Source organism: Amblyomma americanum, chromosome 2 (genome assembly GCF_052857255.1).
Source record: "Amblyomma americanum isolate KBUSLIRL-KWMA chromosome 2, ASM5285725v1, whole genome shotgun sequence".
NCBI classification, from domain to species: Eukaryota; Metazoa; Arthropoda; class Arachnida; order Ixodida; family Ixodidae; genus Amblyomma; species Amblyomma americanum.
Genome location: NC_135498.1, coordinates 106265317 through 106326264, shown reverse-complemented (window position 1 = coordinate 106326264; position 60948 = coordinate 106265317). Strand labels below are relative to the sequence as shown.

Here is a 60948-nt window from a genome sequence, read left to right as displayed (position 1 = left end):
TTCTTCTTTCACTCCCTCCCTTGTCCCTTCCCTTACGGCGCGGTTCAGGTGTCCAACGATATATGAGACAGATACTGCGCCATTTCCTTTCCCAAAAAACCAATTATTAAACATTCATAGATCCGTGGAAATCTTTCTACCTGTCCTGGCGCAGTTATGCAGCGGTCAAGCGATGCGCCACTGCTCTCGTACGGCAGGTGCTGTCATTGGTGGGACTTCGGTTGCTTAGGTTGGGTTGCGATACAGGTCACTCTTCCCGAGCAACTTGAGCAACTTGTCACTATTAATTGAGCTGCCGCCTAACACGGTGGGCAGGCTGCTTACCTTCCCACCGAGTGCACGTACGTATCATTATCATCATCACCATCATCATAATGAGCCTAATTACGCCCACTGCAAGGCAAATTCCTCTCCCATGTCTCTCCAATTAACCCTGTCGTGTGCCATCTGCAGCCACACTGTCCCCGCAAACTCCCTAATCTCACTCGCCCACCTATCTTTCTGCCGCCCCTGCTACGCTTGCCTTACCTTGGAATCCACTCCGTTACCCTTAAGGACACAAAATTGGCTTCAGACAAACACACGAACACACGAATAGTAAGTGAGGGGAATGGTCATTATAAAAGCTAGCGCACCTGAAAATTGAGGCTGTGTCAAACTGAACATAAAAAATGGCGGCACCACTCAACACAGGGCTAGAAAACTTCTCGCTGTTTTGTGAATGTGCACGTAGGTTCCCGCCGGTGAGACCGCTGTTCAACCGCAGTTCGCCCCATTATCACCGATTCCTTTCAAATGACAGCACCCAATATTTCACGGACCCAACGCCGTGACAGTCATGGTTCCCAAGAATCGCGTGTGCGCGCACGGAAGCCGACGGTACACTCAAGAGGTCCTGAAGGACACAAGTGCGCCTTGTAACAAGCGCCTATGCACTTTTCCCGGGAACGGCTCGAGGACCGACGCCGTGTTGTGAACTGGGCTATGGAATGCACGCTCTCCAAGAACTCCCAAGAATTGACGTAGAAAGTTTCTGCTTGCGATTACGACAGTCCAAAAACTATGTTCCTCACGAGTCATGAAAAGGGCTACAGCGCGAGATAGAGAAATGGTCTGTTCTCAACCAGGCTTGCCGCAGCCGGCCAAAAACATGAGCAACGTGGTAGCCGTGACAGCGCTGCTGCTAACAGTTACCTGCTGCCCTATCTGGCCGTGCTCAGGTAAGTGTAGGCGTGTCACGAGAATTGTTTTGGCCAAAAGTCCTGGGAGAACAGGTTTGTCTGTCGACATGTTTAGTGACAGACATTTGGAGAAAGCGTGCCATCCAGATATTTGGAGAGAGTGAATGATTCTATTTTTTACTTTTCCGGGGGCGTTTAGTTTACAGGGTGTTCTGTCAAACCCGACCCCCTTTCCATTCTTTCTCCACTGAGGGTCAAAGCTAGCAGTACGCTGAGGATTGTGTTTCTGAATGATCTTCGAGAACATTGGCTAAGTGCTTTAGAACACTTGCACAGGGTGCCAAGGTGGTGAGTGGGGGAGGGCACGGTGTAGACGAAAAAAACAACAAATAAAGCATCAGGAGTGCCATAGTCTTTATAAAGGGTTGTTGCGTGCTGTGGTACTGAATATCACTGTTACCTGCATAAAGCGAACCGAGCCATTTTCAATAACTTTGTGTCAAATGTCACCCTGAACTCTCTAAGTGCCAATTAAAAGCCACAAAGATAATTGCTGCTTGTGCTGGTAAGCGTAGTAGGTGCGTCACATTCATCTATATTGCTCGCTATGATAGGAAACTCGTATTGTATGTGGCACACATACGCACGCGCGCACGCACGTACGCACACGGCATTTACGTGAGGAGATGGAGCTTACATTCCAAATTCCAGAGGCAGCTGAGGGAGTGGGACTGGTCTTGTGCAGGGAATAAACATTTTTAGCAGCGCTCACGTGCGGTGGTCGGTGACGGGTTTGTGCCGCATTGAGGCCATACAACTTCAGTCCAGGTGCACGATGTCCGGGCTGTTCTGTTGACTCAGGGAGCATTGGGCGAATGGCGGGACGGGTTTTGATCTTTTCGAAAGCGTATAAGAGCGCAAGAAGCATTTGCCATTTGAGGAAAACGTGCTGCATAATCGCGTTTTGGATTCGTACTTTGTTACGGAAATCTCGTTTGCTCGGCCCAGGAAAGGTGGTGGGCTGGGAGGCTTTCATTTTAAGGAGGCATCACCTGGAGTCTTGGTCGTTAACAGGATAACATAAATGCCTTTGTAGTGCATGAGAAAATACAGGCACTGGGATACGCAGCTAAAACAGAAAAAAATTTGTTTTGATGGGTGCTAATATTTCTTGTATGAATGGTTAATAAACATTGTGCATGACAAGGGTGTGCTTTTACATGAGAATGCACCAGGAACGAAGCATATGCTGGCATCACCTTTTAATTCCGTAGTTGTTATCAACACGTGTGTCGTTCTACCTATTAAAGATGTGTGTGTTGTCTCAAAGAGAGTCCATCAGTTGGCGCAGGAGAGTCACAGCTCTCTGAAAACAGCTGCTGGTCCCGCAGTTGCATGAGCAGCGGGTAGTACTCCGCGTCTTGGTCTCACGGAAAATTACTGGTTCGCTGAACTGTTTGTACTCTGATGGAGAGTTACCTGCCACGGTGTGGGAGATCTCAACAACATTCAGCTCTTCGGCACATTAAAGACGTTCTTCATTCGAAGCGCTCATTTTTTTTTCACTCGCATCTTCAGGTCCTGCAATCGCATCAGCAGTGTTTCTAACTGTAGCCTCGTGGTCCGACTGAACACGACTAGGTCAGTCAGGTGCTTGTTTGTCATGTGGCGGCTGGCCTTGAACGCGTATTCGTACATGCTGCACGAAATACTTCTGCATGGCATCCACCTTCCCATCATAAATAAGGGTAATCCCCCATCGACCATCAACGAGTGGATGCAGGCCAGGAGGTTCGACAGGTTATCAGCCGGAGTCCCGCCGGGTCCACACGCTGTGCTGAGGATGCCGAGGCATACCATACCTGTTCGTAGAGGCGTACATGAAAGCGCACTCGTTATGCTTTCGTGGTCATGAAGCGCACTCGCGGTGGATTCAGGGGGTAGGTCGGCGGGCACTTGAGGGGAAATTGGAACAAGGCGCCCTCGTGCGGCGTACCGGGGGCTCCCACCAGCATGGTGCGGACCTTGGTGATGTTGCGCTTCTCCGGCGATATGAAGACTCGCTGCGAACATTGCTCGTTGAAATCGGCGATGTCTGTCTTCGCCCGCGGCAGGCTTTGCGGAGATGCCTCCTCGTTCATGTACTCGAGCGGGTCCCAGAATTTCGGAGCTTTTACCGCCGCCATCTTGACCAGCTTCCTCGCTCGAGAATTTATAAAACAATTTTGAGAACGAGGTCACTTGTTAACCACCGGCAGAAACATGCCGCTGGTGCTTGCTCCTCTTCTTCCTTCTCCGTCACGCGTACATGCTTTTGAGAACTGGATTGGTGACACTTAACGCTCCTGCACGAAGGAGGGGTCGGCTCACAGTCGGAGCAATTTGCTTGCGTCTTGAACTGATAAAAAAGGTAAGGTTTGGGTATGCTTAATTGTCTGATATGTTGGAAACGAAGAGCAGAATGAGAATGGCAGTAGGTGGCGCTTACGAAGAAGCAAGAACCTGAAGTTACGTAATTGCGGCCGGTTTAGAAAACGTGAAAGCCGTGGGTACAAGATGCAGACGATGGGAAAGTGTTGAAGGGAACCAATAGAATTCGTTACTGTAAGTGCATGACTAACAACAAAGCGGTAATTTAAAACCCGAATTTATTCATTTTTTTCTAAGCTTTTCGCTATCTCAAAATGTGTGATGGAGACAATGCCGTTAGCCTGCAGTTATCTCAAATGGTTCGTAACTAGCGAAAACGACACCAGCATATACACAAAACGAAGAGAAGCGGATCTATCCGATCATTCAGACAGCGTACCGGACGGGTTCAGGCCTACCCACCAGTACCTCCAATGAAAGGCCCTCAGTCATATTTTTGACGAATTAAGTTATGCGGTCCTCACATCCCAGACGACCAGGTTCCAGTAAAACATGGTGGGCAGAGAAATCCTCAGACGGATTGGCACTCCGGAAGACCTGCAAGCACTGGTATCCAAAGTCGCTCTTGCATATATATGCAGGTGTTCCTAATACCAAAGCACATGCACTACGAGCTGCACGCAGGCCGCCGCCTGACCTGGGTTCTGCGCCTACGCAAAAAAAAAAACTCGAAAGAGACACTGAAGTAGTGCATGTAGACCTGGCAGCCTACCTGAACGGCGACATTATCGCGGTAGCTGCCCTGGACCACAGTTTTAACCCTGCTCATCATCATCATCATCATCATCATCCTGAATACACCCACTCTAGGGCAAAGGCCTATTTTATGTCCCTCCAATTAACCCTGTCCTTTGCCAACTGCTCCCACCCTATGCTTACAAACTTCCTAATCTAATCCGCCCACCTCATTTTCTGCCGGCCCCTGCTACGCTTGCCTTCTCTTGGAATCCACTCCGTTACCCTTAAGGATCAGCGGTTATCTTGCCTTCGCTGTACATGTCCTGCCCATGCCCATTTATTCCTCTTGATTTAGATTAGGATGTCACTAACACGCGTTTCTTCCCTCACCCACTCTGTCCTCTTCCGGTCTCTTAACGTTACATATATCATTTTCCTTTCCATGGCTCGCTGTGTTGTCCTTAAGCTGAGCCCTTTTCGTTAGCCTCCGCGCTTCTGCCCCGTAGGTGAGTACCGGTAAGATAGAGCTGTTGTACACTTTTATCTTGAGGGATATTGGTAACCTGCTATTCACGATCTTAGAAAACCTGCGATATGCGCTCCACCCCATTCTTATCCTTCTATTTACTTCCCTCTTATGATCCGGATCAGCTGTCACTACCTGCCCTAAGTAGATGTATTCCTTTACCACTTACAGCACCTCATTGCCAATTGTGAACTGGTGGTCCCAATTGCTAGACTGTTGAACATTACTTTTGTTTTCTGCATGTTAATATTTAGACACACCGTACTGCTCTGCCTGTCTAACTCATTGTTCATGATTTGCAGTTCATTCCCTGAGTGACTCAGCAAGGCAATGTCATCAGCGAATCGTACATTATTTAGGTATTCTCCAGTAACTCTTATTCCCAACTGTTCCCAATTCAGGCCTCGGAACACCTCCTGTAAACAGGCGGTGAATAGCATTGGCGAGATCGTGTCTCCTTGCCTGACGCCCTTCCTTATTGGAAATTTTATTGCGGACTTTACAGAGTACTATGGTAGCTGTACAATTTCTATATATATATATTCCAGTATTACAACATAAGGCTCATCTACACCCTAATTCCACAATGCCTGTATGAGTGCTGAGGTTTCTACTGAGCCAAATTCTTTCTCATAATCAATGAAGGCTATACATATAGGGGTTGGCTATATTCTGCGCATTTTTCTACCACCAGATTGGTAGTGTGAATAAGATCTGCTTTGGAATATCCTTTACGAAAGCCTGCCTGATCATCTCGTTGATTAAAGTCTAAGGTTGCCCTGACACTAGTAACGATTACCTTAGTAAATACCTTGCGGGCAACGGACAGTAAGCTGATCAGTCTGTAATTTTTAAAGTCCTTGGCGTCCCCTTTCTTTTGATTTAAGATTATAATTGCGTTCTTCCAAGCTTCTGGTACAGTCCAGATCATAAGAAGTTAGTTATACATGGTGGATTGTTTTTGATATAACGGTCTTTATACAAGCCCAGAGTCCAGCAAGAGCTTAGGAGAGTGCAATGGCACATGCAATCAAACAGTTTGATGACATCGATGCCCCTTCTCACATCGTCACCGACTCGCAACTAGCCTGCCGCGATTACACAACTGGCAGACTGTTCAATTTCAAGCACCTTTTTGATGGGGATGGCACGAGGCCAAGACCCACTACAACGGTGAGCATCTGGGCTTCCGGCTCACCAAATATCATCACATTACGTGGACGCCAGCTCACGAGGGCCTCGAGGTAAGCGGGAAGCTGTTTAACGCTTTAGCTCGCGATTTTACCAACCGAGTGGAGCTGCCTACGCGCCACCTCTTCTCTCTACCCCCGCGTATTCAGAAAGCCTAGAGACCCAGAGACGAATTATTCACCACCACAAAAAGGCCCCACCTCGTAGGAACGCTGCGTCTGGCGTCAAATAAAAACAAACCTTTCCAACCCTTTCAAGATTGAAGAAAATCTGTGCCACTCAATACAAAAACACCTTCCCTAGATGCAGCGCTAGTGCAACAATCTTTTATATATCATGGAGGTGCTAGGCTGAAGTGCGACACTTACAGCCCCCGGACACGCCAACAGAGTAGACGGAGAAACAGCTGACGAGCGTCACCTCGGAGAACCAGAGAGTGCTCATCCAACTAAGGCGCTTGTCGGGCAAGGCCAACGGGGTTCTATACTGAGAACGTAATCCACGTGATCCACAGAACCACGCGATCGCTCTTCGTCAATAGGTGTGCAAGTAGTATGTGCGAAGCGAATGCGCAGGTCTGCCCTCTTAGGGAGCTTCTATGAGAACTCTGGGGACGCATGCTAGCTGGCCCGTTAATGGTCACAGCAGGATTCTAATAAGTTCAAACGAAGCAATTTCGCTTTACTCGGGGACATATCGTGTGACTTCGTGATTCGGTCGTAGAGCGATGAAAAGAAATTAAAACACAACGTCAGCGTTTTTCTTGTGTACCTTTGCATTTTCAGCGGGAAGTTCGAGGTGTCCGAGGCTTGTACCGCTGGTCAAGGTAAGCAGACAAAAGTAGTCTTGGCGTCCAAGACTCAGTATATAAGAGGCTTTCTATTTCTACAAACTGTCATGCTCCTCGATCCCCTGCAACTAAATCGTTGTCCTCTTTCAGACAAATATTCTTGGTCGTGCGACAACATGCAGTTACATCTGCAAAAGCACTACCTTAAGAAAGCAAATGGAAGAAGATGGAACGCCGTGCTGGGTGGGTACAGCGACAGAACGCGCATGCGCACCTGTGATAGGCATCACGTCAAGCTTATCAAGAATTTAGTCAAGGTCGAAATAAGGAAGTTGATAGTTGCGGTTCGTGCAGTGAAGTTGTTCTTTGTGAGTAAGTAGTGCCATCCCGAAAACGTTATGAGTTCAGACATTGTACTTAACGTGAGGTACCAAATCGCTCCTTTTCAGCTTTGGATGACGTTAAATGAAGAAAACTAAGTAGTAGATTAGTTTGGTTTCGTTTATGGGGGTTTATCGTCTCAAAGCAACTCAGTATATGAGGGACGCCGTAGTGGAGGGCTTCGGAAATCTCGCCTCTAGAGTTTCGAATCTAGCAATTTCGCTTCTAGAGGCCCGGAGAGAACCTCTAGAATTTCGCCTCCATCGAAATTCGGCCACCGTGGCCGGAATCGAATCCTCGCCTTTCGGGTCAACAGCCGAGTGCCATAACCACTCAGCCACCACGGCGGCTAATATAAGTATAGTAGACGAAGAAGACAACCTCCATAGGGTATAGGGGCTTCTGTGGTAAAAAGTTGGGAGCTCTCGCAGCAGTTGCACTCAAAGTTCAGAGAGTGCGTCGGCAAATGTTTTCGTGAGTGTGTTTCCGCCCACAAATTGTAGGAAAAAAGAAATCACAGGACGGTTACATTTGTAACGCGGATGAAAAGCAGCGTGGGTTAGTTTGTGATCGCAAAGAAACGGAGATATAATAGAGTTGATTTATTAGATTGAATAACTCTTATAAAGCATAGCAGTGGTGGCTCAGTGGTCAGAGCATGTGCCGCGTATTCGGGAGGTGCAGGAGGCGCTCCGTGAGTGGTGCTTGATGTGTATGTCGGATCTGCGCTTAGAATTTTGTAGCATCGGGTGCCCGAAGGTAGAATTTTACCTGCCGGTGCTGAGCTCTGGTGGTAGAGGCATGTTTACTGTTGGCGGGTGTTGCATTTTCACCAATGAGCTGTGCGGGCGGCTTCCTGCATGGCATAGCAGTAGGACCATAACAGATGAGCCACAGTCATTGGAGGTCAGTGTCTTTAAAGAAGTGGAGATATATAGCTGCTGACATTATAGTGTGCATGTTGCTAACCACTTTGCCTCCGTAGGGCAAGCCTCGGAGCATCCCCCTCGTATCTGAGAGGTGCTGGGTTTCGGTGGGCTGCTCCGGTGTGTGCAGCCTATGGGCGTGCAGATGACAGCGTTCTCCACCGGGGCAATGGGCTTGCGGACGCCGCAAACGCCACATTTTTGAGCAACGGGCTAAGAACTAGTCGCTAACCTGGTAGAAATTGTCCACTGGAAGTCTGTGTTGAGTGCAACGATGGAACTGACGCACAAAGCAGGTTGTATGAGCCACGTCTGTCTGAGCCGTCTGTGCGCGTCTGCCTGAGCGGTTGTCTGTAGATTTAGAAACTTCTTTAGTAGTCATCAAATGTTAGCTGGGCGATTGTCCGGACCCGTGGAGTATCTGTTACGGGTCCAAGTTGGACTTATTTTTGGAAATGTGGCGGAGAGTTTGAAGGATGCTTCACACCCGCAACCGGTTGGCCCGGTATTGCACTACCTCCGGGATCGGCTTTGTCTTTAGCGCGTCTTTACTATCCTGTCTTTCTATCCCGTCGTTCAACTCTCCTTCTATGTGCACGTGGTAGCGATTGTGGCTCGGCTTGAGCCAGTGAGCAGGCCTGTGCACTTTCCTTTCTTTCTTCTTGGCAGTAACAAACCAACAAACAAACAAACAATCAAACAAACAAACAGTCCTCAAATGAACTGAGGCGTCGCTTTACCAATAGAGTGAAGCTCTCAAATGCTTGAACGGCGCTTGCCTTTCTGACCATTAAGCAAGCGGTTCCGAGTTCATTTCTATGCCTAATTATGGGTGCATCAAATTTTCAGCGGTCGGTTCCTTAAAAAAAACTCATTTTATTCGAGCTGAAAACAACTTCGGACTTGTGAATGAATGTTAATAATTATTTTTCACACAGCTGTATTTTTAACCTTCCACCTTTTTTCTCTCAATCTTCAGAGGTTGCTGCTCAAGGGAACCTGCAGATCTGGCGCCTGCACTTAAAGGGAGTGGAGGAATTCAGCGGGGTTCCTGACAACCTACGTCCACAAAACTTACCGGTACGAGACTACTGGGCTGTAAGACGCTGATTTTAAAGTTGGAACAAAGAACTTCGTCATCTCTCTTTCTGTCACTATCGGTGACGAGTTAGGAAGCCACATTTCATTCCAATAAAAGCATCTAACAATTTCCTTTCAGCGGCTCTTACTACGGTGCTCCCACGGGTGCGTAGGCCTACAACACGCGCAGGGTGCCCACCTCTGCTTTCCTCAACCGTATGCTTAACATTATGCTTAACTTCACAGTCAGAGCACAAATTTCGCCAGTGTGCTTCGAGGCTGTCACTTCAAAACCGCATGAACATATAAGATGTGGCGCACAAAGCCTGAAGTTGCATTTTCGAGCGTATGTTTTGCGACCTGTGCTACTGTGTCCTTCATTTTCCCCTTTCACTTGCCAAATGTAAGCTGTGCTGAGCTAATGGTATTTTATTTAGTATTTTAATTCGATAACACTACAGTTGTCGGCACATACAAAGTGATAAATGCGAAGATGGCGACAAAAATTTATTTTCTAGTTATCGACCAATATCTATACTTCCGGTACTTTAAAAAAGTTGAGAAAAGCTAATACATAAATGCATGACTTTTTTATCAGTAAGCACCTCTTATAATTCCAAGCGAACCTTTTGGATTTATGATAGTACTTTCAACATAACACGCAAATTGCTGCAGAAAGAAGAAATATTGGAAACAGTTGAGCGTGAGCAGTACGCTCTGAGTCTGGAGGTCGACAATACAAAAATTTGAAGAAATCAATAATCGCAATACCTTTCCAAAAAACTGAATAATGGTTTTGGAGGGATATTTACTAAATTATTGTAATCACGTGTCCTATACTACCAACTGCTGCTACGCATTAACAAGGATGTCTCACATTTCAGCAAAATAACAGCAGTTGTGCCAGAAAGAAGCATATTGGGGCCCCTACTACTTCTGTCTTTATATAAACGATTTAGTTAACATAGGTGATACCAATAAATTCAGCATTTACACGAATGACATCACATTGCTTTTCACAGGGAGATATTCTGATAAATGATTAACGATACTAACCTTGTGTTGGCAAGACTTTTTGTGGTGCACTGATATCTTATCATTAACACAATAAAAATAAAAGCCGTGATGTTTCTACTGAAAAATCACAAAATAAAGGCTAATTTAGAATTGAAATATGGAACATCACAAATTGAAATTGTCTCTCAAATTAAATGTCCCAGCGTTTTCTTTGAAGAACATATGACCCGGAACGTGCACATAGATTTGGTCGCATCCAGGAATTCGCGAGTGTGCGGCATAGTCAATAAAGTACAATATCATTTACCAAGAAGCCCTAAACTCATAACATACAATGGTTAGTTCGTGTACCACTTTAAATTTTGCTGTTTAGTGTGGGCAACCAGCACTTTACCCAGCAGCAACAAACTTTATAGTTTCTAAAGAAAGGTATCCGTTCTGTAACTCCACAGGGTTTCCATATACCGAACGGCTCTTTAATGACCTCAATTTACCCCCACTACACCAGCTTCAAGAGACGACACTTGTTAAGAACTATAAAGTCGCCATTAAATATAATAAAAGATTCTTTAGTACAGTTTCGCATCACGCAAAAAGAACAAAAGTGCCTAGCACTCGCGTGTTGGAAAAGTGGGAAGTCCCACGCACTCGAACTACGGAAAGCATATCCTACGTTTCCTTCTTCCCATTTAATTAAAGTTTTGTATAAGTGTTATCTTTCACTTTTTATTTTTCAGTTTTGTTTTCTTACTCGCATGGCCGCAATGCGTATAAATTCCTACAGTGCATACGGTTTCTTGCTGTGTCAGCCTCTGCCAAGCGCATGGGGCCTTCGACCTTGCCAAGCCGTTTGTGTGGCTTTTATCAGCATCGATGTATTTGATGCTGAAATGAGGAGCAATTGAATGCTTGAATAAGGTAGTTGATATAAAAATTATATGAAAAATCAGCTTTTAAGTAACATAAACGTTTCGATGCTTGCGGAAAAGAAATAATGGGTTCTTATTGAGATAATTTTTGCCTCCTAATTTCCCAACTGCGTTCTTCGCCGCTTCGAGCAAATGTTACTCGCCTTATGCAGAACTTAAATGGGTGTGTTATGGGGCGTGACCGCGAATGCACCTGGGTAGTGAAACAGATGTCTTGTCGGAGAGAATGAAAGTGTTCCGCGTAGCGCAAATGTATACTCTAGAGTATTGCAGCACCCAGTGAACGATACTCTGTTCTGTGACGAGCTACACTCTGCAAAGGAAACCCCTGTGCTTCTGAGATGCTCTCTCAGACGCAGAATTAACGTTCAGATGTATCTATTTCATTTCCTTTTTTTTAATTCGAGAATGCATTTAACGTCAACGTTCTCTGTTTTAGGCATCAGCAACATGCGTGGTTCTCTCCCAACACAAGAGTGTTAGTACGCCAAGATTGGGGGACTAGCACTCAGTCTGAATTAATAAGCGCCCAACACTGCTCCCATGGTCAGCTAGAGCATATGAACATTGCATGCATATTCGCTCCCATGTTAATTTATTTATTTCCTCATAGGTCTCAGTATGAGACATTACATTCAAAATGGGCATTTTATGACAAAGACAGTATTAAAAACCATAATGAAAGGTAAAAATACATGTTGTCGACGCTATTTATGTTGGCTTGGAAGGACAAGATAGAGGTAAGCAGTGCAAAAGACGGACGAATGTAGCAGCCTCGTTTGCAAGCGTGGGCTTCTGTGGAACCTCCCCGGAGAAGAACGTCGGGACGTCGGAAGAAAAAAGAGAGAAACAGAGAAGTTTAGTTGAGAGCAAGGCAGAGAAACCGGCTGAAGGACCTTCACATGACCTGTTACTCTGCCCTTGGGACGAGAAAGGGGAGAAGAAAGAGGATTACGACTGGTAACGAAGGGGACTGAAGAGAGATGCGACTGTATGCAAGCTCTTCAAGAGCCCGCTTATGCGCAACCGCGAGTCGAGATTCACGTTGCGCAAAAAAATGAAGGAACGTCCGAGTTGCCTGGAGAGCTTTCGAAGCCTCCGGCCACAAGCCCCGTACAAGGCCCTGTGAAGTGGCCTGCTCTGTAATCCGTCAAAGAAAACCGTAGCGTTTTGACAGGACAACGAATCGTGAGGACAGGGCGGGGCCCCATTTAGAAGTGAATGAAAACGAACAACGAAAAAACGACCGATCACTAAGCAACAACAAGCATGCTCATACCTTGTAGTTCTCTCCTTCCTCTCTTCTAAGCTTTTTCCTGCCCTATTCAAGGAAAACCATGGAAGCCCATGAAATTGCGAAATGCAGTAGAGACGCCTGCATTTGCGCACCTTCTGTTTATCTTTGGACAAAGGTCGAAAGCTTTCAAAACGCACTTAACCTTGCACAAGTCTTCATGAGCTTTCGATCGGCTTTGTCTTTTATCTTTGCTTTGTTTTGCTTTTACTCGCTGTTTTTTTAAGTTATTATTGTTGGTGTTTTGCATTGTTTGAAGATTTGCGCATGCATGCTGTTTCGTAGTGACGGGACGTTTTTTGGCTGTTTGTTTTCATTAAGTTGCAAGTGTAGCACCCGTCCTGACCTCGCCTTTTTTGTACTGTCGAAACACTAAGATTTTAGTTGAGCATAATGCCTCACCAATTGGCCCCTCAGTATACTCTTCTAAGGTTCATCTCGAATCGCGCCAAAGAAGCGTCAAAAGCCGCATTCCGCGCTCTCATGGAGGGCGTACCGCGATTACATGGTGCACAATATATCTGAAGCGACAAGAGCACCCTGAAGAGTATGTGAGTACAATTAAAGTCCGGTGCCGCCTTGTACAAGCAATGCCCAAATTTCAGTCGGAGCAGGAAAAGTGCGCTATGTGTAGCTCCTCTTGAGCGAATACTCTGCCTCGGGAAACGATCCAAAGCACAGTATTTGCGCAAGAGGAGCTACACTTACCGTGGTCAGCGGTTCCGTCCGTCCTCTATTCAAGGCTATTTCCCGCCGTATGCAACTTCTTTGACTTTGCGGGGAGAAAAAAAAACGACACATAAGGAAATCAAACGGAGATAGAGTCGTAGCGTTTACAAGCCTTAAAGTAGCGCGTGCAATGGACCCTTGCTTTTGCGTTGTGCTTTTTGTCATTACTTGCAATCTACGGCAGCTACGTTGTGACTCACGCCATTCAGCGGGTACACGAAATAGAAAGCACATATCGTGGAACGAACGCTTTTGGCATACACGCATGAAGACTACAAGTATGACAAGACACATTAAAAAAAAAGACGCAAAAAGTTCCACCGCAAAACATTCTCGATATGCTCGACAGGTGGCATATATCATCGTATTCAATGAAAACACTCCACCTGCTCAGTAAATCGCTGAACGGGATCCTCTCCGTCTCCGGCCCAGCATTCTAGAAGCTGTCATGGCAGAAAAAAAAGCCTGATTCAGCGTGCCATAGGGGAAGCGGCAGGATCGCAAAGCAGGCGTGAAAAAGGGCAATCCACACCTTGCGTGTTTGTGGGAAATGAGCGCAATGGCCACGTTCTTGATGCCATCGGTGCCAGGCACTCTTCTGTATCGAGTGAACCATGAGGACGACGATCGCTGCAGCGATTACACTGTTCGCTGTCGGGTTCTTGATGATCTGGCATTCCTCGAGTGAGTGGACGTGCAGATGTCGCTCTTACTTAGTCTAGGCTACCTACACATGTGCAGCTGCAGTTCTTTGCTTCGTGTGTCGCCTATGTATGCCAATGGGAAAGCATGGCAAGTTGGCACTCGCGTTCACTCTGTTGCTATTAACCGCATGACTACAGAAGTGTCCAGTAGGTTGTATTCCAAAGGAGCATTTGTATAAGGTTCATACAGGGCCTAAATAACCGCCGATCTGCTGATGACGTTGTATCCCTAAGTAACTCCAGGTCATGAATCGCGGCGGATGACTGAGGGCTTAAACGATCAAAATTCACCGATAGCATTCAAAATGATTACGAAGAAAAGAAAACTAGTCTTGACTACCGGAGAGACGAAAAAAGCATGCAGAGTAAGCAATGAGACACTAAAGATTGTGAGATAAATTCATACAGATCAAGCAGTGACCGCAGATGCTGAAGATGAGAAAAAGCATTAACACGGCATTGACAATGGGCAGGACATACGCAATAATTCTGGACAAAATCATTTTTCAAGTGGAAAAAGTTTATGAAAGAATGTTTTCATATATTGTAAGAATTCACTACAACAATCAATATATCCGCAGATCTTTCCTCGGCAAGCTTGTATTTTTTCTCTACCGTCCGATAAGTTCCTCATCTTTTTTTTTTATGGCAGTCTTAGCTACTCGATGCGAGAGATGGAAAACCTTTAATTAAAAGAAAGATTTTGCTGCACATAAGAATATTGGACGATTACCTTCAATATTTTTATAACAGTACCCGACGATATTCCAGTATTCAAAATTTTTGTTCAAGAAAGCTGGACATGGTGCATTACTCATGCGCCCTCCAGTTATAAACGCCAGCATTTCGATATTCCTGAAATAGAAAGCATGCTATAGTTGAATACTCCCGGTACTGGCTTATAGGGCTGGGGCCAGCAGGCTATTAATAAATATCAAAGCTAGGTAAAAAAATGAACCGAGCTGTGAGTATGGTGATGATAAGGGTAATGTTATGAGACAGAAAGGAAATACAATGACTTATGAACAAATTATTTTTTATCATCAACATGATCTGCTTGGTTACATCGACTGCAGGGCAAGCTGAAGATTTCCTAGCTGAAATCAGGAGCAGGAAACAGCCTTCGGAAGGAATTGCAATGTGGCAAATATAAAATTTCGTGTCTATAAGGGAAAGACACTGGATTTGAAGGAAGCGGAGCCAGGGGTTTCGAGGGTCTGTTAGAGAGATCAGGTTAACTGCAGCGAACGGTATGCCGCAGCTGGCACAGAACACTGGCTAATTACAACAGGGCAGGCTGGCATAACAAAAAGCCTTGCTAAGAGAGGTTATTTCGTGAATTCACGAAATTAGGCACAAAAAACATTTAGTCGGAGCTTGATGGGCTATTTGCCGGTAAACAGGAGGTCAGACCGTGGCAGCAGCTCTGATAATCGCAGCATCTCTCTCCTTGGACGATGAATACGTTGACATCCCAGAAAGATGCATCCACTCAATGCGGCACTAATAACTAAATAACACACCTTGTGATGCATTCTGGCAGCACACAACATCGTCAACCAAAGCCTTGAACAGCACCGAAAGCCGAGCACCACGCCACCCCGCAAGCGATTGAATGGATGGATGGACGGATGGATGGATGGACGGACGGACGGACGGACGGACGGACGGACGGACGGACGGACGGACGGACGGACGGACGGACGGATGAATGTATAGATGGATGGATGGATGGATGGATGGATGGATGGATGGATGGATGGATGGATGGATGGATGGACGGACGGACGGACGGACGGACGGACGGACGGACGGACGGACGGACGGACGGACGGACGGATGGATGGATGGATGGATGGATGGATGGATGGATGGATGGATGGACGGACGGACGGATGAATGAATGGATGGAAGGATGGATGAATGGATGGATGGATAAGGCTGATCCCTTTAAATTGAGCGGTGGTTCAAGCCACCTAGCCGTGACTTGTGAAATTTTACTCTTCTCTTGATTTTAGCCACCAATAAGATAACCTTCGCTTGGTTGCTTTTACCCGCTTAAAATCTACTTTCCCTTCACTGTCCTTAAACTCAAATGCTTTGAATAAATCAGCCCTGCGGCTTTCCGGTGCAGGGTTAGGCTCTTTACAGAAAAGTATCAACTGTATAACCGTTTTCTCCTCCTCTCCACAAACACCGCACAACGTGTCTATCTCGTGGTATTTAACTCTATATGTCTTAGTCCGCAAAACTCCCGTCCTGGTCTCAACCAACAAAGAGCATCCCCTACAATTATCATGGATATTTGCTTTGGCAATTTCCTGCTTAAATATCCTGTATGTTCCGAGAGCCAAATTTCGTCAGCAACGCTATTTTCCACAGAGCTCTCTCAGTTTCTTTAACCTTTTTCTTAACTGATAATTGCTGATCTTAACCCCGACTGCTGTCTGGATATTTGCTTGTCAGTTTTTTAGTTTGCTTTCTCCAATTCGTGTCAACATTCCTTATGTACAGGCATCTGAAAACTTCCCTAGCCCACTGCTTTTCCCCCATTTTTCTCAATAGCTCCTCAAATGTTATCTTACTGCTAGCTTCTCTGCTCTCGAACGACGCCCATCCCATATCACCCTATGCCCCCTGATGTGGTGTATTGCCATGTGCTCCCAAAGCTAGCTTCCCTACGCCACGTTGTTTGATTTCTAACGTTGCTTGTACATCTATCTGGTCTCATGCACAGGACCGCATTGCCGAAAGTCAGGCTAGGAACCATAACCCGTTACCAGACCCTTCTTACCACTTCATGCCTATTGTAATTCCACCGTGCCCTATTTTTTTCATGACAGCTGCATTCCAACTAGCTATATTCATTACATATTTTTCATGCTCTGTCAGATACTAGGCACCGTTATTTATCCACACCCCAAGAGACTTGCACTCATCCACTACTTCTAGCGTGAACTCCTGTGTTCTATGTTCGCCGCCCTCATCATTATTATCATGACTGCAGATTTTCCTTACTAAACTTGAAACCTAATCTATCTCTCTCTGCACCACAGAAGTCTATGAACTTCTGCAAATCTTCCTTGTTGTCAGCCATCAGCACTATATCATCCACGTACATTAGTCCCGGTAATGACTGTTTAATCCATTCTCTTTGCTTGAAAAAAAGGAAGGTTGAAGCCTAGTCCGCTCCCCTCTAGTTTGGTCTCTAACCGTTGCAGGTACAACATGAACAACAAAGGAGACAGAGGACATCCTTGCTTAAGGCTCCACTGCATCTTCACAGGCTCTGATACATTATTTACTATTTTATAAGCACTCTGTTACTTTTAATATATATGTTAAAATATTAATTACTCCATCTTCCACATCCAATGCGCCCACTATGTGCCACAAATCCTCTTGAATAACGTTGTCGTAGTCTCCCTTGATACCCAGAAATGCTAGCCATAGGGGCCTGTGTTCCTTTTCAGAAATTTCTATACATTTTCAATGAAAACAGATTGTCCTCTAACCTCCTTTGTTTCCGGAACCCATTTTGTAGCTCCCCTAGCACCTTTTCGTTCTCCACCCAATCCTGCAAACTGTCCTTTATAATCTGCATCACCATCCTGTAAAGCACAGACGCCACTGTTATGGGACAGTAGTTTCTGATGTCACCTTTGTCCCCTTTACCCTTATATATCATGTTCATTCTACTCAATCGCCATTCATCGGGGGCTTTACCATTCATTATCATTTTGTTCGCTACCTCTAATAATATTTGCTTGGATGTTGGTCCTAGCTGCTTTATTAACATAATTTTAATACCACCTGGTCCTGTCGACAAGCCACTAGGAACCTACTTCTCGGCCCTTTCCCACTCTGTTTGCCCATGTGAAGAAAGTGCAGTAGCCGGTCTATTATCCTTCGATAAATTGTTTCATATTTCTTTCTTTAAATGTTTCTGTCATCCTTGTTCCTATGCGTTATATTGCTCCATCCCCTTCTAGTCGAATACCCTGATCTGTAACAATAAACCTTTGCTCTAGCTTAGTCTTTTTACTCATTGCATTTAGATGTTTCCAGAATTTCTGAGCGGCTTGTCGCTCCTTTTTGTTTTCTTTTGATATTCATTGGGCACCCTTTCTTTTAATTTTCTCATTAATCAATAGGATACTTCCCTTCTAGACTTTATGAAGGTATCCCATTTTTTGTCGACTTCAACTTCCCCCTTCTTGGAATATCTGTGTTCTCTGGGCGCTTCCTGACGTTTCTCTATCGCCTTCTTGAACTCCTCTTCCCACCAAGTCGGGTTTGCGTCTTTTGCCTTTTGGCTTGACTCGCACCTTAGCTAGCTCTAGCTCAAGTAAGCGCTATGACGTTAAGTGCAGCGCCACAGCCTCACAAATGTGACAGACACAGTCGGCAGAAAAAAAAAAAATTTTCGGCGACAAAACTATGGCGGGTTCGAAATGCTGCGCGGTGTCTGTAAATAAACCACAATTGCACTGAAGTGAAGTCGGGGTCAAGAAGTCTCTGACTCTGACTCCAACTTCGCCGGTCTCGACACTAGCAGTGCATTGTCAGATGGTGCCCGTAAGCAGCGCGGCACATTTCAGAACTTGGCGGCAGGGTCACAAGGTTATGATCCCGATTGTTCTTAACCAGAACTTAGTGTGGAGAAACGAAGTTGGCAAAAGTCCTCTCATGTGGTAGAGTTCATGCTGAAGCATGGAAAAAGGGTCGGCAAAGGAAAGCGATAATTTGGACACCCGGACGGACAGTCCTTGAATCAGAGACGGTTATTACGTAGCCTACGCAGTATTTGCGGAGAGGGCGGAAGTGGCTTTCCTGTATATAGTGCACGTATAGTGGTTAGCGAGCATGAATGAATTTGGCACCTAGTTAGACTATATGCAAGGAATGTTAGCACAGAAGGCAATAAAGTTTCATGCGCCAAATGAAAGACAAAGGTTGCTTATATGCTACCTATGCTACCTATAGTATACTACCTAAACGAGCTTAATATACTACCTCGGATATAACGAACCTCAGTACGTCACCTCGGATATAACGATATTCGTGTGTTAACCACCGATGTAGCAAACTTTCGTCTCTGGTCCTCGGATGAAACGAACCGAGTGTGGGAGCCTCGTATGTAGCGATCCTATGTGTACTACCTTCCGTACAACGAACTTTACTGTGTAAATCTTGGATATAACGAATTTTTGGCTTGTAACACTTTCCGACGATTCAACGAGGCTCGCCTAAGAGTTTTTTTTTCTATTCTCTTGTAGAGCACATCAAGTTATATGCTACTGATGTTAGACTGGAACTGTTGTTTAGGCATGAAATGCTGTTAGCACACGTTGTCGGCGCGCCGCCAGTGAATTTGGAGCCAGATCAGAAGAGAACACGGAGGAGAACCTAAATGAACATCGGCAAAACTTTCAATTCACCCGCCCCTGGTGCCTAAGTGCTGTGCCGCCTCCGAAGCAGCGCATGCCTCAACAACGTCTCTATGGTCCCGTCGTGGTAAAAGCCAGCGCGTGGCACGAATGGAGCCCAAGTTCTGTACTGGAGCCCTGCAGGCGTCCACACATTTGTGGAACTTGATAAGCAATGCGGCAGCACCGCTTGAGTTGCCGTCATTACTTACGCAATGCCCGCGCCGGAGACAGGGGCCCCGCAGCGCCATCTGTCAGCACGGCCACTAACGAGCTCTTGTTGCGCGGGTCGCCATACCTAAAGAGCGGCAAAGAAAGACGACAGCACTGTCGCTTGCCATGGAACGTTTATGAAAGAAAAGCGGCTCATATGGGACGCTCCTCAAGACTCGAGTGCTGCTATCCAAGGCTGGGCACGATACTTGGAAACAGCATCTTCGATACCGATATTCGCTACCCTCATAATACTTTTCCCGCTACCGAAACAAGATACCGAACCAAAATTGATTTTCGATACAGACAATCGGTACTGTGTAGTCGATACTTTGATACACCACTGAAATCGCCTATAATAACAAATTTTGTAATATGATTTGCAAGGATAAGAAATTTCTCCGCGGTGTCACAAATTTTTAGTGCACTGATATAGCGCACTTTACTTTCTTGCAAAGGTTTAAACGAATCCGGCCGCATGGATTTCTTTAGGCTTCAATTTTTTTATTCTCCGCTATCGGCGCAGCTAGTTTGGTTTAAAATTGGCCGTCGGAACTAAGGCATGGGGACGTTGAGACGATCCCTTTTCAAAAGTAGCCAAGCAAAATTTTTCTTTAAAGCGAATGTTATTCATGCGAACCTGTATTTGAGTATTTAACTTCTTATAAATAAACCTCAAGCTGCTTGTGATTCTCTTCGTTTGTTATTGCAGTATTTGACTGGTGCCCTTGCACTTTCCCTGTACTGAAATGTGCAAACTCCATGCGCTCGGAAAAGTCACACAGTTGTTTTCTCGGGCACTATGTTTAACAGACGTTTGAAGCTGAACATTCTTAGTTATCGCTAGTATGAATGACAACAAAGAATAAAATGGCTAAAATTTTTCATTGGGCAAACATTGCCTGGGAGAGCATTTGCTCGTTCCCTTCCTGGTGAGGCGGACGATCTCGATTCCCTAGTGTATTTGGTAGCAAGCTGGCGTTATTTTCGCTGTAGCAATAAATGCTTGTTTGTGCCATCCAGAGTGCCATTCCTTTGTTCCCTCAGAGCAAGGCACGCCGTTGTCGGTGTGCGCTCGGTAGCGTACGCGATCGCGGGGTGCAGTCCGGTTGTTCTGAACTGTGTCAGCCGCGATTAAACGGGGAAAACGTATTCATCTATCCTATCTGAAACCCATAGCATGAAGGCGGGAGTATTCGAGTTCTCTTTGTAATCAATGCAACTTGAAATAAGGATAAATGGGTGTTGCTTCTACCATAACGGTGAGCCTGCTCCCTCGCCCCTTCTGTCACTGAAAGTGTAGAAGCGCTACATATACATGGTCTATCTGCCAACCAGCGAACGTAGAAACAAAGACGGCTGTTGGGGGTAATGACATTGGCATCGTCTTTTCCTATAATTTTGTCCTTCATTCATCGCGGTACCTCCGGAGCGGGCACCCCCAGCCCAAGGTGTGACTTACAGCAGCCTTAAAATCTGCGACACACTTCTTTTTTCGAGTATCTGTATCATTAAAATACACGATATGCAATAAATGTATTTTCGATACCGGTACTCTGGTACTTTCATCTCCGTACAGCGATATCTAATACCGTTACATAAAAGGCCCTGCCCTTGCCTGCTGCTGTCAGTATCTGTGAGGCGTCCCAGAATGCACTACGCCTTTCCTGCAGCGTATTTCACGATTACATCTATTCTGGACCACAAGGTAGTCTGTATTATTTTTTTTGTTCTTTTTACAGGATGTGCCGTGTTCGTAAATGTAGAATCTGTAAAGACTTTGTTGATGATTTTCTAACTTTTCAGATGGAGCACGTAGCAAGTGTCCGAGGCTTGTCGAGCAGCAAAAGTGAGTCAGCCTGATGCGAAAAACGTATATATTTGTACGAAAATCTTTACAATACTGCGTTGCTTCGGTAAATTGAGGCAATTTTAGTAGCTATTTTTTGATGCCTCCTATCGCTTGCATGTTTTCTTCAACAGACACAATGGCCTGATTGTGACTTGTCGCTACACGTGCTCCGGATTCTCTTTGAAATTCGAGCATGAAGAGGATGGAACACCTTGCTGGGTAGGTACACAGTGTTCGTTCATCAGCAGCCAGTAAGAAATAACCTTCCATAATCTAAACAAACAGTGAAACGTATTGCTTGCTCATTATTCTTGGCGTTCAGATGTTTCCTCCACATGACGTACGACTCCGCGGGGGCGAAATTATAAGGCGCTCTTGGTAAGGGCAGTACTAGGGAGGCGATCAAGGGGGTGAGGGAAGTGTCGTAGTTGTTTTTTAACAGAAAATTTATCAAAATTTCTCCGTAAATAAAAACGTGAGACATAACACGATTTTTCTGCGAGAAATTTTGCGCTCAGGAGAGGAGAGGCTTCATTTCCCTGCTGAGTCCTTTTCTGTCCACCCATGCCGCATCGATCCCCCATGAAGCGCTGGAAAGGGCGCATAGTGTTTTAAATCAAGCTTGTGTCAGGCCATTTTGCCCGTATTCCGGTTTATGGTGTTTAACATCCCAAAGCGACTCGGGCTATGCGAGACGCCGTAGTGGAGGGCTCTGGGTAATCTCGACCACCCGGGGTTCTTTAAAGGGCGCTGATATCGCACCGCACGCGGACCTCCAGCATTTCGCCTCCATAGAAATGCGACCGCCGCGGCCGCGATCGAAGCCACGTCTCTCGGGTCAGCAGCCGCGCACCGTAACCACTAAGCCAACACGGCAGCTAATAGGGCCTTTGTTTACAAATAATTCTTCATGTGAACTGTGCCGCTCGGACGAACAGGCCAGGATGATACCGTCGCTCTAAGGTAGACACGCAACAGCTGTGCTTTTAAAAAGGTATATAATTGCAGCTTGTTACTTCCCTATGCACCCTTCGCGGAGTTTCTTGCGAACGCAAGGCTCTGACCTAGAAAACGAACAAAAAAGTCTGAATTATTCTTTTTTGTTATGTTGCATGCTGACGGCATTCTTGATTTGGACAAGGTATTCTAACATTCTTTTATTCCGCGTCTGTGTGCCTGTGCTGCTGAGACAGTAATTTTTTGATGATGTGAACACCTGTTAGTTTGCAGGCAGTTTAGCGAGTGCTTTCTTTTATATTTCGGTTTTTTGCTTTCAGTCTCAAAAGTCGTCCATGAAAGGTAAATGTGACAACGGACATTGCAAAGCCGAAAAGAAAGGGAAAAATTAAACGGCGGAAGCGCATTGGACTTGCCTGAGCGTGATGTTTTAATTGATGAGTATAACTGTCGAGAAAAAAAGGCACGAATTGTCGAGAATAAACACCCACTATTCGGGGCAAACTCTTTGTCATGTGTAATAAATGGATCTGTGATTTCTTTGATCAATCCATAGAACCCCGCTGCTTGATAACTCCCAGATGCTTAGCAGTGTTTGTGCTCTCTTCTAACTGACCTCATCCGTGATGGCACTTGAACTTTATAGTGAGTAAATGAGCAGTGGTTGGTTTCTCTCAGTACAGTGAAATCTGTAAGAAGCCCACAATGTCATCCTCATGTGGCATGACGCGCATGTCCTCTTGAGTTCATTTGAACACAGCGTTTGTCAAAGTTTACAACCCAGGGGGATTTCCTTCTAAGCCCTGTATTGGGATCCTGTACCGTTAGTGGAAGTCCTAGCCTTCAGAAGGGAAGGATCCCAAGTGGCAAGATAATCGTATGTGCTTTATAAAAAGCCATGTGGCCTTTTGCTGTATAATGTGTAATTTGTTTTAACTCTCATGAAACTTTCCAGCAAGACTGTAAGCATTCGTTTCATGGAATGTATTTTCACTTCACAACAATTAGGAATATTCAAACAATCCTACCCGACATATTTTATTGAAGAATAATTTAATGTCTAGTTTGCTGCCGTTCTGATGATTCAAATTGGGCAACGCAGCTTGGCAAGGTGATGTGGCACGGCTAAAGAATCCATAAAGTGTTTATTGGAGCTGTCCTCCAGTCAACTCAAACGTCATATCGGAACTATTCCACTCCAGTAGCATTCAATTTTTAGCCTGGCGTTTTTTTGCTGGCGGCGCCGACGACACGAAAATTTCCTTGCACGGTAGAGGTATACCACTTCGCTGTAAAAACGCAGTGACGTCACGTATTTAATGGTATCTTCCGTTTTTTAAAGTTTTTATCGTTTTGCAGCCCGCCGAACTCACCAGCGGCCCATCACTTGGGCACGGTCAGCGCGCACGATTTTTTCGTTCAAAACGCGCTGGGGTGCGGTGAAATATGGAAGCGCATGAGCGCAGTCACGTTACTTTTTCATATTTCGCAGGCTTTTTTTATGTTCTAGAAAAAAAAGGCACACGTAGGAAGTACGTTGCTACAAAAACAGGACCGGTTTAGTCGCCTCTACAACCTAAAAAGCACGTGATCGTGCAGAGAATATTTGAAATTCTGTATAATTAATCTTACCAAATTAGCTTATTAATCAGAACTTTAAAAATACTCCGAAGAGCGTCGCTCGGCAGGAAACAATATGTCGTTGGCGTCACGCAGCTCCGGCACGCCACTTTTTTGAACCCTTGGTTCAGTTACGTGAAGCACCTTGTATGTGAGAGCGCTAGTGGCAAACAGTGCCTATTTTGGCCAGGCTGTTCCAATGGCGCTGCCAATGCTGGGCAAACATTAGACAACGAGGGCCATTGTTGACTTGTAACGGGGTGGCTATGCAAGTATTGGTGGTACACCAAAATGCAAAGCAACATTCAGGTAGTACTTTCACTTCATGCGTTTATCTTTCTACAAATAAGAGCCATTCCATGCGCTTGATGTAGCCATTGTGGCTGCGCGACATCTTGCGGTTCGGCCCCCTTCTTGGTCCCCCGCGAACATAAGCCACCTTTTGGTGGCATCTGCGACGTATGCTTCCGTGGTATCAGAAAGCCTGTGTTTTGCACCTGCAAAGACAGAATACATCAACACCAATGCCGTAAAATGAAGAAATACAGACACCAAAACCAATCAGCAATAAATAACCTTTCAGAAGAAAGAGACACACTGCCAACTGTACAAAATGCTTCACTACAAAAAAAGCTGAGAACACAAAATGTGGCTGCAGGACACATACTGAACTGTTGCTCATGTTAAGCACTGAAAGAAAAATCAGTGTGCAAGTGACAGACCTTCACGTTCTCCTTTAGAAATCAATACCACTAAATCAGTAGACATGTACTTCTACATGGAGATACACTTGATGCCACAACACTTAAACTGACACCTGAGGTAGGGTTAGCCAGCATGTCGCAGAAATTGAGATTAAGGAACAGGCCGAAAAGCCCAAAGACACAAGTGCTAAATCTTCAGAGCCTTTTTCTACTTCTTTGTCTTGTCCACTTCATGTCGAAGTAGAACACATTTATGAGCCTACCATGATAATTACTAATAAAAGAAATAATCATTGCACCCCATTAGCAAATTTTTATGCGTGAAATTTTATCAAAGTACGCATGAAATTTACATTATTTCTAGACCTACTCGCTGGGTAAAAAGTTATAAGAACTCTCAAGACAGTAATCACCTTCAATGCAAACTTCAGCAATAGCTTTGGCATAATGCAGTACTGAACGTTTGAGACTATGTCGTTTTGTCTCTACATTGACAACACACACACAATTCGATCAAGGTACATGTAGATCTTTTTCCAAGCGCATATGTTCACTATACACCAGCCACGCAGTAGCGGTCTTTGGCCTCACGTTGACGTGCGTTACGTCCAGCGTCCCAAGCACTACACTTCCTCTCTGCTGCATACGTTGCTGCCTGCGAGTGATATTTAAGCTCACTTCCACTCTTGGCTGTGTGGTGAGCTACGTCTTTTCGCACCAAGCCCTTCCATTTCCGACCATATGCCCGCCAAAAGGCTGATATAATCTAGAGGGCCCTGTACCTGCACGGAGCCTTAAGCAGTCACTGCAGGGTTTTCCCAGTGGTATAGAGACTGAAAGGCTCGCACTTGCACATGCCTGACCCTCTTTCCACGCCTTACTTCGAGCCTATCCCGTCGCTATGCTCAATATGAATGACTGGTTTGGCCAAACTGAGGAATGCTGCACATAGTTCATGCGGTAGAAGCACCTGTGGTACCTAGACTGTACATTCCCACCACTGCATACTACTCCAGTTTATGGATGGCAACACGTACCAAGAAGCAGGCTCAGAATTATTAAACACAGCGCCACGAACAAAGGACAAGCGAGTTGACAGGAAAGCGCTAGCAAATGTTTGATTTATTGGAGTAACACGTATATGTACAAAAAATATTCCGACGACCAGGGGCGCATGTTCGCAGATAAAAACATTCACATCAAACAGACTCGTCAACATATGTGATTTCGCGGGAATTACTGATAACCAAAGGGGTACTTGCGCACGTGCCAGAAATCTTGTTACTGAGATAGGTTTGTTTTAATTCTCTTGTTAATTTTTCTCACTGCTTGTAGAACGCTGATGCATAATTGAACAATGGCGTGCAAGGGGGGCGCAGAGGGGGCTAGAAGTTTCACAAAAACTGCTTACGCAAAGCCCTGTCCGCTAACCTAGCACTACACCACAAAGATTGCAACCACAAGCCCACTTTGCACACTCCTTGCATGCCATTATTCAATGATGCATCAGCGCAGTGCAAGCACACAGAAAAATTAACGACATAATTAAAAGAAGCCTACCTCATTCACAAGAATTATGGCACGTGCGCGAACACCCCTTCGGCTGTCATTCATTCCAGCGAAATCGCTTATCTTGACGAAGCTGGTTGATTTGAATGTTTTTATTTGCAGACATACGCACTTGGTTATTGGTACATTTTTTGTATATGTGCGTGCTACTCCAATAAATCAAGATGTTGATAGTCAGCACTCTCCAGTCTACTCTCTTGTCATTTGTTCGTTGCGCTGTGTTTATGAATGTTGCAACAACTGCATGGCTCATTCATCTCTCCGTGCTATTACAGGCTCAGAATATTGCTCATTCTCTTCAAACTATGCTTCAGGCCCCTCGAGCCTGCCCAGCTGCATCGCAGAGCAACAGGTCTGCTCACTATTGCCTTCAAAATTCTCCGCGCAGCATCTTTAGCATCCGTGACCCATTTCAGTGTAAAATAAGCTACATGAAAAAAACGAAGCCTGCACTGAAGTTCAAGCCCATTCTGATCATGTAGACGTGCGCTCCTGGCAAGTGCCTCAACGCCAGGGAAGGTTATGTGCACAGATTTTTCTAAGTTCACACTCTTGAAATGCCTGCACGTCTCCTTTAGTCTGTATCTTCAGGCACAGCTCTGGAACACAAATTAAGGTACCATACACACCAAATTTTTGCTCAAGCGCTTTTCTTTCAACTGGTACGTTACACCTTAATATACATGGATAAACACGTGGTATTCGCATATACGATCGCTAAATAAATTATCATTGTATTTCTTCTTGGCGATGTTTCGGTTTCACAACAAAACAATGGCGGTGACATGTACCGTTCAGTTCAGGTCATGTGAGGCGCAGAAAATGGCAATATGATTGCTGATGCGCCATTTGTTCTTGAAGCTCTTGAAGCAGGCTGATTTAAGTGTTATAATCAATTAAAACTATGTATCAGCGTTAATTGCAGGTTTCTTCATGCCTCTCGCAACATGCAGTTCTACTACACGTCACAGCTATTGTACGGTTCATGAAACCAAAGCAGCATGAAAGAAGAAATTCAGTTATAAATTATTTAGTTGACGTAGGCGAATACCATGCAGTCATTCATGTATTTATAGTCTAACGCATTATTTGAAAGAAGAAGACGAAACTAAACTTAGGTCTCTATCGTCCTTTAACAATACTTGAAACTATTAGCGGAGGTTTGTATATTAGAATGCCTAGAGGAAGGGAAAAGAAGTTTTCCCCAACTTCACTTTTTTTCACCAAAATTTAATTACAGATCACATTGCCTCAGGCATAAAAGTTCTTTGAAAAGTTGGGTTTCTGCATGAATATTTATAAGCTAGATCTCTCAAGTAAAATGCTCTGAAGGACTAACTACATACCAAAGACAGTGTGAGCGGCTCATCTTGCAGATAAGCATCAAAAGAAATAAGTCCCTCCAGCGACACCACAGTCTACTGGCAGCCCTACAGAAGCTTGGTTTGACCTGCTCCGTTGTTCTTTGCGTAGGTCATTCACTGGCACTAGGAAATCTGCTAGCTCCTTTAGCACTTCTTTTTCAAAGCCGAGAAAGTATTAAAGAGAGATATTATTAAGCATTTTTCTGTTTAAAATCATCTTTGAGCAACATACGTAAAGAAAACTAATCTCTCGACACTTCGCATCCCGAGAATCTTCATTGCTGCTGTTTCATGTTGCTGCCACTGAACTTCACTAAATATAATTGTAAACCCCTAAAGTCACAGTGCCACACTACCGGTATCTCAATAAGCCATGCAAGCTACTCCGAGCTGTCATCATCGTACTTTACATGTACAACCATTATATCGTTGACAGCATTGTGGCATGGTCTATTCCAGTTGAAAAGGGTTGTTCTTAAACTTTTTTTTTTTGAAGAGATTGAAGAGGTATTTTTTATACAACATTGCCTCTGTGGAAAACGAACTCGTGATCTGTCATCTTTATCAGAATCGCAAAACAAAACAGATGCGTTTATATTGCGATAAAACTGTCAACTGAAATATATGCTTGCTGTTCTTACAGATCTGACGCCAGAGGAGCTCTTGAACTGAGCCCAAAAATTGCTTGTGATGTCGCGGGTTAGCTTGCTTCCACTGCAATTAAATCAGTAACCTAGTGTAACCATGATTCTGCTCCCATAAAATCCCCACATAGAGAAAGGGCTCTGTGATCACTTTCTCGTCGATAACTTGTCATGCTGCGGTTGTTGCGAGGCGTCGCCCAAGCAATGCACTCCCACCAAAATTTGCCAAACTTCTCAGCCCTGCCGTTGAATACGCACATTGTCAGCATATGAAAGACCCAAACAGTGATTGAAACAAACTAAAGCATAGGAGAAATTTTGTCTGTCCATGATCGTGTTCATCAGTCCACAGCTAGTGGTGCAATATTCCTTTAGATGGAAGATATTTCAACAAAATAGACGAGAAGACAATCACATCTCTAACCTTCTGCTTTCATGCGTATCTGGACGACTACAGCAGCGACTGGCAAAGCACAGTACGCGATACGCGGTGGTCAGACATTCAGATCTTACCAGCATTATGCGGTGTTTTATTTTTTTTGCTGCAATTTATCCCATCTTTTAAATGCTTATACTAATAATTTCGCAATGATTGAAACCACCATAAAAATGGTTTCCTATGCTTCTCCTGGTTACAAACACTGTCATCTTCTTTCATGTGAGTAATATAACAAGCCCCCACCCCAGTACTCTAGTCTGCTAGCAGCCCTCTTTATCTATGACTGAGGTGAAGCTTCTCCAAGTGTGCTTGGTTGCTTTTTGGAGTAGAGATTGTTGAGTATAGATTTCATAAATGCTGAAGTATGGTTTGGTTTTAGCGTGCCAAGACAAAAAGCTGAATCACAATGAAAATAATTTTAATGTAGATTCTGCAATTGGCCATTCTCTACAATAAAAGTAGCCTAACAAACCATGTTCAAAGTCAAAGTCAAAGCATTCTTTAGTTTGAAAGTAGAAGGCATTAGGTAAAAAAATGTCAGGACCGATAGCCGTGCGACTAGTGACACGGTCAAGTACAAAATAAAATAAAAAAATACTCCAGACAGCTGTAATGAGCAAAAATAGAAAAAAACACGTACAGGAATAAAGAATGACTTCGAATAAAATGCGCACTTGAAGTAACACTTAAAAAAAACACAGAGTGATATGGAACACGAAATAAAAGTTCATAAATGTCAAAAAACCGTTAAAAAGGGTGGAGGTCAGGGCCCTTCCTGGTTGCTAATAAAAAAAAAAAACTTGCAGAACAGCTTAAAGTTATTTCCAAAGCTTCATATTGCCGCCAATATTTGCAGTGTTTGTTCGTTTTTCAAATCTGCCGCGACACCACCTTATCGCTTTGTTTGCGACGCAAGACGCGACTAGATTTATCTCGATTGATCGCAGCCAGGCAAAGCTGATTCTACGTTGTTCCGGAATGTTCTAGTAACTTTGCGCCCTTTATCTCGAATGTTCGCTATCAGCCTTAAATTGAGCACGGCCGACAGCGGCGGGCATTCTGTTCGACGACCGCCGAGCACGCTTGTCGCTTCGCCGCCGCCGAGTGATTCAGTCCATTTTGGGTGCAAGTCAGCCCAATAAACAGTTCTTTTAGAAGACCCCTTTCGTCCGTCTTCATCGCTGCTTCGACTGCCGTCACCACTACGTGACATCTGGTGGAGGTGCGGGGTAGCCTTCCATGTTCCGGACGCCCCCTTCAAGTCGTGAAGCCAGCCCTGAGCGCTTCGCACCCGAGGACGAGCCAGCAGCTCAGCGAGCCAGCCGACGTCTCCAGGGAGAGGAGCCTGAGTTCGGGAAACTGCCGGACCGCACAAGAAAGCGAAAAGACGCGGCTACGAGCACCGCAATCTCGTCGAAGATGTCGACACCGATCATACTGCAGCAGCCGCGGGTGCCGCCAACTTTCAATGGATCCCTAGGCGAAGACCCTGAAGAATGGTTGGATCAATTTGAGCGCGTGGCGTCATTCAACAAGTGGGATGATGCGGCAAAGATTGGACACGTTTTTTTCTCATTGGATGGCTCCGCACGCACGTGGTACGAAAACTACGAGTCGTCCCTTACGACATGGGAGCTATTCAAGAGAGAACTATTGAAGGTATTCACCACTGTCGTGAGGAAAGAAAGAGCCGAACGACTCCTCGAGTCCAGGATCCAGCTTCCGAATGAGCCCGTCCGCAGTTACGTCGAGGAGATGAAGCGCCTATTTCGCCACGCCGATCCCGGGATGACCGAAGAAAAGAAAGTTCAGTTTTTAATGCGCGGCGTAAAAGAACAACTCTTTGCAAGCCTCGTCCGCCAGCCGCCAAAAACAGTCGAGGAGTTTATGCAAGAAGCCTGCACGATTGAGAAGACCCTCGACGTTCGAGCTCTGCAGTACAATCGCCCTTCCTCTGCCTGTGCAATCCGTTCGGACACGCCGGCCACCACCAGCGACAGCTTGCGGGATGTTATCCGCGAAATCGTCCGAGAGGAGCTACGCCGATTACTGCCATCTTCCCCACAGCCACAAGCAGCGACTCTGATGGATGTGGTACGGGAAGAAGTGCAACAGGCACTTGGCACCCCGACGGCCACAGAACCCCAGGCCATGACCTACGCCGCTGCAGTAAGTACTGCTCAGCCCCAGCGACAACCCCCCCGTCCTCCCCGAGATGAGCCAATCGTTCCACAACGGCGCCTCCCAGCCCCCGCCCGCCCAGCCTATGACCGACGCTCAAGCCCCAGGAAATGCGACGCCTGGAGGACTTCCGACAACCGGCCGTTGTGCTTCCATTGCGGTGAGGCCGGCCATATTCTTCGTCACTGCCCGTACCGACGTCTCGGTCTTCGAGGATTTGCCGTTAATGCCCCACGACCACGCTTCGGACAACGTCCGCACGAAATCGACGAGTACCTGCGTCGAGAAGAGTACACGCCGAACCGCTTTTCGCGCTCACCAACGCCGTCAACCACGCGCTTTGCGTCGCCACGCCGCAGCTACGCAGCCGCGGTACGAGGAAGGTCGCCCAGCCCCCGTAGGGGAAACTAAAGGCAGCAACCTCTGGAGGTGAGGTTGCTCACGAGCTAAACGCCGAAGATCCTCCACCGACCACGCCCCATGAAGACGCTGCACCCGCGACGCCGCATGAAGAAACGACACTCGCTGCACCGACGCCGCACACAATGAGAACCTCGACCACGACGCAAGCTACCTTGAAATCGACGCCGCCACCCAGAGGAGCTTCGACCACACGCCCAACCCGTGACTCGCATACGCGACGAAGCCGTGACCCGACGCCGAGAGCGACATGCAATGCAAGAGCCAGGACCTCCGACCTAGAAGTGACTATCGACGGCCGGAAAGTTACCGCTCTAGTCGACACAGGAGCCGATTACTCGGTGATGAATGGAACATTCGCTGCGCAGCTCAGAAAAGTCACAACGGCTTGGGACGGCCCACAAGTTCGCACCGCTGGGGGCCACCTCATTACGCCATCAGGACGATGCACAGCGCGAGTGACTGTCAAAGGACATACCTATCCTGCGATCTTTGTTGTGCTACCGCAATGCTCCCGCGAAGTGATCTTGGGTATGGATTTCCTTAATGAGCATCAGGCGATCATCGACCTGCGATCCAAGCTGATCACGCTTTCGACGGACGAAGCCATCGCTTCGATGAAAACTCGGGAAAATCACGTTGCCCTAAGTGTCCTGGAGGAAGAAGTGAGCGTCCCACCCCGTTCAAGCGTTATCGTGACCGTAGGCGCCACGAAAGCCATAAACACTGAAGCCATCATCGAGGGGAACATGCAGTTGCTCCTAGACCGAGGAATCAGCATCGCAAGAGGCATCGCACATTTCCGCAATGGCCAGGCCGAAGTACTGCTGACTAACTTCAGCGAAGAATACCGGCATATTAACAGAGGAACGACGATTGCTTTCTACGACGAAATATCTGACGTACGAGATTCCTTCGCCCTCTCCGACCCCTCCGCAGAAGACCCGCCTGACCAAGAGAACTCGCCCACTTTCGACATCAACCCAGTCCTGCACCGGAACAGACAAGACCAGATCCGCAATCTGCTTCAAAACTACAGTGAGTGCTTTTCGACATCGCCGAAGGTGCGACAGACGCCAATTTCCAAGCATCGCATTATAACGGATCAACACGTCCGACCTCTCCGTCAAAGCCCCTACCGTGTGTCTCCGCGAGAACGACAAGCCATCCGGGACCAAGTCGAAGAAATGCTTCGCGACGACGTCATCCAGCCTTCAAACAGCCCATGGGCGGCACCGGTTGTTCTAGTGAGAAAGACGGCACACTTCGATTCTGCGTAGATTACCGCCGCTTGAACAACATAACACAGAAGGACGTCTACCCCCTCCCCCGCATCGACGACACACTGGACCGCCTCTGCAACGCCAAATATTTCTCATCGATGGACCTCAAGAGCGGCTACTGGCAAATTGAGGTCGATGAAAGAGATCGCGAGAAGACAGCATTCATAACTCCGGATGGGCTGTTTGAGTTCAAGGTGATGCCATTTGGTCTCTGTTCCGCACCAGCGACGTTTCAGCGAGTAATGGATACAGTGCTGGCAGGCCTGAAGTGGCAGATTTGTCTGGTATATTTAGATGACGTCGTTGTCTTCGCCTCGAACTTTGAAGAGCACCTCAAAAGACTTCGAACAGTACTAGACGCAATCAAGTCGTCTGGCCTAACCTTGAAAGCAGAGAAATGCCACTTTGCCTACGAAGAGCTGCTGTTTCTAGGCCACATCGTTAGCAAGGAAGGAGTACGCCCAGACCCGCAGAAAACAGCTGCTATTGAACAGTTTCAACCGCCGGCCGATAAGAAAGCAGTGCGCAGATTTCTCGGACTATGCGCATATTACCGACGATTTGTGAAAAACTTTTCGCGCATCGCCGAGCCCCTGACCCAACTGACGAAGGCAGACGTGCCGTTTAAATGGGAAGCGCCGCAAGCAGAAGCCTTCAAGGAACTTCAGCGTCGTTTACAGTCCCCACCGATCCTTGCGCATTTTGATGAAAACGCCGATACTGAAGTTCATACCGACGCAAGCAGCGTGGGACTGGGCGCCGTTCTCGTTCAAAAACGTGACGGGCTGGAGAAGGTCATCGCATACGCTAGCCGTTCCCTTTCCAAGGCCGAGGCTAACTATTCGACCACTGAGAAGGAGTGCCTTGCCATCATCTGGGCTACGTCGAAATTCCGCCCCTACCTCTACGGACGGCCGTTCAAGGTGGTCAGCGACCACCACGCGCTCTGCTGGCTTGCCAATTTGAAGGATCCCTCTGGCCGACTCACTCGATGGAGTCTGCGTCTCCAGGAGTTTGACGTCACCGTCGTTTACAAGTCCGGACGCAAGCACACTGACGCCGATTGCCTCTCACGAGCCCCTGTAGATGCACCGCTGCTGGACGACGATGAGGACGCCTTCCTGGAACCCATCAGCGCAAGCTCTTTTGCTCAGCAGCAACGCTCGGACCCCAACCTAAAAGGCCTCATCCAGTACCTGGAAGGCAAGGTTTCTTCACCCCCCACTTCATTCAAGCGAGGACTGTCTTCTTTCTGCGTGCAGAATGAGGTCCTTGTGAAGAAGAACTTTACAGCGAACAAAACAGCCTACCTCCTTGTTGTGCCTACTTGTCTCCGCGAAGAAGTTCTACAGGCTTCACACGACGAGCCGACAGCTGGACATCTCGGGTTTACTCGCACCCTCCGCCGCATTCAAGACAAGTATTACTGGCCCCGACTGTCTGCCGATGTCGCACACTATGTGAAAACATGCCGAGATTGTCAGCGACGAAAGACTCCTCCCACACGACCAGCAGGATTTCTGAACCCCATTGAACCTCCCTCAAGACCCTTTCAGCAGATTGGCATGGACTTGCTTGGCGCTTTTCCAACGTCAACATCTGGAAATAAGTGGATCATCATAGCGACCGACTACCTGACCCGCTACGCCGAGGCGAAAGCCCTACCGAACGTAACAGCAGCAGAAGTGGCCAAATTTTTCGTGGAGTGCATTCTTCTTCGACACGGCGCCCCCGATGTGCTCATCACGGACAGAGGAACAGCATTTACGGCGGAACTCACGCAAGCCATCCTGCGCTACAGCCAAACCAGCCACCGGAGGACAACTGCATACCATCCGCAGACCAACGGACTGACCGAGCGCCTGAACAAAACCATCGCCGATATGCTCGCTATGTATGTCGATGCCGAACATAAAACCTGGGATGTCATCCTGCCTTACGTCGTCTTCGCCTACAACACCGCAGTGCAGGAGACCACCCAGATGACGCCTTTTAGGCTCGTCCATGGCAGGGAGGCCACGACCACGCTAGACGCCATGCTGCCCAACGTTACAGAAGAAGAGAACGTCGACGTTGCCGCCTACCTTCAACGCGCAGAAGAAGCTCGAAGGCTTGCCCGATTACGGATCAAAGATCAGCAGCGGTCCGACGCCAGACGCTACAACCTACGAAGACGCAACGCGGAATACAAGCCAGGAGACCAAGTCTGGGTGTGGACGCCCATTCGCCGCCGTGGATTGAGTGAAAAGCTTTTGCGCCGCTATTTCGGCCCGTACAAGGTTCTTCGTCGGCTGGGTGAACGGGATTATGAAGTCATCCCTGACGCAATGACTGCATCCCATCGACGCCGCGTACGACCAGAAGTTGTCCATGTAGTCCGTCTGAAGCCGTATTATGCGCGCTAAAGGCCGCTGCATTTCCATGCTCTATTTTCGCAAGATCTGTTTTTTTCCCTTACTAGTCGCATTATTTGTTTTAATGCATCGGGTCGATGCTTCTTTGAGAGGGGAGTAATGCCGCCAATATTTGCAGTGTTTGTTCGTTTTTCAAATCTGCCGCGACACCACCTTATCGCTTTGTTTGCGACGCAAGACGCGACTAGATTTATCTCGATTGATCGCAGCCAGGCAAAGCTGATTCTACGTTGTTCCGGAATGTTCTAGTAACTTTGCGCCCTTTATCTCGAATGTTCGCTATCAGCTTTAAATTGAGCACGGCCGACAGCGGCGGGCATTCTGTTCGACGACCGCCGAGCACGCTTGTCGCTTCGCCGCCGCCGAGTGATTCAGTCCATTTTGGGTGCAAGTCAGCCCAATAAACAGTTCTTTTAGAAGACCCCTTTCGTCCGTCTTCATCGCTGCTTCGACTGCCGTCACCACTACGTGACAATATTGTCACAAATGGGTTGTAGAATCAAGAGGCTAGGCACAGGCCGCAAGGAATCAAGCAGTGTCCCAGCTGCCAAGAGCACGTGCGACTTACTTCTTTGTCCTCAAGGCGCCGCCCGGGGACACCTGGCGGCATTATTCCCCCTCCCCATCCAAAAAAAAAAGAAAGCAAATACGTGGGCGCACTTGGAGCGAACGAGGTGCCCGTTACTGCGTAACGTACGGCTTCATACGCAGTACGTGCACGACCTCAGGCTGCGGTCGACGGCGCGAACTGGGCAGAGTGCCATCGGGGAGGACTTCATACGTCACATCCGTGATGCGTCGCAGCACTGTGTAGGGTCCAAAGTAGCGGCTCAGAAGCTTCTCCGACAGGCCGGGGCCGTAACGGGGTCCATACCCACACTTTGTCGTCGGGGTGGTACTCGACGTGGCGACGTCGTTGGTTGTAGCGTTTTGCATCCGTTGCCTGCTGCCGGCGGATGTGCATACGGGCCAGTTGGTGGGCTTCCTCTGCGTGCCGGGTAAATTCTTCGGCGTCTGGCGTGAGCGCCTGGTCGTCAGGGGGACACGGAAGCATGGAGTCGAGCATCGTTTGGACATCACGACCGTAGACGAGGCGAAACGGCCTAAATCGAGTCGTTTCCTGAATCGCCGTGTTGTAGGGAAACGTCACATATGGGAGGATTTCGTCCCAAGTCTGGTGCTGCACGTCGACGTACATTGCGAGCGTGTCTGTTTTGTTGAGGGGTTCCGTGAGCCCGTTCGACTGCAGGTGGTATGCAGTAGTCTTGCGGTGGTTCGTGTGACTCAGCTGGAACACCTCGTGCATGAGCTGGGCTGTAAACGCGGTGCCCCAATCAGTGATGACGGAGGACGGGGCGCCATGTCGTAAAACAATGTGGTGTATGAAGAAGCGCGCGATTTCAGAGGATGTACTGCGCGGCACCGCCTGGGTTTCCACATAGCGCGTCAAATAATCAGGCGCAACTATAATCCACTTATTGCCAGAAGACGACACAGGGAATGGGCCCAGAAGATCAATGCCGACTTGGTCAAAAGGTTTGCGAGGTGGAGAAATTGGTTGGAGCAAACCTGCGGGCTTGAGCGGTGGTGACTTACGACGCTGGCACTCACGGCAACCTCTGACGTAGCGGTGGATGGTTTTTGCAAGTTTAGGCCAATAATAGCCCTGACGCACTCGAGCGAGCGTGAGTGCAAATCCCAAATGGCCAGAGGTGGGCTCATCATGACACGCCGAAAGGATGTCGTCGCGGAGGTCTGATGGCACGACTAGGAGGTAGGGCCGGTCACCGCTGCTGGAGTTTTTCTTGAACAGTACGTCATTGCGAATGCAAAAAGAGGCCAAGTGGCGGCAAAAGTGTCGAGGTACGTTAAAAGCATGGCCCTCCAGGTGATCCATGACAGACCGCAGGTCAGCGTAAGCACGCTGCTTTGCCACTAAGTCCGAACTGCTGATCGCACCTAGAAAACGATTGTCATCTTCTGCGCTGTCATCAGCTTGCTAGACATGTGCGCGTGAGAGCGTGTCGGCGTCTTCGTGTTTACGTCCGGACTTCTAGGCAATTGTGTAATCAAATTCTTGAAGGCGAAGGCTCCAGCGTGCTAGGCGGCCTGATGGGTCCCGGAGATTGGTAAGCCAGTACAAGGAATGGTGGTCGGTGACCAATTTAAAGTGACGGCCATAGATATAAGGCCGAAATTTCATCATGGCCCAGACGACAGCGAGGCATTCCTTTTCCGAGGTGGAGTAGTTGATTTCGGAGCGCGAGAGTGTGCGACTGGCATAGGCGATCACACGTACGTTCCACGCCTTCTTGATGTTGAACGAGGACGGCACCAAGCCCGATGTTGCTAGCGTCGGTGTGTATCTCGGTAGCAGCCTCCTCATCGAAGTGAGCCAGCACAGGGGTTGTGTGCAGCCGTTGGCGCAGCTCTGTGAAAGCAGTCTGTTGCTCGGCAGTCCAGACGAACGGTGTATCGTCACGTGTTAAACGGGTGAGGGGTTCAGCGATCTTGGAGAAGTCGGCGATAAAACGACAGTAGTAGGCGCACAAACCTAAGAAGCACTTGAGCGTTTTCTTTGTAGTAGGACGGGGAAACTTGGCTACGGCGGCAGTTTTATCGGGTTCGGGCCGTATGCCGTCGGCGCTCACAACATGGCCGAGATACTTGAGCTCTTTGTAGCCAAAGTGGCATTTCTCGGGTTTGAGTGTCAAGTCGGCCAACCGCAGGGCATCCAACACGGTCCGCAGGCGTTCAAGGTGTTGGTCGAAGGTTTCTGAGAACACCACCGCGTCATCTAGGTAAACTAAACAGGTTTGCCATTTGAGGCCAGCCAGGACAGTATCCATCATGCGCCGAAACGTCGCTGGCGCAGAGAAAAGGCCAAAGGGCAACACTTTAAATTAATATAGGCCGTAGGGTGTGATGAAGGCCGTTTTTTCGCGGTCCCGTTCATCAACCTCAATCTGCCATTATCCGGTCTTTAGGTCGATTGACGAAAAATACTTGGAGCGGCGAAGTCTGTCGAGCGAGTCGCCGATGCGGGGCAGCGGGTACACGTCCTTTTTCGTTATGGCGTTCAGCTTACGGTAATCCACGCAAAAGCGCAGTGTCCCATCCTTCTTATTAACAAGCACTACGGGCGACGACCACGGGCTCTTAGAGGGCTGAATAATGCCGTCTGTCAGCATCTCCTTCACCTGCGTTTGGATAGCGTCGCGTTCCTTCGGGGAAATGCGGTACGGCTGCTGTTGTATGGGGCGAGCGTCATCGGAAGTGATGATCCGATGCTTCGTGATCGTCGTTTGCCGCACTTTCGAGGAGGATGCGAAGCAGGTTTTGTACTGGAGCAGTAGGGCGCGGAGGTCGCGCCGTTGAGTCGCTGAGAGCCCGGGGCTAATATCGATGCGATCCAGGGACGTCTCTTGACGGTCCATAGCCTCGGACGCAAAGCACTCAGTAACATCGGCCAATTGGTCGGCCCACGCGACGGCAGTAGCTCCGACAAGGTTACGAGGTTCGCTCGTAAAATTAGTAATAAGGAGTTCCGACCGACCGTCACGGAGGTGGACGACACTTCGGACCGCACAAATGCCTTGCGTCAGCAGCAAGGAAAGGTTGCCCTCGGCAACAGCAGGTCCATCACGTAGCCCATCATCGCATTCGACGCTTGCAAAAACACTCGAGCGCGGCGGGATCAAGACACCTTCAGTGGAAATACGAAGGGCGGAGATGCGTTGCCGAACGTCGGAGGTGTCGTCGGCTTCCGCTGTCGAAAACGTAACGGTTCTGTGCCGCAGGTCAATAACAACCCCATTCTCACGGAGAAAATCTACGCCCAAAATCAGGTCACGAGAACAGTCGCGGAGCACCAAGCAGCTAACTATGAATGTCGAGTCGCTGATCCGGATCCTGGCCGCGCACTGTCCAAGCGGAGTAATGATATGGCCCCCCGCTGTCCGGATCTGCACGCCAGAGCAAGGGGTTGTAACTTTCTTTAGAAGCGCTGCCAATTTGCCACTGATAATTGAAAACTCCGCTCCTGTGTCCACCAACGCGCTAATGCTGTGACCATCGAGATGCACGGGTATGTCGAGGGAGAAGCGGTCCTTTATTTCAGCTGCTGTCGTCGACGTCGTCAAAGCTCTATCATCGAATGTCTGCGTCGTCTGCATCGTCAGGGGGTCTTTACAGCGTCGATATCCAGCGACCACGCCCCCGGAGGTCGCTGTCCTCAGTTTTCCCGGCGAGGGCTGGGCGAGCGGTCCGCCGTCGCTCGCGAGGAGTTCTGCACATTCGGTGAAAACGATGGACGGCGAGGTGACCGTGATCGGGACTGACGGCGCGCCATGGACCACTGAGGTTGCTGGGTAAGGTACTCATCAATCTCACGGGGCCGTTGGCCAAACCAGGGCCTTGGCGCATCGGAGGGAAAACCCTGCAGGCCAAGCTCTCGATATGGGCACCGGCAGAACAGGTGACCGGGCTCCCCACTGTGGAAGCACGAACGCCGGCGGTCAGGGCCGCGCCAGACGTCCGCTCTGCGCAGGGATTCTCGATCACTCGGGATGCGGTGCTGCCTTGGCTGTACGGAGGGTAGCAGGACGCCGTGATGGTTGGGAAAAACTGCCGCTGGATTCGGGGTAGGGCGTCGCAGCGCGTCAGCGCAGGTCGGGCGGCAGTAGTCGGTCTGGTTGGGCGATGGAAGTGCCGGTGGATTTGGGGCGGGGCGTCGCAGAAATTCAGCGTATGTCGGGCGGCAGTAGTATGTCTGGGTAGGCTGTGGTTCGGCGTGTAGTAACGGAGGCCTGATAGCTTGCTGCACCTCTTCGCGGATAACACTCATGAGGGAGCTGACCGCTGGCTGCGACATACCATAAATCTGCTCTAGATCCTCACGGACAACAGCACGGATCATGTCGCGGAGAAAGTCGGTATTGCTGTTCAAAAACGGCAGGGACTCCGTAACAAAAGCAGCAAGGACTGGCCGGTCGTACGCGGTGGAACGCTGCCGGAGGACCTGCTCCATCGCGACTGCCTCCGCTAGAAACTCGGCAACAGTGCTGGGTAGGGGGGGTGGGGGGGGGGGGGGGGGGCTGCGCATGAGGCCGGCGAAAAGCTGTTCTTTAACACCGCGCATTAGGTGGCGCAGCTTTTTGGTTTCCGACATGGCTGGGTCAGCCCGTCGGAAGAACCGCGTCATGTCTTCGACGTACAGTACTCACGGATTGAAATCGGACATTCGGAGCGCTAGCCTTGCAGTGCCACGCAGGCATGTGGTAAACCACAGGCCGGCTGATTGGCTACCGGAAGGAACAATTCTGCTTTGTAGATGTTCTCCCTCTCACGCCATACCACAATGCACCACCTTGGTTCCATGAGCGTCTACGGGCGGCGCTCCATGAAGCGACGGCCACGCGCTCCGAATGTCCTATTTCAATCCGTGAGTACTGTACATGGTAACAGTTTCGTTGGGCATTTGCATACGGGACTGCAATGCTCGTTCAGCTCGCTCCCGACGATCAGCGCTGACATACGCGGAGAGCAGTTGACGTCGGAACTCAAGCCATGATGAAAGAGTGTCCTCACGGTTTTTGTACCTCGTAGGAGCACCGTCCTCCAATCTGAAGAAAACGTTCCTCAGCTTGGCGGCGTCATCCCATTGGTTAAATGCGGCGACACGTTCAAACTGGAGGAGCCAATCTTCCACGTCCTCCAGTTGAGTCCCGTGAAAGGACTTTGGTAGCGGTGGGTTCTGGAGGGTGTATTACGCGGCGCCTTGTATGACCGGTTGAGGAGTAGGCGCCGAGGAAGAGTCGAATGGCCTGAGTACAGGAGGCAGCCGGCCAGGCGGCGAGGTTGTTTACAAAAGCCCATGCTCAGGGGGCAGTCCAAGATTTCGGCTGCTGACCCGGTGCACTGGCGTGTCGACAGGGAGAGGTCTGGGGTCCTCGGTGTTCGGAGGGTTGTGTGACATATTCCAGAGCTATTTACCCAGCACCTCCACCACAAAATGACACAAATGGGTTGTAGAATCAAGAGGCTAGGCACAGGCTGCAAGGAATCAAGCAGTGTACCAGCTGCCAAGAGCACGCGCGACTCACTTCTTTGTCCTCAAGGCACCACCCGGGGACAACTGGCGGCATTCTTGATAGGCACTGAGTTCCAGTTGAGTTGAGTTGAGTGGTTGTAAACTACCGGTAGGATTAGCCTTGCACTTGCTGCCGGCAATTGCTCCACCGTAGCGACACTTAAATAGAAATCACAGAAACCCTGTCCGCAAAAACCCAAATAGACACTCCTGAGGTCACCATGTGGAGGCCAAATCCGTGTCCTGCAGGTAAAGTAGAAGGCGAGAAGCATATCTTCTACTCGACTGGCTCCCGCGCGGGAAAACAATGTCCTGAAGAGAACTGTGAGGAACTCCTGCCTTCTTGAGGGATCCGAATAACACAGCCCGTTCCGCGTTGTACAAAGTACAGCACAAAAGGTAATGTTCCATGTCACCACACACACCACACGTTGAACACAATGGTGACAACGCTAGGCCAGTCTTATACATCCACGCCGGCGTACGAGCAGAATCCGTGCGAACGCGGTGCAGCAAAGTGGCTTGGTACCTTTTGAGACCGTTGGTCACACATGGCTGATGAGGAGAGCTCCACAAAGAACTGAAGTGGCACAACACCACATCTCTGAACATTTGCTTGACTTCATGAGGGACTCCATGTACTGGAATCCCGGAGAGAGCTGTATGCGCGAGGTTGTCTGCTATCTCATTGCCCAAGACACCTATGTGCGAGGGCACCCATTGAAAACGTATAGAGAAGCCTTTGCTATGTAGATTCTGCACCAAACGTAGGGATCTAAGACTCAAGGCATCAGTGGGGAACACGTACTCTAACCTTTGAAGGGCAGATTTTGAATCCGTAATTATGACAGCAGGTTGAGGCGTACAACACCGTAGCTTCTTTAGAGCTGCCTCAATGGCAACACTTTCGGCCATTGTGGAGGACACGACTTTAGTAAAACGAACAGACCAATCATACTTCAAAGACAGAATATGAAAAGCAGCTGTACTAGATCCTCTGACCTTGTCCACAGAGCCGTCTGTAAAAATTTGAAGATGACTGGCATATTCGGTCTCAAGATGTTCCAGTATGAGCGAACGCATTGCCACTAAAGGAGAATTCCGCTTAGCGCGAACGTGGGGAATTGTCAGGGAACAATCGAGGCTCGGAAAGGACCAAGGTGGCTTCAACGTCTTATGTCGATCTGGAAGGTCGAGACCCAGAGAACGAAGAGTATTTAAAGCCAAGTACGCCCGGGACTCAGATCTCTTTCTAAGGCGCTGTAGGAGCGCTCTCCCGGCAACAGTCTCTCTGAGGCGGCCAATTTGCAGCAAAAGTCTTTGTGAAGCGGCTAGCCGAAGATGTTTCGATTGAGACTCATACAGTACTGCATTGTTTGGAGCAGCCTGCGGAACGCCGAGAGCCCTCCTTAGTCTCATTCTGTGCAAAACCTCAAGGCGTTCCAGCTGCGATACCGAGGGGGAAATTAAAGGGAGCTGGTACATTATGCGACTTGTCACCAGGGCATCGTGAAGCCTTATTATTGAAGCAGGATGGTTTCCCCATTGCTCACTAGCAACTCTACGAAGCACATTGAGACGCGAAGATAGTGAAGCCACAATCGAGTCCACAGCTCGTCGCCACTGTAGACGTGAGTCAATAGTGACGCCAAAAAACGTAAGTGGTTAACCTGACGAAGGCAAGACTGATCAAGGTCTATGCTCAGCCGCGCATACCGTCGTCCCCTACCTGGAAACAGGACGAAGCCAGACTTTTCCACCGAGAGAGTCAACCCAACACCTTGAAGGTAACTTTGAACTGAAAGCACGGCCTGTCGCGCTAATAGAGCTAAGCGTTTGTGTTGATATCCGGTTAACCAAAGACAAATGTCGTCTGCTTATATCGACATATGGACATGCATACAATGTCTTTGCGCTTTTGCGGGAAGACCAGCTATGACATTAAAGAGCGTTGGGGACAGGACACTACCCTGAGGCGCCCCTCGCAATACCGCCCTTTCAGAGCTCATTGTACTGCCTAACCGCACTCGAAATTTACGATCACTGAGAAATGAGTGAATGAATCGCAGAAGATAGCCCTGTACGCCTATGACCTGCAGACTATTCAGTATTGAGCTCTGGAGGACGCTATCATAAGCCTTTGATACGTCTAGGAAAATAGCTAGTGTTGAAAGTCCAAAAGCACTGTGATGTTCAATGTGGCTTATCAATCCCAGGACGCCATCTTGCGCGCTTAAACCTGTGCGGAGTCCAGTCATGCATGTTGGTAGTGCCCTTCTATCCTCAAGCCACCAAGACAAACGCTTACTTGCCATCTTCTCCATGAGCTTAGCCACACACGACGTCAGCGATACAGGACGATACGAGGCCGCGTCTGTCATCTCTTGCTGGCCTTCAGCAGTGGGACTACACAAGCCACCTTCCATGAAGGGGGAACGTCACCAGACTCCCACACTCGATTGAGATAGGTTAGTAGCATCTTCCGGTGTTCCAGAGGCAGGTTCTGTAACATTTGATTGGTAATGCCGTCAGGACCTGGTGCACAGCGACGCCGCAGGCTGCGGAGCGCTGTCTGTAGTTCTCGAAGTGTGAACGGGGCGTCTATAACAGACGGAGACGTAGCAGGCAGAGCGCAGGGATGAATGCCTGGTCTGGAATTTACAAATGCATCCGCAAATTCCTCTGACAAGCACACGAGATATTTCTGCGTGCGCAATGCAAGCGCCTCGAAAGGTTTACTCGGACGAGAGCCACGAGCAAGACGGCCAACGACACGCCAAATTCTCGTTATCGGTGAGAAAACAGTCAAACTAGCGCAAAAGGATGCCCACTGGGACTTACAGAGCTTGTTCGCATGACGTCTAATGGCAGATTTGAGCCTGTTGAAAGTTGTCTTCAAGGCTCTGTCGTCCTTCTTCCGCAACAGTTGTCGCTCCGCCCTTCTGCGCGCTGCGCAGAGGTTCCTGAGTTTTAAATCCGGAGTCGGAAAATGATCATGTGGCTTGAGCGCCGTGGTAGCAGCCATCTTAGCATAAATCATTTTGTCTGTCACATCACCGGAAACACAGGCTAAGTGCTTACTGTATTTGTCCCAATTAACAACATGGCAAATTTTAGGACCACGCAGATGGAAGTCGGCAGTAAACACAAATATCGGGTAGTGATCACTTCCCATTCGGTCAGCTCTGGTTGACCACTGCACACGGACGTCAGGTGAATATAAGGTTAGGTCTATAGATGTGGTTGAGGTTGGAGGCCGAAAGAAAGTGGGACTTCCGTCATTGGCCACGCACAGGTCCAAACTGTTGATGACTTCTACGAGTTGGCGTCCGCTAGGATCTGTGTTCCTGTCACCCCAGGCAGGGTGGTGGGCGTTGAAGTCACCGCAGATCATTCTGGGTGCTGGGCAGCGGTCACAAAGTTGCTGGAGGAACAAAGCCATATCGACCTTCTTCCGCGGGGACACGTATACTGATGCAATGGACAGAGATCGAAAGGCGAGCCGAATCCTCACAGCCACTACCTCAATACTGTCGGTGCAAAGATCGGTGACGTTCAAAGCCACATGAGGGATCTCCCTTCGTATGTAAAGGGCGGCACTTCCTGCGGGAAGACTTTATGCTGCAATTCTTGTGGGCGACGTATCTCGGCAAAGACCTCCCGCTCGGCAAGCCAGCCACCGAGAGGGCCAGTACTGGAACACAGGTCTCTTTCAAGAACAATTTTAGTTCTCTAATCGACTTATAATCCCAGCGCAGTTCCATTGCATGATAAACGGCACTTTTCTAGGGTTTTTAGTTGCAACAGGTTGAAGAAAACTAGCCATCTAGGAGTTGAAGTTCTCTGCGAAGGCGGTGATCAAGGTCTCAAAGGAAAGCACCAGCTGTATGAAGTTCTTCAAAGTGCCAGGCTGCATGGCTTGGCTATATGAACGCAGGACATCAAACAAAACGCGTAGAAGGTCGGAGAGATTCCGGCTCTTGAGCTTCTTATTTTGCTGCACGCACTGGCGCACCACTTCGACAAAAGACGGGGACTGAGACCCACTCTTGGCCACGGTAGCTGGTGTCTGCATCTCTTTTAAGGCAAGGGGATGTCCTCCATGTTGTCGAGTCTTGCTGTGATCTGGTCGCTGAGGAACATGGACTCTTTTGGCAGAAGCAGATCGAACAGACAGCTCACCCTTGGAGGCCGTTGCCGACTTGCTCGGATCAGGTCGTGCAGCGACGTCGCTTGCTACAACGTCCCGAGCTTCCGACTCGAGCGCAGGGAACTCTTCACTTCCATGTATCGGCTTCTCAGTAGGTTGTGGTTTGGGGCCACTAATGAAGGACTTGCGACGGTTTAAGGCGCTTACACGGAATGTGCAGCCACTGAAACTCGCTGGATGGTCACCTCCACAATTAGCGCAAGCAAAATCTGCCTTGCACTCTTTGTAATCATGGCCACCACCACACCGCTTGCAACGTTGATATTTGGTGCAAACTCTCGCTACATGTCCAAAGCGTTGGCACCTGAAGCACTGGGGAGGAGTTTCAACGAACTCGTGGACTGCATGTTTGGTGAAACCAAGGTCAATTATTCCAGGGCGCTCGGTGTTGGGAGCAAACGTTAGCACAATAGAGTTTGTAGGCTTCGCTGCCCATTGTTGTTCTCCAGGCTACACCCGGCACATTAACCGTCGCACGTGCAGAACTCCTTGCGGTTTCAAGTAGTCAAGAAGGGCACTTTCCGAATACCACACTGGTACTCCCCTTATAACACATGTGTTAGTCATGTAGGAGTGTGGCAACCGGGCTTGAACTCGTATGCCACCGATCTGAGAGCACCGCAGAAGAATGTCTACTTGCTCTTCCGTTGAGATATCTAGATGAAGAGTTCCAGACTTTTGCGCCGGTAAAACTGAGCTAAGAGCTCCCCGTAAACATTGTGATAGGCAGGCAAATTGATATTTCCATTTAACGCATGTGTTGTGTTACGGTACGGTAATAAAAAAAAAACTTAGTAGTATAGGAGTATTAGTATTATTAATAATAATTACCAGTACAGATAGCCTAGAAAGTACTTGTGCTGCTGATGTTTTGGTGCCGGTGTTTCTGATGGAGACACAGCATGCAGCGGTTGAACTGGGGGTGCCGACTGCCAAGCAATTACAGCCTCGCTGGTTTCCATGCTGGACAGCAGAATGGAAAGGGATTATGGATCCGTGCGGGCTGTTACAAAATACAACAGCTACGTGTACTGCATCCATGAGAACTTCTCGTAATAATCTTGTCAGCTTCATACAAATTTAAAGTGCTGGTATTCAAATACTATAGACCACAGTAAAAAAAGTTGTGAGTGAACTTTGTTTTCATGGTTCTTCATAGCACCTACGCAGAAACAACAGATAAACTTTGGCATAAAACTGTTCCTATAGTTTAAATTTAAGTACGATTACTTATTGAGGTAAGAGATGTGAGTTGTTTCTGCTTTTATATATTCATGATGCATTTTAAATCCGGTTGCCAATTTCTAGTAGCCATACTTGCCAACTCATGACAATGAACCTACGACTGGATCAGCATTGGGCTCAACGACGGCCGCACATGTGGTCTGGCGGACACTGGCGGTGTTGCCGGCGGTGGGAGACTGCGAACTGTTTTTCATAACAGTGTTGACACGAAGGCCTAGGAATTGAACTAGTGAATATTTTTAAGAAGTAAACAATAAATGCTGCAAACATGCATGCAGGAAAAGTGCAAGAATAACCGGGGCAAAAAGTAGTGAACAGTACAAGTCAGCTCTTGAATTTTCCATGTAGAATGAAAACACTGCAGGTTGTGCAACTTTTGGTTTGTGTGGCGGCTCTACCTCCAGGCCGTCTTCATCTCTGCTTGAAAGGAAGCGCCGCTTCCGAACTTTACGAGATTGCTTCGCATAGTCTGTGTCTAAGTCCAGGTTCGACGTATTTTTGGCGTCAGTCAGCCTGCCAAGGGCCTCCTTGAGGGTATCTAAATGAATCTGCAAACCTCAGTCATCAGTCCTGTTATTTTGCTAAGAATGAACATTACCTTTGTGGCGAGAATTCTAACTTCATAAAGGTTCCACTTTTCACGTATCAGCTGCTTTGAAGTCATTGCCTTGATGGCGTCCAACTTTGTTTTGACCGGAGGCCAAAATGCAAACGTCGATTTGCTATCCTTTGAAAACCATGCGGATGGAATCACATGTGCTTTTCTCGTCCAAAAATTCAACCAAAAGACACCTAGGGAAAACAATGTTAAATATGGATATAACAATATCGAGAAAAGGCTGCTTTTTTTGCAAGTTTTTTTTTTTGCAACTGCAAGTTTTTGTTACGTGCAGTTTTCGCGTGAAATCTCAAAACTACTGTGCAGAACGGAAACTAAAACAAAAAAATGTAGATGAAATGGCCTAGTAAACGTTCACAGTAAGCTCCCGTTACTCGAAGTCTGAAACCTGGAGAGACATTTCGCAAATGAGATCATAACGGAAGTTTAGCTGTAGAAAATATGACATAAGTTGGGCTGGAAACTTATGAAAAAGTGGGAAGAAAGCTAACCTTCTTCCAAACGTGATGACCATACATTTGCAGGCTATGTCAGAAGAGGCGTCATGCAAGAGCTGCTGACAAAGCCCATCACCACCAAAAGAAGAAACAGTGGATCGATCACAAAGATGGTTCTGCAGGCTTGCAACATGCTCAAGCTCTTTAACTATAAAAATAACCTCAGTTTCACACTGCAAAATGTTGCTGATGCCTATAATACGACCATATTTCAAAAGTGCAAAGCTTGCTGTTAGTAACTGTGCATGGAACTGAATTACAATTAGGGACATCAAAATTACGAAATGATAGAAATATTTGGCAGGTGTTACTCATGATAGAGATTGGAAAATTCTTAGGGGAAAGGGTGCGGATTTCCTGAACCCGCTTGGCGAGTTTTTCAGGAAGCTTTCTGCCTGTCCGCACAAGTCGCTTTACATTTTGCAAGTAATTTTGAAAAGGGAAGGCACTAAATATCTCCAGTGGAACAAAATGTAGGCTGTCGCTAATCAAATGCACCAGGCTATGGATACTGTGCACAGGAAACTCATTCCCATAAAGAGAAATTCTACATTCTACAAAATAGTGAATCAACTGTTCTGCATACTGGATATGACCCTGTAGAGACGGACACAAGAGGAGAGCTACCGCTGCATGAAGAGTCAGGAAGTGCTCATGCAGCTCTTCCGGCAGAGCGTCTTTCAGCACAAGTGGGCCGTCATAGACAACAAAAAAATGAAACTCTATAGCCTTCCACCAGATAACTTTATCGACACCTTGACATTTTCTGGGGAAGTCTTTTGGAACTTCACACCCACACTACCCACACGAGTTCAATTCAATCGCACTGACAGATCTCCGTTTAGTCAAATTAGCAAGTCTTCTTGTGACAACTAAAGCCGCAAGATGCGTATAATCAAGCGGAAAAGCTGTCACCATTGGCTTTTGTGGTGGTCTTCGCCTTCCTGCTGTGCAAAGGCAGAATCAGTACGAGGAAATGCCCTAGTGTCTAGAAATTTCATGCGTCCACGAAAAACACCCTCCGACGTGCGCACGCTGACCAAGCATTGTGAGCTTTAGTTGTGTTCAGAAATGCTCTGGTAGAGGCATCATATAAATGCTCGCAATGAGACATTAAAATGCTTGCTGCTGTGCCATGTTCCAGTGCTGAGGACCTCAGACAGATCCTCCGCGAATGGCTGACAAATTCAATAAGCAGGGGTTTGCTGGCTTCACAAAATGCCCCAAAGAAACAAACGCTGTAATGCCTGCGGTGTAGTGGATGGTGCAACTCCACTAGAATGCACCAAAATTCTTTTCCACTCCTTTTGAACAGCGGAAGGCCGTCTACATAAAGCTTATTTGGTAAACAACGCCTGGTAGTGGCTGCATTCTGTCGAGATTAGTGGACATCCTCATTTTCAAGCCGAAATGGAAGTACTGCCCATTGCTCAAACGATCTATGTGTACAACTGATGGTGTGGCAAGAAGCGCCCGAGCAGAACCTGAGAACTGTGGCAATTAAGATTTTAGGATTTGGAGCAAGCTGTCGATGCTTGCATGAGTCATGTTCTCTACAGCCCACCTCCTCAGAGAAGAGAATATATCTTCAGGTTGATTGTCAACGTCGATAGCTACCTCTTCAGGTTGGTTGTCAATGTCGGTAGCTGCCTGGTCATCATCATAAGAGGACAAACTGTGACCTGGACTATATACCGCATCTTGAAAGTTTGCGGTTCATTGGACGCACGTTCTGGTACTAGTACTTCAGTTTCTTTTGTGTGCTCTTCCTGCTGTACATGACATTTACTAGCAGTACTGTTATTGGCAAACTTCTCAATACGAGATATGCTTTACCTTCACTGATTTCCCTCGTTTGCCTTTTCCGTTAGCGTTCTGCGTCAGAACACCTGATCGTATTGTTTGTGGATACTAGCTACTTGCGACTACTGAACCTCAAAATCCAGCAGCTGGATCCGAGTTTTCGAGACTCAGTTTGGTAACAAAGGAAAGTGCCACGAACAATTCTAACGTACAATTAGAAGAAAAAGTCCGCACTATCCACTTCAGCTAGTGTACAAAATACCATGATTCTGACCGAGACATGGACAGGTCAGTGCCGACATCTTTCTGGCGTTAAAACAGTGCAGCAAGACTGACAAGGCAACAGAGTTGCAGAAATCTGGAAGCCAGCTTCCTTGCGCCAGTAAACTCATTCACCATGGGCATCGGACCTGTTCTTGGAGAAGAAATTAGTTACATCGCCGGAGAGTTCTACAGTTTGAGAAACGCGAGATTCTCCTTCATGTTGATGCATTGTGCCGCCGTTGCGTTTAAAATATTAAGCACAGTTCACCCAAGCCGTTACTTTACGACAGGGGATGAAACAAAGCTGTGCCAAGCATTCTATGAATTTGCAGCTAAGGCTAGGCAGTAAAGGTGAGACCGACTGCTCAGTGACGTGGGTAGTGCATGCGCATAAGGCTTACAACGAAAATCTTCAGCGGTGCATCAAACTTCTAGCCGCGAGAAGATCCACACCGCCACAGTGAGGTTTTCTCTTTTGTAGAGAAGCTGACTTCTATAATTCTCTAACCTCTAATAACATGCAATCATTTTTCTTCTGTTTTACTGTATTACTAGCCCTATTTTAATATCCGTGCCATGCGTGCAGAAGAAACGCTAGTAAACGCTTAAGGCGTTAAGGTTACTAATGCCTTTATTTTCAGAGTTGGTGCTACACGTCCACATTTGATATAAATTTACGAAAGTCATGAGGACGAAAACGCTTGCAAGGCAGTCAAGAATTTTACCCCAATATAATCAATTGCTATTGAGTTGTCCCGTGATTGTTAAAACGAAACATAAAAATTATTTTGCAGAAAATACCACTGCTCTTGCTTGAAAAATCGAAAAATTTTTCATAAACTCGCGTGTCAGCATACAAGCGTGGTGTATCTGTCCGAAGTGTTGGTAAAAATGGCACCCTTGTCATCAAAAGCGCAGTAGAGATGCTTCAACTGACTGAAAGTTATTAATTAACCATTTGCTACTGGTTAGAAAGTCGTTACTAGCAAAGTCACATGCTTTCCTTGCGTATGTAATGGGAACGAGAGAACGCACAGCTCGGGCGAAGGAGTTGCGGCCAATTCAGTAGGTTGGGAATGGCAGTAAGGCTAATGCCATTAAATTTATGCGTGTGGAAACACGCGAATAGCACAGAAACGTAAGGCAATACGCACTCAATGACATTACATTTCAACATGTGGCACGGGTATAACACAAGAACTGCATATGAGGGCTTTCCTATGTTTACTCATTTTTAATAGCATGGCTCTTGTGTGCATATCTGTTTTTACTTGCAGCATAAAAGCAAAAGCACATGAGATACAATAAAAGATGTTTTTTTCGTCTCAAAGAACGCTGGCCATAAAGTGTTACCTTGACGCCGATGTTTGCTCTCGATTAGTCCGAAAGACAGGAATTTTTTAAAATCCTGTACATAAACATGAAAAGTAATAGGACGGCGAAAAAGTTTCGGTGCGCCGCTATATGCATGCACTTGCAGGAAGCATGAATCCAAGTGGCATAGAGCGATCTTTCAGCACATGCGCGCTTAAGTCCGAAAAGCACGTGTTCTGAGTGCGGAGTGTAAATTCTAAGGTTCAGAAAAGCAATGTGCAGGTCAATCTTTCATTTTGTCCACTGGCACACACGCTAATATTAATAGTTCCTTCAGTACCTCGTTGGCTTGTTTCGAGCGCCTGTGGGCAAAGAGTTGTCAAGCCATATGACCAATGGTCGTCCTATTTAATTGCATTCAGCATGGTATCCAAGCTAGTTCCTATCAAGGAAGCATGGTGCTGGCCAAGTATGATGGCCATCGAGAGGATTAAAAGACGGGTACAATGATAAGTCCCCTGCCACTGCTGCTTGGGTGCAAATGAGATGGCTGAACCAAATATTTTCTTGCACCAACACGTTCGATGTGCACTCAAAAAGTTTTTGTGCCATCCGACAGCTCTTTATCCACAGCGGGATCCGGGGAAGCGCCTTGCAGCCGGGCCATAGCCAGGCACAAGCGCGCCGGCTGGCGTCGAAACGCGAAGGTCCGAAGGCCGGCGATGGCGAAATGGTCCCGTGACCAAATATGGCAGCGCCCATTCTCGCGCCAGTGAGAGGAAAGAGCGGGCCACTTGATTCCCGGCTCCGCTGACGCCGTAACTCCGTACACCACCCGTTGCGAACGTAACTGACGGATGAATTGGCGCTAGAGTCTGTAGTAAAGAACAAGATCTACCCACTGGAAGGTTCTGAAAAGAGAAAAGGTGTCTCGCTCTCGCATTCTCACTCTCTATCTCTTTTGAATTTCTGACCCGCGCGGCCGTTGCTACCGCCGCGCACCGTTTGCGTGTTTCGTGAACTCAGTCAGTCGCGCTATCGCGGGCGCTGTCGCCTGCTTTCCGGCGCCGGTCCCAGACACTTTTGGCGTCGTGTTCCTTGATGTGTTGCGACCTCGGTGCTGCCATAATTACGGGGGTGTTTGGTTTTGTGCTCGTGACCTTCGAAACTGCGAACAGCTCAGCGGGACCTGCACGGATACGATGGGAACAGAGGTACCTGCGCTTGACTACTCGGGAGCCAACGCTCATTTCGGCACCGGGGATCATGAACAATGATTTAGTCACTGCTGTTGACGAAGCAGTCATCGGGTTTGGTCAGAGAAGGGCCGGTACATTCTGGGAACTTATGTAACTGTATGTTAACTGAATTTATTAGTGTTTCATATATGTGAGCATGGACAGTGAAGGCCATTGCGTGATAGGGGTTTGCTTTCACGCGTTTACATGACCACGTCTTTTTTTGCAGCTATCTACGATTGTAACGTACATTGCGCATGCATTAAATAGCGAGCACACATTGTGCACAGACGAATATTAGGCAGGAATAATCGCACATGTATTTCGTGAATGATGAACGAAATGATGTACAGAAAATGGCAGCTGCGCCATTTGGAATAACACCTCTGGTGCGTCGACACACATTATCTGTATTGTACAGAATACTGTAACGTAGACATATAGTGTATTTCGAGAAATATCTCTTCTGGACAGAAAGTAACGGGAAGGAGATATGTGTAAATAAATAAATGAAAAATATGTTCTCTGTTCTCAACGCATTGGCCCAGCGCTGCGGTTACCTTTCCTGACCAGCAGCGCAAACAGTTTTAACACGCAACGACAGAAAAGAAAGAGAGGGTGTTTACGCAAACCCAAGTAAGCGCGGCACGCGGCCAACGTTACATTCCCCACCTCCTCTAGGGGGCCCGATTTTGGACCAGTCCACGCATGAAGCAGATGCATGCGAAGACCCCCCGCGACAGCGTGTTTCGGTCGTCCGTTGTCATAGAGATAACTCGTAAACCATTCACTATGAACGTAACTGAAAGAGGAATGGGCGCTACCGTCTGCAATTTTCACCGACTGCTCTCGCGCTGCAAAGCATCTGTGGCCTTTTGAACTACCTATGACGCATTCTCCGAGAATTCCAAATCCATTTCACATGATGCGTCCCCTTCCCACTCTCATGTCCCATAGCTCCCTACCTACTCTCCCAGCCGCGCCCTTTTCAAGGTACGGTGCTAGCCCCCACCTGGAGAAGAGCTATTTTTAATTTGTGATTTTACTTACTCATTTCGTCCAACCTGTTTTCCCCTGCTCGCAGCTATAGGTCTGTTCGATTTACTTTGCACTACGTGAACTAGTTCCAGGCAATTAAAATAAGTCCTGCAGGCATGCAGCGCCAGTTCAGCTGTGCAGGCGTAGCTCGACACTAGCGCCAAACTAAAACGAATGCCGAAGTGCAGGCGGTGCAGGCCTTCTGCTAGTCTTCGGCGCATCGCCTCGCCATTTCGCCTGTTGTTCCCTGCCGGCCTGCGCTTGAGCGAATGTGGTGCCTGTGGTGCGAAATATGGCTAATCTGGTGCAGAGAGCTACAGATTGCGCTGCTTCAACTGCAGCTATTGTTTAAACAATTGTCAAACTGATGGACTCCTACAGCAAAGATGAAGAGTTCGATGATGGTGTCACAATTCTAGCGCTGAAGCTAACTAGGTTGCGACGTAACAGAATTCCAAAGTACTTTGAATTCGTTAGTTGGTACTTAGATTTTGATTATAATAGGCTTTTTCGTCCATCGCGTGAGACATTTGATAGACTTGTTGTAGGATACATGCCACCGTTTTCCTCTAACGTCACAAGAGGGTGTCGAATGGTTAGTGCCGAAAACACATGCTTGCTGGTTTTATGCTACCTGGGTGGACACTGCAGCATTTACTCCTTGGCCAACCACTTCGACCTTGCCGTGTCGACCATACACAGTTGTGTGGAACGAATGCTGGATTTCTCAACAGCATGAGCGCAGAAGTGATTGCCTGGTTAAATAGACAGGAGCGCAGCAAGACCGGCTTTTTGGCAAAAAGCGCCGGCAAGGGGCCTCAGAACACCATCGGAAGCATCGATGGTTTCCATGTTGAAATCAACAAGCCGACGGAGTCGCCCCACATTTACTAGAATCGTAAGAAATTGCCGTTCATTGTCCTACAAGCTATTGTCAATGATAGGAACAAGATTTTAGACGTGTTCATTGGGTTCCCTGGCTCTGCGCACGATGCAAGAGTGCTGCGTGTAAGCAAATTTTTTGAAGTGGCCCTGGCCAAGTTCAGCAATGGCTATCTCTTTGCAGATTCAGCTTACACTCTGCTGCCGTGGCTTTTGACACCATACTGGGATAACGAGCAAACTTTCTCGTGGTGGATGAAGTATAATAAAGTGCACTCTCAGTAAAGGGTTGTAATCGAAAATGTATTTGGATTGTTGAAGCAGCGCTTCAGGCAGTTGTATCTTGTCGATACTGTCAGCATAAAGCAGTGCGCCTTAATCATCATGGGTGCGTGTGTTCTGAACAAGCTGTGCAATGCAGAGAGAGACTTTGATGAACTGCAGTACCTGCCTCAGCAAGAAGCCGGCAATGATGAGGTCACTGACAGCTTCGCTGACCGTTGACCGGAGTTTTCTCAACGCAGTCAGAGTGTTGCTTGAATTTCATGCAATTAGCCAGCGATGCAATGAACAAAGACCCAAAAATGCACTAGCTATAAGGCAGAAACCTGTATGGGTTAACTTCAGGTCTAATACAAGTCATATTGATCATTAGTATACCCTTGTTAAGTGAATGTTCGATGTGTTTAGAGGCTTGAGCACCGCTGTAAACACCTACACTATCGTAAGCATGCTTTGACCATGTAATCTTGGTAGCTTGTGAGATAGCAACACGACATTTAATGTTTTCAACGCTTTATTTCTTCTGCGTTGACTTTGCCGTCCTGCTGCTACAAGACGCTCCAGTAAAACCATCTTTTTGCTGAAGTGTTCAGCCCTGTCCTTTTTGGACTACCTGAAGAATATTCAGGAGGGTGCCAACAGAAGTATGCTTGCGCCGTCTCTTGTAGCGTGGGGTCTCAAGAGGCTCTTGTGAGGGTTCTGCCTCGTGGTGGAAGCTGGCTTCTGTGCCAGTAGGTGTGCTTAAACAATCACTTTATGTTGAAACCACCGTTTTCTGAAATATCTCAACAATGAAATATGATCAGCCTTACCCGGAAATTTTACTCTGCAACACTTTTCCCGATGCTATGAGAAACGTGGGCGTAATATGGTGTCCGCGTACCAGCACCTGACGTAGCTCCCTAAAAAGAATGTTGGGAAATTGATGAATGGCAGATCAAGTAAATCCACAGTAGCGAGAAGATCAGTACATGGGCAGACAAGTCTCGCAGCATGAGTAAAACGCACACAGACGACAAGGAACAAACAAGACAGGACTGTGCTGCTCTTCCAACTGCTTTTATTTGAAAAAACTCGACGTTTAAATACATTCAGTTATCACGAGGTGAAACCTAATCACAATCACCCAAAAAAGCCATTTCATTCTCCAGCAGTGACAGTGAAGGCGTGCTGACGCAATTGTCACCAGCTTTCCTAATAAAAAAGGCTTCGATAATTTCACGCTGAAGGTTGTCCTTGGCGTGACCCAGAAACTGCGCCTTCTTAAACATAGGTTTGCTTTTGCAAGACCGGCAGTGTACGGCAAGATGGCCGCTGATACCATCTTTTACTAGATTGAAGTGTTCTAGCACTCTTTCATTAAAAAACGCCCTGTTTGGCCAATGTACACTTTTTTTACACGTAAGACGAATGCTATAAACGACCTTCGTTACACATTTTATGAACTTTGTGACGTGCTTAATACTACACAGCACCTTCTTCTTTCTCGTTATCATTGGGCAGATATTTTAACAACTTGCATGGTGCGGAAAATACAACGCTAACGTTGTATCGGCTGGCGATCTTCTTCAGATTGTGATATATCTTATGTAGGTACGGTATTACCTGAGTGTTATTGTGTTTCTTTCCTTTATCATCCGTTCCTTTACTTTTCTTTCTTTTCTGCATTAGGCTGTCACAAACAGCTGAAATACCATTATCAGGGAAGCCGGACATGCGTAGCCACTCGACTTGCTGATTGACACTATCTGTCATTTGATGCCGGCAGGTTTTTTCTAGGGCAGCATTGATACAGTTCATGGCGATTCCGCGTTTAATTATCTTTGAATGAGCGCTGTTAAAAGGGAGAAGGGACTTTTGTGACCTAGGGCTATATTTCCAACATATGTGGTTCGTTCCGAAAGTAATTCTGAGGTCTAAAAGCTGTATGTTGTGTGCGCAGGGAAGTTCGTACGTGAATTTTAAACCTCTTTCTGCAGCTTTAAAAGCCGTGATAGTTTCTGCAACTGCGTCGTCATGGGACGAAATATGCGAATTGTCAAGAATCGCCAAGTAATCATCGACATATCTAAAATGCTTTTAGCATGAAGGCCCTTTAGTGAATTGTTAACGCGCTTATGATCAAAACAAAGATTGATGTCACAAAGTATGGGAGCTACTGAAGAACCTATGCAAATGCTAGCCTTTTGGGTCTAAAAACGATCATTAAAATTAATGGTCGTTGTTTGAAGATAAAGCTCTATAAGTTTTAAAAAGTTATCACTGCTGACACCTGATAAATTACGAAAAGACACATCTCCCGTCTCTTCAATCAACTGTCTTCAATTAACTGCCTTTGCAGGTATTGTCCAACAGCAGACTGCCGACAGTTCTTTTCAGAGATAATGACTCGAAACGGAAATTCCAGCTTGTGTGTTTTACAAGAGAAGAATGGTTCTAGGCTTCCGTTTTCAGATTTCTTGACTAGACTTGCGACGGCATTGAGACGCCTTTCTTGTAGGAGACGAACTGCAATGGTCTTCTGGGATTTCTTGTTGAATTTTGTTTCGTTGAGGTTCTTCTGTATAGCTTGAATAGCCTTTTCTTGGTACATGCCTTTGGGCAAAACTACAAATCCTCCCTCATTATTGGATTGAAGTACCATTAGGTCATGCTCCTATAAATATGTGACAACTTTCTGATGTTGAGGAGAGCGATTTGAACTGCGACTCTCATTTTTTATCACCGATTCTGCTCCTTCCCAGGTGGATCGGGCTTTGTCGCGCTCCTTTGTTCTTCCAGCGATGCTACGGACCATGGCCAGGAGTTCGTGATTTTTTGAAACAGGCTCAAAACAAAACTTTGGCCCTTTTTCCAGGATCTCGCGAACCTTGTCAGTCAGTTGGGCGTCGCCAAGTACGGTGACCTTGCTAGGAGCAATGTGGGTTCTTTTTCTTGGCGGAAGAAGATGACGGGCCTTCTGCCATAAGAACTCTGCGCTCTGTGCGGCCGACTTCTTGCAGTCGGCATAATTCCTAGAGCTTGCGCAAGGATCGCTTGCTGTGCGCGGGTCTTGGACGAGTACATGTAGCCAATCTTCGTAGCGTCGAACTTGGCGCCAGTATTCAGACTTGAGGACCTTGCACAGTCGTCTCGCATGGCCGATGGACGGCGACACAACTCCCAAGAGGGCCTGAACCTCTAGGGGAACCAAGCCTTGCTTGATACAGAAAGACAGAATTCGGGACTGGCAAGTGGTGACTACAATTAGATTCACACACGTGAAAACTGGAGACCGTTTTGCTTGGACAGGTAAAAAAGGGCCCAGTGTAGAAGAAATACGTTGAAGTAACACGGTGGCTTGGGCTAGTTTTTTGCTATTCATAATGCAGACAAGTCTCGCAGCATCAATAAAACGCACACAGAAGACAAGGAACAAACAAGACAGGACTGTGCTGCACTTCCAACTGATTTTATTTGAAAAAGCTCGACGTTTAAATACATTCAGTTATCATGAGGTGAAACCTAATCACAATCATCCAAAAAGCCCATTTCATTCTCCAGCAATGACAGTGAAAGCGTGCTGACGCAATTGTCACCGGCTTTCCTAATAAAAAAGGCTTCGATAATTTCACGCTGAAGCTTGTCGTTGGCGTGACCCAGAAACTGCGGCTTCTTAAACATAGGTTTGTTTTGATCCTGTTTCAAAAAAGCACGAACTCCTTGCCATGGCACGTAGCATCGCTGGAAGAACAAAGGAGCGCGACAAAGACCGAACCACCTGGGAAGGAGCCGATTCCGTGATAAAAAATGTGAGTCGCATTTCAACTCGCCCTCCTCAACATCAGAAAGTTGTCGCATATTTAAAGGAGCATGTCCTAATCGTACTTCAATACGATAAAGAGGGAGGATTTGTAGTTTTGCCCAAAAGGCATGTACCAAGAAAAGGCTATTCAAGCTATACAGAAGAACTTCAACGAAACGAAATTCAAAAATAAATCCCCGAAGACCACTGCAGTTCGTCTCCTACAAGAAATGCGTCTCGATTCCGTCGCAAGTCTAGTCAAGAAATCTGAAAACGGAAGCCTAGAACCATTCTTCTCTTGTAAAACACACAAGCCGGAATTTCCGTTTCGAGTCATTGTCTTGGAAAAGAACTGTTGGTTGTCTGCTGATGGACAATACCTGCAAAGGCAGTTAACAAGCTTGAAGTTTGAATATCCTTTCCTGGATCGAGGATCGCAGGAGATCGTCCAAGAACTCAGCCAAGAGCAAAACCTGATTCATTCTCATACCATCGGTTTCTCCGTAGACGTTGAGGAACTTGATTACTCAGTACCGCATGATGAATTGTTTAAATCAGTGAGACAGTTGAGTGAAGAGACGGGAGATGTGTATTTTCGTAATTTATCAGGTGTCAGCAGTGATAACTTTTTAACGCTATTTGAATTTTATTTTCAAACAACGGTCATCAATTTTAATGATTGTTTTTATACCCAAAAGGCTGGCATTTGCATAGGTTCTTCAGTAGCTCCCATACTTTGTGACATCTTTCTTTATTTTGTTGATAAGCGCGTTAACAATTCACTAAAGGGCCTTCATGTTGAAGGAAGTTTTAGATATGTTGACGATCTTGGTGATTCTTGACAATTCGCATATTTCATCCCTTGACGATGCAGTGGCAGAGATTATCACGGCTTTTAAAGCTGCAGCAAGAGGTTTAAAAGTTACGTACGAACTTCCCAGCGCACACAACATACTGTTTTTAGACCTCAGAATTACTTTCAGAACGAACTACATATGTTGGAAATATAACCCTAGGTCACAAAACTCCCTTCTCTCTTTTAATAGGGCTCATTAAAAGATAATTAAACGCGGTATTGCCATGAATTGCATCAATGCTGCCCTAGAAAAAACCTGCCGGCATCAAATTAACGATAGTGTCAATCAGCAATTCGAGCGGCTACGCATGTCCGGTTTCCTTGATGATGGTATTTCAGCTGTCTGTGAGAGCCTAATGCAGAAAAGAAAGAGAAGTAAAGGAATGGATGATAAAGGAAAGAAGCACAATAACAATCAGGTAATACCGTACCTACATAAGATATCTCACCATCTGAAGAAGTTCGCCAGCCGATACAACGTTGACGTTGTATTTTCCGCGCCATGCAAGTTAGCAATTCATTAAAGGGCCTTCATGTTAAAAGAATTTTTAGATATGTCGATTACTTGGTGATTCTTGACAATTCGCATATTTCATCCCTTGACGATGCAGTGGCAGAGATTATCACGGCTTTTAAAGCTGCAGCAAGAGGTTTAAATTTACGTACGAACTTCCCTGTGCACACAACATACAGTTTTTAGACCTCAGAATTACTTTCAGAACGAACCATATATGTTGGAAATATAACCCTAGGTCACAAAAGTCCCTTCTCTCTTTTAACAGCGCTCATTCAAAGATAATTAAACGCGGGATTGTCATGAATTGCATCAAGGATGGTATCAGCGGCCATCATGCCGTACACTGCCGGTCTTGAAAATGCAAACCTCTCTTTAAGAAGGCGCAATTTCTGGGTCACGCCAAGGAGAAGCTTCAGCGTGAAATTATCGAAGCCTTTTTTATTAGGAAAGCTGGTGACAATTGCGTCAGCACGCCTTCACTGTCATTGCTGGAGAATGAAATGGCTTTTTTGGATGATTGTGATTAGGCTTCACCTCATGATAACTGAATGTATTTAAACGTCGAGCTTTTTCAAATAAAATCAGTTGGAAGTGCAGCACAGTCCTGTCTTGTTTGTTCCTTGTCTTCTGTGTGCGTTTTATTGATGCTGCGAGACTTGTCTGCATTATGAATAGAACCCGACTAGCCCAAACCACTGTGTTACTTCAGTACATGGGATAATGCATCACAAAAAATTAACTGAACAAATTGTTTAAAGCAAGCCTCAAACCTCTAGCCAATGTTTCGAGAAGTTTACTTGCCTTCCCCTGGGCAACCGCAAGTCCGTTTGTGGAAAGTTTGGCAAGGAAACTAATTCTCCTGTTCTTGTAGTTCAATTTGCTATGGCTTAGATTTAAATAATGTGCTCACACTTAATAGTTGCAAGAAACTCTTACATGGCCAGACGAGTTATTTTTCGCTTTTGTTGTTTTATAGGCCCCTTGAAAGCATTTCCACTTACTTTCTGCTTGTACTGGGCAGACGCTGCAATTGAACTCCTTGTTTACTGCCTCGGCAAGGGCTTGCCACAGTGCTCTCTGTGTCGTACACAGATAGGAATCATAAAAAAGTGACGAATTTTCATTTAAAGAAATAACTGCTCTGTGTCAAGGGTTCTGAAAATGTCTGTAGACCTACGTGCAAAGACCACTGAGGACATTTAGGGGCCCCTGCACTGATTTTATGGCCTCTAGTAAGAACTAGCAAGAGGCATGAAAAATATCTTACTCGACACAGTTTTTTTACATGGTCGAACCTCAACAACACTGCCTTCTTGCAAGAAAAAAGCTTACCTGAAGTCACCTTCCTTTCCAAGAAGTTCTT

General features: G+C 47.1%; 1 protein-coding gene and 1 long non-coding RNA gene across 3 annotated transcripts; one reads left to right on the top strand and one right to left on the bottom strand.

Annotated features, from left to right (window-relative positions):
• The first annotated feature begins 1053 nt into the window (after positions 1-1053).
• LOC144118928 (uncharacterized) lies at positions 1054-22709 on the top strand. Of its 2 annotated transcripts, XR_013312196.1 has the most exons (7): positions 1054-1220; positions 6792-6832; positions 6947-7039; positions 9083-9183; positions 21305-21347; positions 21482-21569; positions 22628-22709. It is a non-coding gene; the product is annotated as an uncharacterized LOC144118928 (long non-coding RNA). The 2 variants fall into 2 exon arrangements; XR_013312195.1 differs by lacking the exons at positions 1054-1220; positions 6792-6832; positions 6947-7039; positions 9083-9183 and adding an exon at positions 13721-13836.
• Positions 22710-26510: 3801 nt separating this feature from the next.
• On the bottom strand, positions 26511-39120 carry LOC144119975 (uncharacterized). The gene is made up of 2 exons (XM_077652466.1): positions 38376-39120; positions 26511-26533 (listed from the first exon to the last, which is right to left on the bottom strand). The coding sequence occupies exons 1-2, from the start codon at positions 39118-39120 to the stop codon at positions 26511-26513; spliced, it is 768 nt and encodes a 255-aa protein (XP_077508592.1).
• Positions 39121-60948: the final 21828 nt, after the last annotated feature.

Coding starts and splice junctions, on each gene's coding strand:
- LOC144119975 (XM_077652466.1), bottom strand. CDS start 39,120: ATGCAGACGACGCAGACATTCGATGATAGAGCTTTGACGACGTCGACG. Junction 26,534..38,375: donor TGCGTCCGAGGCTATGGACC/GTCAAGAGACGT, acceptor TCTGCGATGCAG/CTGGGCAGGCTCGAGGGGCC.